The sequence below is a fragment of the Triticum urartu genome, chromosome 4, assembly GCF_003073215.2.
Source record: "Triticum urartu cultivar G1812 chromosome 4, Tu2.1, whole genome shotgun sequence".
Taxonomy (NCBI): domain Eukaryota; kingdom Viridiplantae; phylum Streptophyta; class Magnoliopsida; order Poales; family Poaceae; genus Triticum; species Triticum urartu.
This window is the reverse complement of record NC_053025.1, coordinates 578,006,930-578,079,018: the sequence shown is the minus strand read 5'-3', so window position 1 is coordinate 578,079,018 and position 72,089 is coordinate 578,006,930. Positions and strand designations below refer to the sequence as shown.

At 44.5% G+C, this 72,089-nt stretch overlaps 2 protein-coding genes across 2 annotated transcripts in view; one reads left to right on the top strand and one right to left on the bottom strand.

The window, feature by feature from the left end:
* The window catches only part of LOC125552835 (probable flavin-containing monooxygenase 1), a 3,520-nt gene extending 2,212 nt beyond the window's left edge, over window positions 1-1,308 (top strand). Inside the window, exons 4-5 of the mRNA XM_048716522.1 lie at window positions 27-379; window positions 461-1,308. Coding sequence (XP_048572479.1) covers window positions 27-379; window positions 461-800 — 693 coding nt within the window. The 3' untranslated portion in view covers window positions 801-1,308. The remainder of the gene's footprint in view (window positions 1-26; window positions 380-460) is intronic.
* A 46,379-nt stretch (window positions 1,309-47,687) lies between these two features.
* Window positions 47,688-51,230, bottom strand: LOC125554221 (probable flavin-containing monooxygenase 1). Its single transcript, XM_048717805.1, has 5 exons — window positions 50,614-51,230; window positions 50,287-50,527; window positions 48,816-48,994; window positions 48,207-48,559; window positions 47,688-48,135 (listed from the first exon to the last, which is right to left on the bottom strand). The coding sequence occupies exons 1-5, from the start codon at window positions 51,088-51,090 to the stop codon at window positions 47,796-47,798; spliced, it is 1,590 nt and encodes a 529-aa protein (XP_048573762.1). The 5' UTR covers window positions 51,091-51,230; the 3' UTR covers window positions 47,688-47,795.
* Between the last annotated feature and the right edge of the window lie 20,859 nt (window positions 51,231-72,089).

Below are 72,089 nucleotides of genomic sequence, written 5' to 3'. Positions count from 1 at the left end.
TTGTTCTTTGAACTTTTGTGGTCCAGCGGTCAGGGGTGTCGAAGTTCATCGAGTCGTACCTGTCGTGGAAGCTGCCGCTGGGAAAGTACGGTCTGACGCCGGACCACCCCTTCGTAGAGGACTACGCCAGCTGCCAGATGGCCATCCTCCCGGAGGGCTTCTTCGACATGGCGGACCGCGGCCTCATCCGCTTCAAGAGGGCCTCCACCGGGTGGTGCTTCTCGGAGAACGGCGTGGTCCTCGACGACGGCACCAAGGTGGAGGCCGACCTCGTCTTCCTCGCCACCGGCTTCGAGGGCAAGGAGAAGCTCCGCGAGGTCCTGCCAAAGCCCTTCCGCGACCTCGTCGTCGGCAAGTCTTCCATGATGCCGCTCTACCGGTACGTGTATAGGGCTGCGATTATCTTTTGCTCCAACATATATGCACCGATCAATGCTGACGTGCAATTTTTTTCCCGCAGTGGCACGATCCACCCGCTGATCCCGAACATGGCTTTCGTGGGGTTCGTGGAGAGCGTGTCGAACCTGCACACGTCGGAGCTGCGGTGCCGGTGGCTGTCGGGGCTGCTGGAGGGGCGGTTCAAGCTGCCGAGCGTGAAGGCCATGATGGGGCACATCGCCGGCGAGGCCGACGCCATGCGCCGCACCACGCGGTTCTACCGCCGCCACTGCATCTCCACCTACAGCATCCACGACAGCGACGGCATGTGCGCCGACCTGGGCTCCGCCACGCTCCGCAAGGCCAACTGGATCGCCGAGCTCTTCGCGCCATACAACAACAAGGACTACAAGGAGCAGTAACTCATACGTACGCGTAGTACAACGTCCGCATCAATACACGCGGCGGCCGGTATAATACATTATTTTAGTAAAAAGAACATACATATATACTCCTACGTGATTCCATTGGTAGCTAATAGTAATATCAATCGCTAACAAGAATATATGTATACACGTACCTAATAAGATTCGTCATTCCTGTACTGGTAGTAGTACTACAGTGTGTAAGTCCTTGGGGATCGATGATGACTAACAGTCAAGGACTAGGTCATGCATGATAATTATATAGTATCAAGTGTCATGTGAACCGAAGAAGCGTTCGGTTAAGGACTCGCGACCTCGATCGAGGAGGTCTCGTCTCGCCCGCGACCCACAAGATCGATGGATTGATCTCAGGGAATATTCCAACTGTCGAGGAGCATGTAGACTGTAGTCTGTCCTTGTGTGATTACTTATACTACTGTAGAATCTGATTCATCATGTACGCCCCCCTGTAGTTCATTTTTTCCTTGTCGATATAACTATTGGATCTATGAGCATGCAATGAAATTCCTCATTTTGTTTATGTTCTGCTGCAAATGACATTCTGGTTCTTTCAGCCTGCTTGTTTGAGGGTTTCCTCATCAGTTTGTGTCGGTTCGATCATTTGTGCCTTTATATTTCTAGGGGTGCGAAAGCCTATTCCGAGCTAAATGACATTCTGGTTGGCGTGTGTTTTCTTGTTGGATACGTCGTTAAGTCCTAACATGGCTACCTCACTACAAAAACATTTACAGTATACCACCGTGTGTGAGTTGTAGAAGTGTAGAGAAACAAAGTGCCAATGAATCTCTGTATGATTTTTGAAATGAGGCAAGGATTTGTCATTTTCGTTGACTAAGAAGAAGAGAGTTGTTAGGTTAATTAGAGGAAACCAAACGAAAACGTAGATAACAAACCCCACATAGGGCACCCGCGGACAACCTAGCACTAACAAAATCTTGGCACAAACAAGAAGACAACCGGATCATCGACACCAACCAAGATCATCAACACAAACCGGGAGTGTTGTCGGCATAATCTATCACACTTGATGAGACAACTTTAACTTCACCTCAGAAAAGCACAAACTTAACAACCGCTGAAGCACTGCCAAACAGCCGACCAAAGTGCCGAGGACAAGGCAACTCTGATTTTATTCATGAGCCCGCACGAGGAAGTTGCAAGACTTAGTCTAGTGCGAAACAACCAGGGAGTGTCGTCCGCTAAAAATCATGCTCATGGAGTTATCATTGCCACAGTGGCATCGCCTAACGCAATTTTTTCTTATTTGTCACAACGAGATATACAAGCATATATAGGCACACGCAAGTAGTGCAGCAGACCATCGCAAATTAAGGGGGTGTTTGTTTCCAGGGACTTTTTGGTGTAGGGACTAGAAAAAAGTCCCTCTTAAAGACTTTTTAACCAAACAAGAGGGACTACTAGGGACTAAAAGTTGATTTTTGGGACTAAATGAAGAAGACTCTCTAGGAGAGTCTTTTTTGGGAGTTTTCCAACAATGCCCCTTCCTGCACCCATTGCCCCACCGCCCCATGATGTTGTTTGGTTGTTATTTTTCCGTATACTAGGGGTAACATGGTCTTTTACATGTCATTTAATAACCTCTAGAGAGGGACTAGGGACTTTTTAGTCCCTGGAAACAAACGGGGAGGGACTTTTTAGGGACTAGAGACTTTTTAGTTGGGACTAGAAAAAGTTCTAAGTCTTATGAACAAAACAGGGCCTAAAAGGACAAGCTACGACCCACCTCTGCTCGCCATCATCGACGTCTCAACACAAGCCTTAGTGCCATCGCCTAAACTGTCAACCACTGGTCCCTCCAGCCGGGGTCAGCTCAAAAGATGAAGTCTCCAAGAAGGGAAATGATGCAAAGTGTCGTCACCGTACGATCGAAGGTAAATATGAGGTCAGCTCAGGAGGAAGAGAGGAGCACAACAAGACAACAACACTCACGTAAGGCCTGCAACAAGCAGATATGGATCACCTAGCTCCAGCCTCCCGGAATGGGCCACCGATACCACTGGCACTACTAAGAAAAGGCCTACTAATGGCGCACCTAATTTGGCTATTAATGGCGCATTAGTGGTGCGCCATTAATGCCACGCCATTAGTATATTTTACTAATGGCACACCACTGGTGCGCCATTAGTATCTGGTATACTAATGGCGCACTTCAGATGTGCCATTAGTATATACAACAGCGCGCCATTAGTATGCCTCCCAGGGGGCCATGTATACCCAGGTGCTTTGGCATACTAATGGCGCACAACAATAGGATGCGCCATTAGTAACTTCGGCATACTAATGGCACACTGTTTAATGATGCGCCATTAGTATCCTTTGGCATACTAATGGCGCACTATGATGTGATGCGCCATTAGTATGAATATTAGGTTTTTTTATTTTTTAATTTTCTGTTTTTTGCACAGGTTACAAAATGTATAATTGGACAAAATATAGACAGCACACATCAACAACAGATTCATCGAATACAATAGAAGATTAGTCTCTGAATACAATTCATCATTTTAGTCTCCGAATACAATTCATCATATTAGTCTCCGAATTGAAAAGACCAAACAAAGATAGAACATTATATTACAAGTCTCGAGACCGCGAGTTTGTCTTCACATTACAAGTCGATATCGATTATCTAAACTACCATCACATAGAAGAGAGTTGTGGTCATCATGATGAGCATCATCACGATGAAACTCGTCTTCATCCGGTTCCTCCAACGCTCCCTCCCCTCTCCCGCTAGATAGCGGGCGTATCTAGATTCGGCCTCGGCCCTAGTGGCGTACCCTTTGTAACTGTTACCGCTGAATCGGTGAACCTGTCTCCGACACTCCTCCCAGTCGTCGTAGACTCCGGGAACCTTACCCTTGTACACGACATACCACGTCATCGCTATGCAGTAGCCAAACGAAACGTTAGTACCAATTCACAGACAATACATAAGCAATATATAAGTATGCAACAGAACGATCGGAAGAGAAAAGCAAGACATTAATAGCATTGATTACATCTAAGTTGAACGACTCTTGAAACCAAAGAGACATACTACAAGTTCATTAAAGTTTAATTACAACATGAGCCAATCAATGTTTCAGAACTAGACACAGCATCACTGCTTTCGACTCGACTCAAGGGACCGGAGCGTGGATGAAGCCGCCGTCTATCGTGGGAGTCATGAAACAACGGGCGTTGTCAGCCTGCATTTGTAGGATTGTGTCGATGTTACCGTTGGACGGTTGATTTCTGAGGTAGAACTGCCCCGAGGTACAAAGGACATCTTGATGGATGATTTCCGCAAACTCCGACTGGATGCGAAAGAATTCTTGTCTGATGTCCGCGTCCTGGATTGCCGACACGCTCGCGGCCCAATCTTTGAGTCTACTCGGTAGCAGAAGTTGATGATGGTCCCGTACGATCGCCCGCATGTGATGGATGGCGTAGTAGGCACCCTTCTGACCGCCAGGCGGCTGCTTGACGCAGCAGAACGTCATATTGTGGGAGAACACGTGCTTGCCGTACTTACGAATAGGCCTGGTGAAGTTGCCTCCAGATTTGACGTAGCCGGAGAGAACATCATCAAGAACCTTCTTGACATTTGTGTAGTCTACGTTCGACTGACGGTCCGGGTCGAAATACGTGGCCATGGAATATTTGGGGCTTAGGAGGATGAGCGTGCAATGTGTGTCACTGCAGAAAACACGGAATGTTAAAAGAAAAACGATCGAAATCTAAGAATTCATATGTTACGGGGCGGTTGAGGGGAGGACTTACTCGGGAAAGTAAGGCACGAGGAAGTTATCCTTATCTTGGTTTGCCAGAATGACGCCTTCGAGGTAAGAACTCGCGACTTGCCGGTCCCCAGCGCTGCCCAAGATCTTGGCACGCATGTAGAAGGGGTCGACTATCACGATGTCCTGGGTCTTGTCGCGAATGATCCGCATCTCCATACTCAGCGAAAATAGCCGAACGAAGGTGTAGTGCAGCGGATGAAGGTTCAACATAGCGTGGATGTCATCAAACCACAGGACGATCGTACCCCCGATGGAGTTATCCACAAAGCCCTTGCCCTCTGGCACCTTGGCCGCGAAAACCGGGTATGCCACATCCTTCTCTCCGAGACGCCGCTTCTCCTAAGAAAGAACACTGTCATGCAGACTCCGCATAGCACCGGTTGTAGCATCGAGCATATTTCTCGGTAGCATCGGCCTACCCGCCACATGCACCCTCCTCGAGATATACTCAGGTGAAGGTGGCCCGTCCTGAGCACGGATCGTACTCGGTGCCGGCTGGCCCGCACCCTTGTTAGTCTTTCTTTTGCGTGCCTTCTTCTTCTCCTGTAATGGGACCGAGTTCTGCTCACAGACCGCCTTCTTGAGTGTGTTGGGGCTGATAATATTTCGCACCTCGCCTATCTGAGGCTCGGTGAAGTCGGCAGCTGGAGGCGTCTCCTGAGAGCTGAACGGCAGACGACGCCTGTTGCAACTTGGCTTCTCCACGGTACCAACTAGATCGCGCACGTCTTTTGTTGGGTTGGGTTCTTGAGAAGGAGGCCCTATGAAGTCGCCACCGTACCCATGATCGGCAAAGTACTGACCGACGTTGGCAAATGTATCGTCGTCGTCGTCATTCTGATCCTGTGCCATATGCATGTTTGGATCCAGTGGCATAGGGATGTCCGGCACTGTTGCGGCGGTCTTGCCATGGGGCCGACTTGGCACCGGCACGACTGGCGGTGTTGTCTTTGGGGTGGTGTCCCCCGCCCCCAAACGAATCTGGCTCTTCGGCCAAAGCAGGGGCCAGCTCAGGCAGGCGCTGAGGGTCATCACGTCATCATCGTCGGCCCCGACGGGTCGAATCGGAGGTAACAACTCATCGCAGCCTGGCAACACCCGAACCAGTTGAACCCTAAACAAGTTGGGTGGCATCTGGGTACCGTGGAACAAGGGGTTGCCCGGTTGAACGATTTTGCCCTTGGCGACATCGACCAACTCGTTGTTCACGAAGTGCAGGAGAGTGCACGGAACGTCGGCGGCGCCCTGCGAAAACATGTAGGGCGTCAGGGATGCCCAGTCAGAGGCAAGGAGATGAAGTCCTCGGCCGAGAGAGGCTTAATTAGTTACCGTGATGATGGCGTCGAGCTCAGCTAATGTCGAGGCACCGCCAACGGCGGGCGTGCAGTTGACGGAGGGGCCGCTTGCTGCAGAGGTGCCGGCCGACGTACACCCGGGTGCATTAAGCTCCTGTGCCGGCGTCGAAGACACCAATGCCGCCTCCGCCGGAGACACCAATGGCCCCGCCATCGCGTTCTGCGAGTTGCTGGCCGTGAAGCTAGGAATCGGGGGCGGCCCCTGTTGGCCGCCCGCAATCCACGCACTAATCCCCTGGATCAAGGTAGGCACAATGGCGGTGATCGTCGCTCCGAGTTGTTGTTGCACTTGCTCTTGGACAATCTCCGGAATCCGCGCCACCTGTGCCCTGAGTTCTTGAACCTCGCGTGCCTGGCTTTCCGAGCTGGTCTTTTTCTCCTTTCGCCCACCAGTGTTATAGTATGACGACCATTTTGTCGACAAGCCTTTGCCAGCCACACGACCAGCTGACGCCGGCTTACTGAGCTTATCCTTGTTCTTCATTACATTCAACGCCCTATTTAGAGTGGTGTCCCAAGGGTTGCTCTTAGTCGACCCCGCGCTACTGCTTTCAGTCGCCTGCGGAAGGAATGTGAACCATTTAGAAATTTGGCTTCATTAATTAGAATGCAACCATATGGAGCTAATTACGCGGGGGTGTATTCCTTACCAGAACAAGCTCAAGCGCCCTGGTCTTCGGATCCGTGGTAAGCTCCTTTTTTTGGGTCCTTCTTGTACCGGGCCCTGACAAAGTTCCTAGTCTGCTTGTCACCGTATTTATCGAAGAGGGGCGGTAGGCCTTGCTCGGCACGGTCCGCCTCCTCCTTGTCCCATATAGGCTCTGCCACTCTATAACCGCCGGGACCGAGTGTGTGTTCCCCTAAGTTCAGCTCCCGCATTTCTTTCCCCCACTTATTTGATTCGGAGTTTGCGGTGCTCGAGCAATTGATCTTGAAGTCGTTGTAGTCATCTTCGGTGATCGAAGGATTTTTCTCCTTGATCTTCTCATAACTCTCACCTTTCTCGATCATTCTCTTCATATTGCTTTTCCAAGTAGACAGGGCCTTGCTCATCTTCGTGAGGGCAGCATTGTTCACTTTATTCCCTTTGAGGCTTGTGTTTTCAAATTCAGCGGGGAACTTGTATCATTCGTGCAGCTTCGTGAAGAGGAGGTTGCGCAAATTCCCTCGGTCAGGATGCCTCAGGTTCTCGGTGTTGATCGAGACGGTGCTCCGGAGAATGCACCCGAGCTGAAGCGAGTACCCCTTGACTATTCGTTTGGGCGCCGTTGGATTCCCGTCGGAGTCCACTTCAGTAACTTCCTCCTTGAGGGTGCGGAGCACGGTCGGGCGCCGGTCCTTCCGTTGCCTCTTCAGTTGGCTGCCATCTGTGCGTGCGCCGCCATCATCAGTGGTGGCATCCTCGGCGGCACCATCAATGGTGGCATCAGTGGGGTCATCCTCGGCGGTACCATCAGTGGTCTCAGGATCGGTGGGGAAGGCGGCGTCCTCATACAAGTGAGGTTGTTCCTCCATCTCCTGGGACAGCTCCCAGAATTTCTTGCCGCCCGAACCCCCGGCCTCATCGTTGTTGGCCATGTTTCTCTATAAATAGGAACAAAGTTTGGTCAAAAAGTTGGTTATTGTCAAGGAACAAGATCATGGTCTCATCATTTAGGGTTTTTCGATACTGAGGCATCCTAAAAGCTAAGCTTTTATCATTGAGGGTTTTTCGACGCCGAGGCACCCTAAAAGCCTAAGCTTTCATCATTTCGGTTTTTATCGACACCGAGGCACCCTAAAAGCCAAGGTTTTATAATTTAGGGTTTGTCGACGCTGAGGCACCCTGAATGCTAAGTTAAGTTTTCATCATTTAGGGTTTATCGATGCCGAGGCACCCTAGGTTGACTAATATATATGGGTATCTTCTAATAATATACCCTATCAAGGAAAGGGAAGGAGAATTCTAAGTTGGGCCTAATCACTTGGCTCTATTGCCACCTATGGTTTAATGCAGCAAGAATAAAGGGGCAGTTGATCCTACTCAATTAAGTACTAAGATACCCCGGCCCATGCATTAGTCGCAAGTACCCCATATGTCCTATTTTTAGCAAAGTCATGCTAAAATTCACGAAAAATTTCAACATGACCTTTGCTGAAAATAGGACATATGGAGTACCCGAATTTGCCGGAACGGAAGTTAATCGACATTCCGGCAAACTCAAGGGCCTCTCGGGGTACAGCAGCAGCATCACAAGTTGACAAAATTCCCAAGTAGTACAGCAGCAACATCACAAGTAGTACCAATGAACATATAGTCCAGCAGATTCTGAATTTCGATAAATGACAACAAGTTAACTCATTCTGAACATATAGTACCAGTTCACATATAGTCCAGCAGCAGCATCTATTTACCAACTTGATTTACCGGTCTTGAAAACAGAGATACTTGTATGCCAAAACATATGCTTAAGAATTTACATTTCCACTCAATTAAAGGTTCAGAATGCTGAGTAAGTGGAAACAACGCCTGGGAAGAAAAGGTAGCAAAAGCAATACTATCATCAAAATTCTTTTCTCATGAGCAAATGGGCCTCTTTTGCTGCTAAGCTTCAGCAGTGCTAGCTGCTCAACGCCAAGTACTGCAAATTATATTATACTGGTCCATAACTAAATGATGGGTTCGATTTGTAGAAGTAACAAGTCAGACTTCCATAGATGAAAGTAGCACGATATACTAATTACCAGATGGGGTAGCAATGGATAGAAAAAAATAAGAATGGTGTATGCACTAAACAAGATCTCATGGCTCTCATGATCATAATTCATGCATGACAAATTAGATATAAAGGCCGCAAAGCTTAGTCCTTATGCCTTAAATCTTAACCACATTTTGCTATTGCTAATTTCTAGAAGTGAGCTCTAAGAGCTTTCTATAATAAATTAGTCAAGATAAGTTCCTAAGATCCTGATATGACGAAACTAGCGTACATATACCAATAAATGCAATTTGTAACAAATTGTTGTACAACAATATATCTTCTAGCCATGAAACCCTACCCTGATTCTCCTTTCTTCCACTTGCCGAAGACAAGTTGGCTGTAGAGGATGGTCCAACTCAGATCAGCCTACAGAAGTGCATTGTATAATTCTGTTTAGTTCCAAGCAGTAGTTCAGGAAGTGCAAATTCAGGACTAAAAGATGAGTGTTTTTTTATGGTTCTTAGTTAGGCATGAAAACTAAAGCAGCAGCAGCCTGCAGAAAAGCAAGCACCAGCAGGGAATAATGGCCAACCAAAAAAAGGAAGAACTTAATTGCATTCATCACCGGCGGCTTAAATATTGATAAGATGACAGTGAAGCAGTTTCAGTTTCCGTGTAAAGGTGCTGGATCAGAAAATACTGAAAATAGAGCAATGACTTTCCCTATATATATAGCAAGCAAATAACCCCCCCCCTAAATAACTGCACCGAGAATCTAAAAATACTTTGCGCGTAGATCATGGAGCAAACACTCATAAGATTTTACAATTAACCAAACCGATAAAAGCCTTACAAAAAATACGAATGGACCAGGAGAGGTCCATGTGAGTTATCACAAAAAAAGAAGAAGAGATAAGACCATGTGTTGGGTATTTTGTATGAAACACCCTATGCCCAAAACAAAGCTACTGAAGAAACCTGTACCTGTAGTGCTGCACATAGGTCATCAGGTTGTGTAGCCGTTGATATCGTACGCCTCATAGGTCATCAGGTTGTGCTCGGCGCCCTGTGACAAGGTGAATATGAGTTGTTCTTCCGCGGAAGAATCCTCATGTAAAGGGTACGACAGAAGCTTCTGCTTGAACCAACGCGTGAAACATGAGTTGTGCTCTTTGAGTATATCTCCGTCCGTCCTCTGTTGGCCTCGGTCATTGTACGTCTTCTTAATAAAGGTTTTGTGCTGTACCACCCAAGGATCGACCACGTCTATGTGTTGTAGCGCGACTAGGTTTGCTCTTTCAAAGTCGGCGAGTCGACCCTCGAAGTCGACATGCATTTCGCGACGACCCTCACGGTGACCCCATCCAGTGAGCCTGCCGAGGTGCCTGTTGATGGGTAGACCAACGGGGTTCTTGATGCCTAGATAATTCGTGCAGTAGGAGATGCACTCTTCGGTCAGAAAGCCCCTGGCTATGCTTCCCTCTGGACGTGACATGTTGCGAACGTATCCTTTGATGACACCATTCATCCTTTCGAACGGCATCATGCTGTGCAGGAACGTCGGCCCGAGTTGGATGATATCGTCCACGATATGGACCAGCAGATGCACCATAACGTCGAAGAATGTGGGCGGGAAGTACATCTCAAGCTCGCATAGTATCACCACGATCTCTTCCTGTAGCCTTCTGAGTTGCCTCACGCCAACAGACTTCCGAGAGATGACGTCGAAAAAGTTGCATAGGTCAAATAGGGTTTCACGGACGTGCGCGTCCATGATCCCACGGATTGCAACTGGAAGTATCTGCGTCATCAGCACGTGACAGTCGTGAGACTTCATCCCGCTGAACTTCAGCTTCGCTGGGTCTAGGTATCTGCTTATCTTCCCCGCGTAACCGTAAGGAAGTTTTACTCCTACGAGGCAGGTGAAAAACTGCTCGATCTCCTCCTTACTTAGAGTGAAGCACGCGGGAGGGTAGTCATTTCCGGTCTTCTTGGCCTTTTTGCCTTTGCGACGACTTTCCGTGTCCTGCTTCGCCTCATCATCATCATCATCATGATCATCATATATAGCGTGAAGCTCCTGCCTGATGCCCATTGATTTCAAGTCTGCCCTTGCTTTCGGCCCATCTTTGGTCCTCTCTGGCATGTTGAGCAGGGTACCAAGCAGACTCTCGCACACGTTCTTCGTGATATGCATGACATCAAGGCTGTGAGGCACACGGTGGATCTTCCAGTACGGCAAGTCCCAGAAAACAGACCTCGTTTTCCATACCTTCAGCAGCGGCTCTGGCGCCTTTCGCTTCTTTCCCGGCTCTGGCGCCTTTTGCTTCTTTCCCGGCAGTGGGCAGTCTTTCCAATTTTTCAACAGCTCATCTATTTCCTCGCCGCTCCTCGTACGCGGGCGTCCCCGGGGTTCGGTTTCACCATCGAACAGATCCTTGCGTTTTCTCCACGGGTCATCGTCGCGAAGCCACCTTCGATGTCCCATGAACACGGTTTTCGAAGACCCGGGATCTCTATCTAGCTGGCGATACATTGTGTCATCCATGCACCTGACGCATCCAGAAAATCCGTGGACCACCTGCCCCGCGACATATCCGTAACCGAGATAGTCGTGCACCGTCGTGAGCAGCGCGGCTCTCATAGGGAAATATTCTTTCTCTGCGGCGTCCCACGTATTGGCTGGCGTTTTCCACAGCGTGTCAAGCTCCTCTTTCAGCAGCCCCAGATACAGATTGATGTCGTTCCCTGGTTGTTTCGGTCCTTCAATTAGCATACTCATGTGAATGTACTTCCTCTTCATGCACAACCAGGGGGGAAGGTTGTACATCCACACAAACACAGGCCAGGTGATATGTGTGCTTCTCTGGCTGCCAAACGGATTGACTCCATTGGTGCTCGCGCCCAGCACGATGTTCCTTGGATCCTTCCCAAATTCTGGGTATTCGAAGTTCAACGCTTGCCACTGGCTCCCATCCTTAGGGTGACTCAGCATCTTGTCTTTTTTATCTATCTCCGGATCATTTGCGTCATCTTCTCGCTTCTTCTCCTCCCTATCCGCGTGCCAACGCAGGAGCTTTGCTACCTTAGGGTCCGCAAAATACCGCTGCAGACGAGGAGTGATCGGAAAGTATCACACCACTTTTCGAGGAGCTTTCTTCCTCTTCTTGTATCGAGTGACGCCGCACACCGGACATATGGTAGACTCCGTGTGCTCGTCCCGATAAATGATGCAATTGTTCATGCACACATGGTATTTCACGTGCGGTAAATCCAGAGGACACACGATTTTCTTCGCCTCCTCCAAACTGGTCGGGCACTTGTTCCCCTTGGGAAGACGTTCGTGCCAGAATGACATGTTCTCGTCGAAGCATGCGTCGGTCATTTTGTGTTTTACCTTCATCTCCAGAGCCATGAGCGTTACTTTCAGGCGGGTATCCTCGGGCCTGCATCCTTCATACAATGGAGTAACCGCGTCTAACTCTAGTTGATCCATCTTGGCTTTCTCTCGGGCGGCAGCTCTTGCGTTATCCGTCTGCTTGAGAAGCAGCTCTTGAATATGAGGGTCCTGCACCCAGCCCATCGATGGTCCAGCGTCGTCTGCTCCGCCGGCATCATCATCTTCATGATCATGCCCGTCGTCTGCTCCGGCATCTTCCTCATCATCATGTCCTGCATCTTCTACATGATGACTGTGTACAGCATTACCGTCGTGATCATCTCCTGGGGATTCTTCGTCTTCTCGCCCGCCCGAGCCGCGGTGGTTGTCTTGCTGCCCTTCCTCATTTCTTGCCCGGCCCTCATGGACGACTTCGTAGTCATCTTCATCACCTTGCCACCGATAGCCATCCATGAAACCACGCAAGAGCAGGTGGTCCCGCACCTGCCCGGATTCCGGGTACGCAATAAGGCTCTTCAGCTTGCATCTTCGACACGGACATCTTATATCCGTCTCGTTCTTTTGAAGCATCTCGGCCTTCGCGGACCTCAAAAACCTATTCACGATGCCTTCGGTCATCATGCGGACCATGGTCGCCTGCGGGGTAGAGCAAAACGATATTTTAGAACCAAGAAAAAATTTGGCATGACTTTCCCTAAAAATAGGACCAAAAAGAATGCTTAATGCCAAAATTCTCGCCGAAACGGAAATGAATCAACATTCCGGCAAAATATTGGCAACTATCGCATTTCAAATACCGGTACACCTCCAAACACAAACACAGATGCAACACCACAAACATATGCAACACCACGAACATACATAGATCTAGCTAGGCCATAAAAAATGCATGTGCACATTGTTGTAGGGAGAACAACATAAATATAGCTTCCCCCCTTACTTACCTATCAAAACAAGGTAATTTAACCACTTAAATTGAATGAATCTATGGTGAAAATGAGGTGAAAAAGAGGAGGCACCCGAGACAAGGAGGAGGTGGAGAGAATGAAGTGTGGAGAAAGTGAGTGTGGGTAGGAGAGGCTGTCCAAAATATCTTGTTGCTGCCCACTTACTAATGGCGCACCAACTCTAAATGCGCCATTAGTAATCCAGGTTACTAATGGCGCACCTTCTGGTGGTGCGCCATTAGTAGTTTTGCAAAAAAACATACTAATGGCGCACTGTCCCACAGTGCGCCATTGCTAGTTTAAACTAGTAATGGCGCACGGTGGAACAGTGCGCCATTAGTAGTTTTGCAAAAAAGGGAATAAAAAATATAATTAAAAAAACAATATTAGTGGCGCACTTTCCGGCAGGTGCGCCATTACTAGTTACAACTAGTAATGGCGCACTGTTTCTGGATGCGCCATTAGTATGTTTGGACAGGCGCACTAGTTAAAAAAAATTGGATACTAATGGCGCACCCTGGGCCAGGTGCGCCATTAGTAGTTTCAACTCTAATGGCGTATCAGAATGTGGTGCGCCATTAGTATATACTAATGGCGCACCGCTTGTCTGATGCGTCATTAGTGTCAATCCCATCTATAGCCCTTTTTCTAGTAGTGTGGATTAGATCGAGCGCACCACCACCCTCACGACACTAGGCACAAGATGCCACCCGCGAGTAGAGCGCTAGGTCGTTCTCCATGCCTCAAGGAAGCATGCAGCTAAGGAAGCCGACCACCAAAGAAGTAGGAGGAGAACTAGGACGATGTCAGGCAGTCGTCACTTGTGACAACATGGAAGGGGTGGTGGGAGGGTCAACAACGCTTAGGGTTATGTAATCACCCATGTCACCCCTGCATGGGTCAACGCGCCTGGGGGAGGGGGTGTCAGTATGCAGAAGACTTTGTTGCAAGTCTTGTCATTTCTTTATTAATGATCACCATGGCTTTATATACAAGCTCAAAGGGATGGTTACAGATTTAGAGAGGCAATGGTTGCAATATAACAACTATTGGTGGTTAGACATGTGATCATTCATCATCTTTGGCGGGGGGCGTTGACCTGCAAGAGAGGCGAGAGACAAAGAAGGGAGAAAGGGCCGGAATCGTCCGAGATGAGAGAGATTGGGGGGATTCTCTCTCGATATCATGTGGGCCTATGCCACCTTAGAGTGACAATGTGACCAGAACAGTCTGGCATCGGGTCAAACCGGGTTGACCAAGGAATACCACTCTTAGAGAGGAAATCTACCCGGTATTAAGAGTTTAGGGACGAAGTTTACACCACAAATAAGCGAAGGAACAAAAACCAGAATCCACGATAAGTTGAGGGAGTAAAAATACACTTCACTATTTCTGTTTTCATGCTTGTACCATGTTGACTGGATGTACCTAATTTACAGTTGTGTCATTTTGATACATAGTGGTAAATCAATAAAAGATTTCATTCCAAAAATGAGAAAAAGGGTTTCCCCCCGCTTTATAGATAAAGCACCATCACCACAACAACGAGAAGAAGATACAAACGCACGCCAGCACCACACTCAACGCACACACCCAAGGCGAGATACAAAGGTGTCGAGCACCGAAAACACCACCCCAACGAAGACTAAGCACCCTAATGATAAGCCGAAGGCCACCATGAAGATGAGCAATCCACCGAGGGGCAATGAGACGGACAAGGCCGGAGCGAGTACTTCAAGACGATGCCCTCAAGAAGGAAATGACTGTCGGAAGCCGTCACCGTCTGATCCCGAAGATCAGGTTTTCACCCGGAACGACAAGAAGACCATGGGAGCACCACGACGGAGGCTGCAAGAAGGAGAACGGCATCCACGGACGCCACCTCCATCAGCCAGTACCGGGACTGGGCGAGTGATGAACCCCGGTGCTGCTACCCCTCCGTCGCAACCTCACTCCGCCAACCACCCGCATCCATGCCGCCCAAGAGACCATGGCTGCCCGCCCGCACCCGAGCCGTGCGGTCCGCCCACGACCAACACGCCTCCCACCGCCAGAGCCGCCGCCCTGCATCCAGACCGGTCCGAGAACACCAAAGGTCGAGGCTTTGAGCAATCTGCACCACAACCACTTCCGAGACTGCCAGCAAACCCACCGAACAATGTCGGAACCGATAACAAACAGAGATGGGGAAGGGGGAAGGGGGAGGGGTGGCCCGCGGCCACGACCGGCGACAACACAGTGCCGGCGACGGGCAGCTCGGCGGAGCTCCCGTCCCTCCAACTGGCTTCCCCCCCGAAACCATCGTTTCGCCCCACCCTGCCATAGGCCCGGTTCCGAGCACGGCCATGGCAGAAGCCCGTCACCGGAGAGGAGGGAGCAGAGCCTGCCGCCGTGTCCAACAATGGTCACTAGGGAAGTCTCCCGCGCCGTGCGTCGACGACCAGCCGCAAGGGCCCGGCCTGGTCACGGCGCACACATCCACCCGCTGCCGCGCCGCCTCCCCGCCCCCGAGCCATGGAAAGGAGGGCCGACCGAGGCCCAGGTCGCCCATGACCCGCGGCGCCAGAGGCGGATCTGGACGAGCCGCAGAGACGCAGCCGCCGCCACCAACCTCGAGCCCGCTCCGCCACCGCGCCGACCGTCGCATCGCCGTCACGCACCGTCGCCGGCCTACGCCGGCGCGCCGCCGAGCTGCCGTGCCCAGCGCCCAACGCTGCATCCGGCCGGAGGAGTCCGGCCCGCGCCGAAACCCCCACGGGCGGAGACGAGAAGGCCCCGCCGCCGCCAGCGACAAGCGGACTTTGCCCGCTCGCGCCCTCCGGCGGCGGCGAGGGAAGGGGGAGAGGGGGAGGGGGGACCGGCGGCGGCGCAGGCTAGGGTTGCCCCCCGGACGCCCGCGGGAGCGTCGCGGGAGGGAGAGGGGGGATAAGGTTCCAGAAAAATAATAAAGGTACATGCCGTCATACATATCAAACTTTAATTTGACCGCTATTAAAATTTTTAGGTGATTTAGAACTAAAATCATTAAATTTACTGTAACTGCCTATCTACAATTGATAGGCAAGATGCTAGGTATTCAAATTATAGCTAGCTAACCTCGCAAAAAAATAAATTATAGCTAGCTTGACGATACCGATCGATCGTTCAATGTACTAGCACGCGCTTGTGCTAACTGATTGCCCCTTCCGGATACCGAAACTGAACTTCTAAACAATCGTTCTTCTAAACTGAACTTCTAAACAAACATCAAGTGGTTCTGATGGTCAAAACCGTGCTGTATATGTGCAGCATAAGTGCCCACAGTTTTTCCCTGCAGGCCGGTTGGCCCCACATGCACGAGCAACTTGCAATCTGAGAGTTTGGGTGCATTGTTTACCTGCACGAACTGTTGAATCTTAATGAATGAAAAAGAAGACTTGTACGTTCATCAAACCCGCCCACTAATTACAAACTCTAAATTAGTCTAATTACTACTACCATCTGACTTTGTATGAGGCAACAGCTGAAAGGGAGAGGTCGCTAGTGTTTGTTTATGTACACCAATATCATCTACAATTAGAACTGAACCTTTAAAACCGGCAAGGATTCCGCCCTCCCCTCCCGTTGACTGGTCCATCCAGTCAGCAAGCCATGTCAGCAAAAAGTTAAAAATTCCATAAAATGTGTAAAAATCAGAAAATAAAAATAAAAACTTTAATTAAAAAAATATTATTTCTATTAAATTAAAAAATGTAAAATTTAAATTGTCAAAATTGTCGTCCCAAATTTTGTCATAAAATTAAATTAAAAAATTCCTATTCCATGTCGGGGTTCAACTTTTTTTAAATCACTTCCCCACTTTATTAAGCTAAATTAGGAAGTTCATCAAAAACAATACTGAGAATACAATCTGGGGGAGACATCTCCCACGACACCAAAACACTATTACAGAAACCAAAACGGGCAATCTCATGAGCCGCTTTATTCGCCTCCCTTTGCACCCATGTAGCTCTGAACTCCCCCAAGTTTGTGGCCATCATTTTGATTTCTTCCACCAAGATACCCACTGACGACAGATTTCAATCTTGCTCATTTAGCATCCTGGCCACATTAAGGCAGTCGGTCTCCAGATGAAGTTTGGGCACACCTCTTTGCAGAGCTAGCTCGGTCGCCCTCTTGCAAGCCAGTAGCTCCACCACTTCTGCCGATGTGATATCCGAAAGAATGACAGCATCCGCACCTCTGAAGGCACCCTCATCATCTCTGAACACAACACCACCACCTCCACCTTGCCTCGACCGAGACATAGCACCATCGACGTTGGCCTTGAGCCAGCCCGCCTCCGGTGGTTCCCATCTAGCGCGTTGGGTAGGTGGTGTCGAGGTCTCCGTCTGGCCCCGGACTTTCTTCCATTCTTCCATGAGCGCTGCTACTCTCCTCGCCACCATGTTGGCCTCCTCAATTCTTTTTCCATGACGGGTGTCATTTCTTGCCAGCCATATCGCATATAAGCCCTGAGCCATCGCTGACTTCTCGTCCTCTGAAGCATCCGACATCCACTGAAGCATCCATGATGCAACCGAACTCTGGGTGCACGTAGATCGAGGTGGGATCGCCACCCTCGCACCCAATACCGTTCAACTCCTTCCAGAAAAGCATGGAATGATTGCAGTCCCAAAATCTATGATACAATGTTTCTTCCCGACCACACGCCGGGCAAAAAACTCCGGGCTTGATCCTTCTACGAAGAAGTTCTGAGCCCATCGCCAAGCCGTTCTTGATCAACTGTCACACATGGATCAACACTTTCCCTGGCGCGTTGGTGCCCCACAGCGCCACACATGGATCAACACTTTCCCTTGCACGTCGGGGTTCAACTGGTTGGAGCAAAGATGCGCCACTCTGTGACGTTCATAGCCCACAGCGAACAAACGAAAAGGCCAGAGCTGAAAGGAGCAATAGCCCTCATGGCTTTAATCTACTATAGGAGATTTCGTTAGAACGGAACAAAATAATTTTTAAACAGCATGAACTTCCAGGTGATCACCTCGTCACAGATGCGGGTGATCTTTTTTTTGCGGGCTCAAACTTTGTATTACTCAATCAAAGTCTCATTATAATCCTCAGAAACTATCTCCAACACTTCAGGAGGACCTGATCCTAACCAGGTCATAGTCCTTTTATTAAGACGACCAAAAGCAGCTAACTTGTTGCTCGCTTTATTCTGTGAACGAGCGGCATGATTAATACAAGTTTGATGAGAATTAACTAACCCTCTAATCTCATTAACTAACGACGAGTAGACCGAGCGATTAGTGTTTTCATATGTGATCATGGATACTGCCACAGAAGAATCCAGCTCCAATTCCGTCGGCAGTTTTGTACATTGAATCAATGAGGACAAACCCTCCAAGAAGGAAGAAAGCTCCGCCTCTAGCGCACCTTTGCATGAATACAGAGCCCTGCAAGCTGCGAAAATAATCTTCCCTGACTCATCTCGCAAGATCATGCCCGCACCAGCTTCGTCACTTGACACAAAAGCACCATCAGTGTTCAGTTTTGTCCAACCATGTTTCGGTTTTGCCCAGCTCAGCTTGGGCATGTGTATAATAGGCTGAACCACGGACTCCATGGTAACGTACGCTTTACCTTTCACCGGATCAGCACCATTGTCATGTTTGATTGCCAAGAGTGACTCTAAATAGCTCCGTAAGTACCTGACAGACACTTTCAATGGCAGGGCCGATTTGTGATGAACCACCTCATTGTGAACGTACCAAGCTCTCCAGAAAACAAGAAGTAACATACATCTCTCCAGTTTACTTCATGGTGCAAGGATCTGCAATAGCCACTCCTTCCCACAGTTAACTACTGATTGTAGACGAGGGAGGCTCCAGAACTTAGCCATTTCCTGGTATAAATCTCTCCCGAATTGGCATCTCAAAAACGCATGGTAATTATCCTCTGTATCTAGACCACATACTGGACATCTGCTAGTAGTTTCCAAACAAATCTTATGTTTATTTTTCCACGTCGGCAACCCATCTGTCGCGACCCTCCAAGCAAAGGTTGAAACCGTAGGTGGTACTCCACACTTCCAAATGAACTTCCAACAACTCCTTGCTCCCGACGGTGATGAACTTGATGAAGCTGCATTAGCCCGATGTGCCTCGTCGAGCGCCAAGTGATAGGCACTTCTAACAGAGAAAACTCCCAGTTTGTCAGGCCCCAAGCAATGATATCCTCACCCCGTCTGGGGTACGCTTTGATCTTCAAAATCTCCTCCTCGTCCGCATGAACAAAATATTGATTAAGGGTATGAACCTTCCAAGAACCATTATCATTCAGTAAATCGGAGACATAACGGATGCGGCAAACGCCCTGTCTAGAGATCGGTTTATAAGAAAAGGGCCATGGGATCCAACTATTCCGCCACACCCGAATACTTCTCCCATTGCCCACTCTCCAGATCAAGCCTTTCTTCAATAACTCCAATCCGTGGCTAATAGCCGACCATGAGGATGAAGCATTTCCAGTGAACACCGTATCCTCGAGCTTACCATCTGAGTAGTACTTGGATTTGAGCAATCGCGCACACAGGCTATCCGGTCTTAACAGATGCGGGTGATCAATGCTGAAACTGGAATAGGGACAGTGTGGAGGTTTGAGCAAAGCTCGCTCCAGTTGTAATTTTTTATTTTGTTTGACTTGGCTTTTCCCTGTACATGGCCATCGGCCTATCTCCTTCAATGGAATCACAGCAGTTCTTCTGTTGTCTTTCAAAAAAAATTATATAGACCACATTTCAAAAACAAATTGGAGGCTACCAAGGGCCAAGGCAACACGCAAGCTTAGACTCGTTATAATATGGCCTCCATAAGTCTTTCTTTTGTTGCACCAACGCAATACTTATACACTCAGTTGAAGAGATTTAACACTTGAATCGAGATAACATTGGAATAAGAAGTTCTTATATAGGGAGAGAAGTGACGGTTGGAGAAATTTTCATGCATAATTATTAGCCAAGGGGTTCAAAATTCGTCGCTCTTACATATATGTAGCGAGTATAGCATGTATTATTATAAGACAGAGTCGACAGTGAATGCTATGCACGCAGGCACATACATGTGTGACGAGTCGGCTCGAGGTCTAGGCATGTCATTGGATGGTCCAGCTCCATTCGCACCAGAGTGGAACCTGTAGCAAACATGAGCGGCATGGTAGACGCGACCACGATCCCTGGAAGTACGGAATGGGGCGGTAGTGCCTTCTGTTGGGAAACGTAGTAATTTCAAAAAATTACCTACACACACGCAAGATCATGGTGATGCACAGCAACGAGAGGGGAGAGTGTTGTCTACGTACCCTCGTAGACCGGAAGCGGAAACGTTATAACAACGCGGTTGATGTAGTCGTACGTCTTCACGGCCCGACCAATCAAGCACCGAAACTACGGCACCTTCGATTTTTGGCACACGTTCAGCTCGATAACGATCCCCGAACTCCGATCCAGCAAAGTGTCGGAGATGAGTTCCGTCAGCACAACGGCGTGGTGACGATCTTGATGTTCTACCGTCACAGGGCTTCGCCTAAGCACCGCTACAATATTATCGAGGATTATGATGGAGGGGGGCACCGCACACGGCTAAGAGATCAATGATCAATTGTTGTGTCTGGGGTGCCCCCCTGCCCCCGTATATAAAGGAGTGGAGGAGGGGGCCGGCCAAGGAGGGTGGCGTGCCCAAGGGGGGAGTCCAACTCCCACCGGGAGTAGGACTCCCCCTTTTCCTATTAGGAGTAGGAGAGGGAAGGAAGAGGAAGGAGGGAGGAAGGAAAGGGGGGCCGGCCCCCCTCCCAATTCGGATTGGGCTTGGGGGGGCGCGTACCCTCCCTTGCTCATTTCCCCTCCTTTCCACTAAGGCCCAATAAGGCCCATATACCTCCCGAGGGGGTTCCGATAACCTCCCGGTGATCCGGTATTGTCCCAATCTCACCCGGAACCTTTCCGGTGTCCAAATATAGTCGTCCAATATATCGATCTTTATGTCTCGACCATTTCAAGACTCCTCGTCAAGTCCGTGATCACATCCGGGACTCTGAACAACCTTCGGTACATCAAAATATATAAACTCATAATGAAATTGTCATCGTAACGTTAAGCGTGCGGACCCTACGGGTCCGAGAACAATGTAGACATGACCGAGACACGTCTCCGGTCATAACCAATAGCGGAACCTTGATGCTCATATTGGCTCCTACATATTCTACGAAGATCTTTATCGGTCAGACCGCATAACAACATACGTTGTTCCCTTTGTCATCGGTATGTTACTTGCCTGAGATTCGATCGTCGGTATCTCAATACCTAGTTCAATCTCATTACCGGCAAGTCTCTTTACTCGTTCTGTAATACATCATCTTGCAACTAACTTATTAGTTGCATTGCTTGCAAGGCTTAAGTGATGTGCATTACCGAGAGGGCCCAGAGATACCTCTCCGACAATCGGAGCGACAAATCCTAATCTCGAAATACGCCAATCCAACATGTACCTTTGGAGACACCTGTAGAGCACCTTTATAATCACCCAGTTACGTTGTGACGTTTGGTAGCACACAAAGTGTTCCTCCGGTAAACGGGAGTTGCATAATCTCATAGTCATAGGAACATGTATAAGTCATGAAGAATGTAATAGCAACATACTAAACGATCGGGTGCTAAGCTAATGGAATGGGTCATGTCAATCACATCATTCTCCTAATGATGTGATCCCGTTAATCAAATGACAACTCATGTCTATGGTTAGGAAACATAACCATCTTCGATTAACGAGCTAGTCAAGTAGAGGCATACTAGTGACACTTTATTTGTCTATGTATTCACACAAGTATTACGTTTCCGGTTAATACAATTCTAGCATGAATAATAAACATTTATCATGATATAAGGAAATAAATAATAACTTTATTATTGCCTCTAGGGCATATTTCCTTCAGTCTCCCACTTGCACTAGAGTCAATAATCTAGATCACACAGTAATGATTCTAACACCCATGGAGTCTTGGTGCTGATCATGTTTTGCTCGTGGAAGAGGCTTAGTCAATGGGTCTGCTACATTCGGATCCGTATGTATCTTGCAAATCTCTATGTCTCCCACCTGGACTAGATCCCGGATGGAATTGAAGCGTCTCTTGATGTGCTTGGTTCTCTTGTGAAATCTGGATTCCTTTGCCAAGGCAATTGCACCAGTATTGTCACAAAAGATTTTCATTGGACCCGATGCACTAGGTATGACACCTAGATCGGATATGAACTCCTTCATCTAGACTCCTTCGTTTGCTGCTTCCGAAGCAGCTATGTACTCCGCTTCACATGTAGATCCCGCCATGACGCTTTGTTTAGAACTTCACCAACTGACAGCTCCACCGTTTAATGTAAATACGTATCCGGTTTGCGATTTAGAATCGACCGGATCAGTGTCAAAGCTTGCATCAATGTAACCATTTACGATGAGCTCTTTGTCACCTCCATATACGAGAAACATATCCTTAGTCCTTTTCAGGTATTTCAGGATGTTCTTGACCGCTGTCCAGTGATCCACTCCTAGATTACTTCGGTACCTCCCTGCTAGACTTATAGCAAGGCACACATCAGGTCTGGTACACAGCATTGCATACATGATAGAGCCTATGGCTGAAGCATAGGGAACATCTTTCATTTTCTCTCTATCTTCTGCAGTGGTCGGGCATTGAGTCTTACTCAACTTCACACCTTGTAACACAGGCAAGAATCCTTTCTTTGCTTGATCCATTTTGAACTTCTTCAAAACTTTGTCAAGGTATGTGCTTTGTGAAAGTCCAATTAAGCGTCTTGATCCATCTTTATAGATCTTAATGCCCAATATGTAAGCAGCTTCACCGAGGTCTTTCATTGAAAAACTCTTATTAAAGTATCCCTTTATGCTATCCAGAAATTCTATATCATTTCCGATTAGCAATATGTCATCCACATATAATATCAGAAATGCTACAGAGCTCCCACTCACTTTCTTGTAAATACAGGCTTCTCCAAAAGTCTGTATAAAACCAAATGCTTTGATCACACTATCAAAGCGTTTATTCCAACTCCGAGATGCTTGCACCAGTCCATAAATGGATCGCTGGAGCTTGCACACTTTGTTAGCTCCCTTTGGATCGACAAAACCTTCCGGCTACATCATATACAACTCTTCTTCCAGAAATCCATTCAGGAATGCAGTTTTGACATCCATCTGCCAAATTTCATAATCATAAAATGCGGCAAATTGCTAACATGATTCGGACAGACTTAAGCATCTCTACGGGTGAGAAGGTCTCATCGTAGTCAATCCCTTGAACTTGTCGAAAACCTTTTTCGACAAGTCAAGCTTTGTAGACAGTAACATTACCGTCAGCGTCAGTCTTCTTCTTGAAGATCCATTTATTTTCAATTGCTTGCCAATCATTGGGCAAGTCAACCAAAGTCCACACTTTGTTCTCATACATGGATCCCATCTTAGATTTCATGGCTTCAAGCCATTTGGCGGAATCTGGGCTCACCATTGCTCCTTCATAGTTCGCAGGTTCATCATGATCTAGTAGCATGACTTTCAGAACAGGATTACCGTACCACTCTGGTGCGGATCTTACTCTGGTTGATCTACGAGGTTCGGTAGTAACTTGTTCTGAAGTTTCATGATCATCATCATTAGCTTCCTCCCTAATTGGTGTAGGTGTCACAGAAACCGGTTTCTGTGATGTACTACTTTCCAATAAGGGAGCAGGTACAGTTACCTCATCAAGTTCTACTTTCCTCCCACTCACTTCTTTTGAGAGAAACTCCTTCTCTAGAAAGGATCCATTCTTAGCAACAAATGTCTTGCCTTCGGATCTGTGGTAGAAGGTGTACCCAATAGTCTCCTTCGGGTATCCTATGAAGACACATTTCTCCGATTTGGGTTCGAGCTTATCAGGTTGAAGCTTTTTCACATAAGTATTGCAGCCCCAAACATTCAGAAACGACAACTTTGGTTTCTTGCCAAACCATAGTTCATAAGGCATCGTCTCAACGGATTTTGATGGTGCCCTATTTAACGTGAATGCGGCCGTCACTAAAGCATAACCCCAAAACGATAGCGGTAAATCTGTAAGAGACATCATAGATCGCACCATATCAAGTAAAGTACGATTACGACGTTCGGACACACCATTACGCTGTGGTGTTCCGGGTGGCGTGAGTTGCGAAACTATTCCGCATTGTTTCAAATGTAAACCAAACTCGTAACTCAAATATTCTCCTCCACGATCAGATCGTAGAAACTTTATTTTCTTGTTACGATGATTTTCAACTTCACTCTGAAATTCTTTGAACTTTTCAAATGTTTCAGACTTATGTTTCATTAAGTAGATATACCCATATCTTCTTAAATCATCTGTGAAGGTGAGAAAATAACGATATTCGCCATGAGCTTCAACATTCATTGGACCACATACATCTGTATGTATGATTTCCAACAAATCTGTTGCTCTCTCCATAGTACCGGAGAACGGCGTTTTAGTCATCTTGCCCATGAGGCACGGTTCGCAAGTACCAAGTGATTCATAATCAAGTGGTTCCAAAAGTCCATCAGTATGGAGTTTCTTCATGCGCTTTACACCGATATGACCTAAACGGCAGTGCCACAAATAAGTTGCACTATCATTATCAACTCTGCATCTTTTGGCTTCAACATTATGAATATGTGTATCACTACTATCGAGATTCATCAAAAATAGACCACTCTTCAAGGGTGCATGACCATAAAAGATATTACTCATATAAATAGAACAACTATTATTCTCTGATTTAAATGAATAACCGTCTTGCATCAAACAAGATCCAGGTATAATGTTCATGCTTAACGCTGGCACCAAATAACAATTATTTAAATCTAATACTAATCCTGATGGTAGATGTAGAGGTAGCGTGCCGACCGCGATCACATCGACTTTGGAACCATTTCCCACGCGCATCGTCACCTCGTCCTTCGCCAGTGTTCACTTAATCTGTAGTCCCTATTTCGAGTTGCAAATATTAGCAACAGAACCAGTATCAAATACCCAGATGCTACTGCGAGCTCTAGTAAGGTACACATCAATAACATGTATATCACATATACCTTTGTTCACCTTGCCATCCTTCTTATCCGCCAAATACATGGGGAAGTTCCGCTTCCAGTGACCAGTCTGCTTGCAGTAGAAGCACTCAGTTTCAGGCTTAGGTCCATACTTGGGTTTCTTCTCCTGAGCAGCAACTTGCTGGTTGTTCTTCTTGAAGTTCCCCTTCTTCTTCCCCTTGCCCTTTTTCTTGAAACTAGTGGTCTTGTTGACCATCAACACTTGATGCTCCTTCTTGATTTCTACCTCCGCAGCTTTTAGCATTGCGAAGAGCTCGGGAATTGTCTTATCCATCCCTTGCATATTATAGTTCATCACGAAGCTCTTGTAGCTAGGTGGAAGTGATTGGAGAATTCTGTCAATGACGCAATCATCCGGAAGATTAACTCCCAGTTGAATCAAGTGATTATTATACCCAGACATTTTGAGTATATGCTCACTAACAGAACTGTTCTCCTCCATCTTGCAGCTATAGAACTTATTGGAGACTTCATATCTCTCAATCCGGGCATTTGCTTGAAATATTAGCTTCAACTCCTGGAACATCTCATATGCTCCATGACATTCAAAACGTCGTTGAAGACCCGGTTCTAAGCCGTAAAGCATGGCACATTGAACTATCGAGTAGTCATCAGCTTTGCTCTGCCAGACGTTCTTAACGTCGTCAGTTCCATCAGCAGCAGGCCTGGCACCCAGCGGTGCTTCCAGGACGTAATTCTTTTGTGCAGCAATGAGGATAATCCTCAAGTTACGGACCCAGTCCGTATAATTGCTACAATCATCTTTCAACTTTGCTTTCCCAAGGAACGCATTAAAATTCAACGGAACAACAACACGGACCATCTATCTACAATCAAACATAAACAAGCAAGATACTATCAGGTACTAAGTTCATGATAAATTTAAGTTCAATTAATCATATTACTTAAGAACTCCCACTTAGAAATACATCCCTCTAATCTTCTAAGTGATCACGTGATCCAAATCAACTAAACCATAACCGATCATCACGTGAAATGGAGTAGTTTTCAATGGTGAACATCACTATGTTGATCATATCTACTATATGATTCACGCTCGACCTTTCGGTCTTAGTGTTCTGAGCCCATATCAGCATATGCTAGGCTCGTCAAGTTTAACCTGAGTATTCTGCGTGTGCAAAACTGGCTTGCACCCGTTGTAGATGGACGTAGAGCTTATCACACCCGATCATCACGTGGTGTCTGGGCACGACGAACTTTGGCAACGGTGCATACTTAGGGAGAACACTTTTATCTTGAAATTTAGTGAGAGGTCATCTTATAATGCTACCGTCAATCAAAGCAAGATAAGATGCATAAAAGATAAACATCACATGCAATCAATATAAGTGATATGATATGGCCATCATCATCTTGTGCTTGTGAACTCCATCTCTGAAGCATCGTCATGATCACCATCGTCATCGGCGCGACACCTTGATCTCCATCGTAGCATCATTGTCGTCTTGCCAATCTTATGCTTCTACGACTATCGCTACCGCTTAGTGATAAAGTAAAGCATTACAGGGCGATTGCATTGCATACAATAAAGCGACAACTATATGGCTCCTGCCAGTTGCCGATAACTTGGTTACAAAACATGATCATCTCATACAATAAAATTTAGCATCATGCCTTGACCATATCACATCACAACATGCCCTGCAAAAACAAGTTAGACGTCCTCTACTTTGTTTGTTGCAAGTTTTACGTGGCTGCTACGGGCTTAAAAAGAACCAATCTTACCTATGCATCAAAAACCACAACGATAGTTTGTCAAGTTGGTGCTGTTTTAACCTTCGCAAGGACCGGGCGTAGCCACACTCGGTTCAACTAAAGTTGGAGAAATTGACACCCGCCAGCCACCTGTGTGCAAAGCACGTCGGTAGAACTAGTCTCGTGTAAGCGTACGCGTAATATCGGCCCGGGCCACTTCATCCAACAATACCGCCGAACCAAAGTATGACATGCTGGTAAGCAGTATGAATTATATCGCCCACAACCCACTTGTGTTCTACTCGTGCATATAACATCAACACATAAAACCTAGGCTCGGATGCCACTGTTGGGAAACGTAGTAATTTCAAAAAAATTCCTACGCACACGCAAGATCATGGTGATGCACAGCAACGAGAGGGGAGAGTGTTGTCTACGTACCCTCGTAGACCGGAAGTGGAAGCGTTATAACAACGCAGTTGATGTAGTCGTACGTCTTCATGGCCCGACCGATCAAGCACCGAAACTACGGCACCTCCGAGTTTTTGCACACGTTCAGCTCGATGACGATCCCCGGACTCCGATCCAGCAAAGTGTCGGGGATGAGTTCCGTCAGCACGACGGCGTGGTGACGATCTTGATGTTCTACCGTCGCAGGGCTTCGCCTAAGCACCGCTACAATATTATCGAGGATTATGGTGGAGGGGGGCACCGCACACGGCTAAGAGATCAATGATCAATTGTTGTGTCTGGGGTGCCCCCCTGCCCCCGTATATAAAGGAGTGGAGGAGGGGGCCGGCCAAGGAGGGTGGCGCACCCAATGGGGGGAGTCCAACTCCCACCGGGAGTAGGACTCCCCCTTTTCCTATTAGGAGTAGGAGAGGGAAGGAAGATGAAGGAGGGAGGAAGGAAACGGGGCGGCCCCCCTCCCAATTCAGATTGGGCTTGGGGAGGGGCCTCCCTTGCTCCTTTCCCCTCCTTTCCACTAAGGCCCAATAAGGCCCATATACCTCCCGGGGGGTTCTGATAACCTCCCGGTGATCCGGTATTGTCCCAATCTCACCCGGAACCTTTCCGGTGTCCAAATATAGTCGTCCAATATATCGATCTTTATGTCTCGACCATTTCGAGACTCCTCGTCAAGTCCGTGATCACATCCGAAACTCCGAACAACCTTCGGTACATCAAAATATGTAAACTCATAATGAAACTGTCATCGTAATGTTAAGCGTGCGGACCCTACAGGTTCGAAAACAATGTAGACATGACTGAGACACGTCTCCGGTCAATAACCAATAGCGGAACCTGGATGCTCATATTGGCTCCTACATATTCTACGAAGATCTTTATCGGTCAGACTGCATAACAACATACGTTGTTCCCTTTGTCATCGGTATGTTACTTGCCCGAGATTCGATCGTCGGTATCTCAATACCTAGTTCAATCTCGTTACCGGCAAGTCTCTTTACTCGTTCCGTAATACATCATCTTGCAACTAACTTATGTGTTGCATTGCTTGCAAGGCTTAAGTGATGTGCATTACCGAGAGGGCCCAGAGATACCTCTCCGACAATCGGAGCGACAAATCCTAATCTCGAAATATGCCAACCCAACATGTACCTCTGGAGAGACCTATAGAGCACCTTTATAATCACCCAGTTACGTTGTGAGTTTGGTAGCACACAAAGTGTTCCTCCGGTAAACGGGAGATGCATAATCTCATAGTCACAGGAACATGTATAAGTCATGAAGAAAGCAATAGCAACATACTAAACGATCGGGTGTTAAGCTAATGGAATGGGTCATGTCAATCACATCATTCTCCTAATGATGTGATCTCGTTAATCAAATGACAACTCATGTCTATGGTTAGGAAACATAACCATCTTCGATTAACGAGCTAGTCAAGTAGAGGTATACTAGTGACACTTTGTTTGTCTATGTATTCACACAAGTATTACGTTTCCGATAAATACAATTCTAGCATGAATAATAAACATTTATCATGATATAAGGAAATAAATAATAACTTTATTATTGCCTCTAGGGCATATTTCCTTCAGTCCCCCACTTGCACTAGAGTCAATAATCTAGATTACACAGAATGCTCTAATCATGCACAATTATATAATTTACTAATGCTCCATTTTTGTACTCATGTTTAATATTGACATAGAAATAATAATACTTCAAGCATACTAACTAAGCAATTATGTCTTCTCAAAATAACATGGCCAAAGAAAGTTCATCCCTACAAAATCATATAGTTTACTCATGCTCCATTTTCGTCACACAAGAATGCTCTAATCATGCACAACCCTGATGACAAGCCAAGCAATTGTTTCATACTTTAGTAATCTCAAACTTTATAAACCTTCACGCAATACATGAGTGTGAGCCATGGATATAGCACTATGGGTGGAATAGAGTATAATGATGGGGGTTATGTGGAGAAGACAAAAAAGGAGAAAGTCTCACATCAACAAGGCTAATCAATGAGCTATGGAGATGCCCATCGATTGATGTTAATGCAAGGAATAGGGATTGCCATGCAACGGATGCATTAGAGCTATAAATGTATGAAAGCTCAACAAAAGAAACTAGTGGGTGTGCATCCAACTTGCTTGCTCACGAAGACCTAGGGCACTTGAGGAGGCCCATTGTTGGAATATACAAGCCAAGTTCTATAATGAAAAATTCCCACTAGTATATGAAAGTGACAAAACAAGAGACTCTCTATCATGAAGATCATGGTGCTACTTTGAAGCACAAGTGTGCAAAAAAAGATAGTAGCATTGTCCCTTTTATTTTCTTCTTCTTTTTTGGGCCCTCTTTTTTGGCCTTTCTCTTTTTTTAATATTGGGACAATGCTCTATTAAATGATGATCATCACACTTCTATTTATTTACAACTTAATGATTACAACTCGATACTAGAATAAGGTACGACTCTATATGAATGCCTCCGGCGGTGTACCGGGCTATGCAATGAACCAAGAGTGACATGTATGAAAGAATTATGAACGGTGGCTTTGCCACAAATACTATGTCAACTACATGATCATGCTAAACAATATGACAATGATGAACATGTCATGATAAACGGGATGGTGGAAAGTTGCATGGCAATATATCTCGGAATGGCTATGGAAATGCCATAATAGGTATGTATGGTGGCTGTTTTGAGAAAGATATAAGGAGGTTTATGTGTGAAAGAGCGTATCATATCACGGGGTTTGGATGCACCGGAGAAGTTTGCACCAACTCTCAATGTGAGAACGGGCAATGCACGGTACCGAAGAGGCTAGCAATGATGGAAAGGTGAGAGTGCGTATAATCCATGGACTCAACATTAGTCATAAAGAACTCACATACTTATTGCAAAAATCTACAAGTCATCAAAAACCAAGCACTACGCGCATGCTCCTAGGGGGATAGATTGGTAGGAAAATACCATCGCTCGTCCCCGACCGCCACTCATAAGGAGGACAATCAAAGAACACCTCATGTTTCAAATTTTTTACATAACGTTTACCATACGTGCATGCTACGGGACTTGCAAACTTCAACACAAGTATTTCTCAAATTAACAACTACTCAACTAGCACAATTTTAATATCACTACCTCCATATCTCAAAACAATCATCAAGCAACAAACTTCTCTTAGTACTCAAAACACTCATAAGAAAGTTTTTACTAATCTTGAATACCTGGCATATTAGGATTATTTAAGCAAATTACCATGCTATTTAAGACTCTCAAACTAATCTAAGTGAAGCATGAGAGATCAATAGTTTCTATAAAACAAATCCACCACCATGCTCTAAAAGATATAAGTGAAGTACTAGAGCAAAACTATATAACTCAAAAGATATAAGTGAAGCACATAGAGTATTCTAATAATTTCCGAATCATGTGTCTCTCTCTCAAAAGGTGTGTACAGCAAAGATGATTGTGGTAAACTAAAAAGCAAAGACTAAAATCATACAAGATTCTTCAAGCAGAACACATATCATGTGGTGAATAAAAATATAGCTCCAAGTAAAGTTACCGATAGAAGTAGACGAAAGAGGGGATGCCTTCCGGGGCATCCCCAAGCTTTAGCTTTTTGTTGTCCTTAGATTATCTTGGGGGTGCCATGGTCATCCCCAAGCTTAGGCTCTTGCCACTCCTTGTTCCATAATTCATCAAATCCTTACCCAAACTTGAAAACTTCACAACACAAAACTTAAAGTAGAAAATCTCGTGAGCTCCGTTAGCGAAAGAAACAAAACACCACTTCAAGGTACTGTAATGAAATCATTCTTTATTTATATTGGTTTTAAACCTACTGTATTCCAACTTCTCTATGGTTTATAAACTATTTTACTAGCCATAGATTCATCAAAATAAGCAAACAACACACGAAAAACAGAATCTGTCAAAAACAGAACAGTCTGTAGTAATCTGTAGCTAGCGCAAGATATGGAACCCCAAAAATTCTAAAATAAATTTCTGGACCTGAGGAATTTATCTATTAATCATCTTCATAAATAATTAACTAAATATCACTTTCCAAATAAAAATGGCAGGAGTTCTCGTGAGCGCTAAAGTTTCTGTTTTTTACAGCAAGATTAACAAGAGTTTCCCCAAGTCTTCTCAATGGTTCTACTTGGCACAAACACTAATTAAACAGAAAAAACACAACCAAAACAGAGGCTAGATAAATTATTTATTACTAAACAGGAGCAAAAAGCAAGGAATAAAAATAAAATTGGGTTGCCTCCCAACAAGCGCTATCGTTTAACGCCCCTAGCTAAGCATAAAAGCAAGGATATATCTAGGTATTGCCATAGTAATAGGATAGATCATTAAAACCCATTTCATATTCCCTACGTTCAGCAGCAAGTTTCCTTTGAGGCAGGTAAAAGTAATCAAAAGGGCTAAATGTAATGGGACAAAAGTCCCCAAGATCAATTTTAGAAGGTATAGGTTCCTCTTTCGGCCCTTCGTATTGCACAACCAATTCATCATTATAAGCATTTTTTTGGCAGAACTTTGTGAGCCTATACTCAAGAGAATATCCAAGCTCATTATTTAGAATAGCCAAATCATCATTAAGTTCAGAAATTCTATCAATTAGAACATTGGTAGGGACCTTTTTTCTAAGGTTTTCATTGAAAGCAACATAGTCTAGAGATTGAAAACGCTTTATTTTTTCTTGATCAAAGAGGATAGCCTCTATGGGAGGACGGCCAGCGTCCACCCTATAATGCGCAAATATTTCTTTGGCTTCTTTTATAATAAATCTGAACTCATGAGCCAAAAAGATAGTAGCGGCACGCTTAACAGAAGAGTGCTCTATATTAGAAAATTCTAAGAAAATCCTTTGTATGCAAGGGTGCAAGTGCATAAATTTCCTTTCAAATTCAACTATAAGCATGGCAATATTGTCCGCAAGACTACTAGTTCTATGAAGAATGGAACTGCCCATAGAAGGCAAAGCACCGACACAAGTAAAGAAATCTTGAATAACCCCTTTTCCGATAATATTACCACTACCAATTCGGATTTTTTTTATGTAAGATAAGGGGTTCTTCAGCAGGAGCATCAGAATTTTCCATGTTATTACTATTGTCCATATTGACAATAGTTTCCCAATTTTAGACATAACGACAAGCAAATGGAAAAGAGAGGGCGAATAAAACGGCAAGGGTGAAGTGGGGGAGAGGAAAATGAGAGGCAAATGGATAATAATGTAATGCGGGAGATAGGGGTTTGTGATGGGTACTTGGTATGTTGACTTTTGCGTAGACCTCCCTGGCAACGGCGCCAGAAATCCTTCTTGCTACCTCTCGAGCACTGCGTTAGTTTTCCCTTGAAGAGGAAAAGGTGATGCAGCAAAGTAGCGTAAGTATTTCCCTCAGTTTTTGAGAACCAAGGTATCAATCCAGTAGGAGGCTACACGCGAGTCCCTCGCACCTACACAAAACAAATAAATCCTCGCAACCAACGCGATAAGGGGTTGTCAATCCCTACACGGTCACTTACGAGAGTGAGATCTGATAGATATGATAAAATAATATTTTTGGTATTTTTATGATAAAGATGCAAACTAAAATAAAAGGCAATGAAAATAACTAAGTGTTGGAAGATTAATATAATGGAAGATAGACCTGGGGGCCATAGGTTTCACTAGTGGCTTCTCTCAAGAGCATAAGTATTTTACGGTGGGTGAACAAATTACTGTTGAGCAATTGACAAAACTGAGCATAGTTATGAGAATATCTAGGTATGATCATGTATATAGGCATCACGTCCGAGACAAGTAGACCGACTCCTGCCTGCATCTACTACTATTACTCCACACATCGACCGCTATCCAGCATGCATCTAGAGTATTAAGTTCATAAGAATAGATTAACGCTTTAAGCAAGATGACATGATGTAGAGGGATAAATTCATGCAATATGATAAAAAAAACATCTTGTTATCCTCGATGGCAACAATACAATACGTGCCTTGCTGCCCCTACTGTCACTGGGAAAGGACACCGCGAGATTGAACCCAAAGCTAAGCACTTCTCCCATTGCAAGAAAGATCAATCTAGTAGGCCAAACCAAACTGATAATTCGAAGAGACTTGCAAAGATAACCAATCATACATAAAAGAATTCAGAGAAGATTCAAATATTATTCATAGATAGACTTGATCATAAACCCACAATTCATCGGTCTCAACAAATACACCACAAAAGAATATTACATCGAATAGATCTCCACGGGAGAGGGGGAGAACATTGTATTGAGATCCAAAAAGAGAGAAGAAGCCATATAGCTAATAACTATGGACCCGAAGGTCTGAGGTAAACTACTCACACATCATCGGCGAGGTTATGGTGTTGATGTAGAAGCCCTCCGTGATCGATGCCCCCTCCGGCGGAGCTCCGGAACAGGCCCCAATATGGGATCTCGTGGATACAGAAAGTTACGGCGGTGGAATTAGGGTTTTTTGCTCCGTCTCTGATCGTTTGGGGGTACGGAAGTATATATAGGAGGAAGGAGTACGTCGGTGGAGCAACAGGGGGCCCATGAGGGTGGAGGGCGCGCCTGGGGGGGGGGGGGGGGGGGGGCCCCCCACCTCGTGGCTTCCCTGTTGGTTGCTTGACGTAGGGTCCAAGTCTCCTGGATCATATTCGTTTCGAAAATCACGTTCCCAAAGGTTTCATTCCGTTTGGACTCCGTTTGATATTCTTTTTCTGCGAAACTCTAAAATAGGCAAAAAACAGCAATTCTGGGCTAGGCCTCCGGTTAATAGGTTAGTCCCAAAAATAATATAAAAGTGAATAATAAAGCCCAATAATGTCCAAAACAGAATATAATATAGCATGGAGCAATCAAAAATTATAGATACGTTGGAGACGTATCAAGCATCCCCAAGCTTAATTCCTGCTCGTCCTCGAGTAGGTAAATGATAAAAACAGAATTTTTGATGTGGAATGCTACTAGGAATAATTTCAATGTAATTCTACTTAATTGTGGCATGAATATTCAGGTCCGAAAGATTCAATATAAAAGTTTAATATTGACATAGAAATAATAATACTTCAAGCATACTAACTAAGCAATTATGTCTTCTCAAAATAACATGGCCAAAGAAAGTTCATCCCTACAAAATCATATAGTTTACTCATGCTCCATTTTCGTCACACAAGAATGCTCTAATCATGCACAACCCCGATGACAAGCCAAGCAATTGTTTCATACTTTAGTAATCTCAAACTTTATAAACCTTCACGCAATACATGAGTGTGAGCCATGGATATAGCACTATGGGTGGAATAGAGTATAATGATGGGGGGTTATGTGGAGAAGATAAAAAGGAGAAAGTCTCACATCAACGAGGCTAATCAATGGGCCATGGAGATGCCCACCGATTGATGTTAATGCAAGGAGTAGGGATTGCCATGCAACGGATGCACTAGAGCTATAAATGTATGAAAGCTCAACAAAAGAAACTAAGTGGGTGTGCATCCAACTTGCTTGCTCACGAAGACCTAGGGCACTTGAGGAGGCCCATTGTTGGAATATACAAGCCAAGTTCTATAATGAAAATTCCCACTAGTATATGAAAGTGACAAAACAAGAGACTCTCTATCATGAAGATTATGGTGCTACTTTGAAGCACAAGTGTGGAAAAGGATAGTAACATTGTCCCTTCTCTCTTTTTCTCTCATTTTTTGGGCCTTCTCCTTTTTTTGTCCTTTCTCTTTTTCTTTTTTTATAATTCCTCACTTGGGACAATGCTCTAGAAAATGATGATCATCACACTTTTATTTATTTACAACTCAATGATTACAACTCGATACTAGAACAAAAGATGACTATATGAATGCCTCCGGCGGTTTACCGGGATATGCAATGGACCAAGAGTGACATGTATGAAAGAATTATGAATGGTGGCTTTGCCAAAAATACTATGTCAACTACATGATCATGCTAAGCAATATGATAATAATGAATGTGTCATGATGAACGGAATGGTGGAAAGTTGCATGGAAATATATCTCAGAATGGCTATGGAAATGCCATAATAGGTAGGTATGGTGGCTGTTGTGAGGAAGATATAAGGAGGTTTATGTGTGAAAGAGCGTATCATATCACGGGGTTTGGATGCACCGGCGAAGTTTGCGCCAACTCTCAATGTGAGAAAGGGCAATGCACGGTACCGAAGAGGCTAGCAAAGATGGAAGGGTGAGAGTGCGTATAATCCATGGACTCAACATTAGTCATAAAGAACTCACGTACTTATTGCAAAAATCTACAAGTCATCAAAAACCTCGGCACTACGCGCATGCTCCTAGGGGGATAGATTGGTAAGAAAAGACCATCGCTCATCCCCGACCGCCACTCATAAGGAGGACAATCAAATAACACCTCATGTTTCAAATTTGTTACATAACATTTACCATACGTGCATGCTACGGGACTTGCAAACTTCAACACAAGCATTTCTCAATTTCAGAACTACGCAACTAGCACGACTTTGATATTATTACCTCCATATCTCAAAACAATCATCAAGCATCAAACTTCTCTTAGTATTCAAAACACTCATAAGAAAATTTTACTAATCTTGAATACCTAGCATATTAGGATTTTAAGAAAATTACCATGCATTTAAGACTCTCAAAATGATCTAAGTGAGGCATGAGAGATCAATTGTTTCTATAAAACAAATCCACCACCGTGCTCTAAAAGATATAAGTGAAGTACTAGAGCAAAACTATATAACTCAAAAGATATATGCGAAGCACATAGTATTCTAGCAAATTCCAAATCATGTATGGCTCTCTCAAAAGGTGTGTACAGCAAGGATGATTGTGGTAAACTAAAAATTAAAGACTCAAATCATACAAGACGCTCCAAGCAAAACACATATCATGTGGCGAATAAAAATATAGCTCCAAGTAAAGTTATCGATAGAAGTAGACGAAAGAGGGGATGCCTTCCGGGGCATCCCCAAGCTTTGGCTTTTAGGTGTCCTTAGATTATCTTGGGGGTGCCATGGGCATCCCCAAGCTTAGGCTCTTGCCACTCCTTTTTCCATAATCCATCAAATCTTTACCCAAAACTTGAAAACTTCACAACACAAAACTTAAAGTAGAAAATCTCGTGAGCTCCGTTAGCGAAAGAAAACAAAACACCACTTCAAGGTACTGTAATGAACTCATTCTTTATTTATATTGGTGTTAAAACCTACTGTATTCCAACTTCATCTATGGTTTATAAACTATTTTACTAGCCATAGATTCATCAAAATAAGCAAACAACACACGAAAAACAGAATCTGTCAAAAACAGAACAGTCTGTAGTAATCTGTAGCTAGCGCAAGATATGGAACCCCAAAAATTCTAAAATAAATTTCTGGACGTGAGGAATTTATCTATTAATCATCTTCAAAAATAATTAACTAAATATCACTTTCCAAATAAAAATGGCAGTTCTCGTGAGCGCTAAAGTTTCTGTTTTTTACAGCAAGATTAACAAGACTTTCCCCAAGTCTTCCCAACGGTTCTACTTGGCACAAACACTAATTAAACAAAAAAACACAACCAAAACAGAGGCTAGATAAATTATTTATTACTAAACAGGAGCAAAAAGCAAGGAATAAAAATAAAATTGGGTTGCCTCCCAACAAGCGCTATCGTTTAACGCCCCTAGCTAGGCATAAAAGCAAGATAGATCTAGGTATTGCCATAGTAATAGGATAGATCATTAAAACTCATTTCATATTCCTACGTTCAGCAGCAAGTTTCCTTTGAGGCAAGCAAAAGTAATCAAAAGGGCTAAATTTAATGGGACAAAAGTCCCCAAGATCAATTTTAGGAGGTATAGGTTCCTCTTTCGGCCCTTCGTATTGCACAACCAATTCATCATTATAAGCATTTTTTGGCAGAACTTTGTGAGCCTATACTCAAGAGAGAATATCCTAGCTCATTATTTGAATAGCCAAATCATCATTAAGTTCAGAAATTCTATCAATAGAACATTGGTAGGAACCTTTTCTAAGGTTTTCATTGAAAGCAACATAGTCTAGAGATTGAAAACGCATTTTTTCTTGATCAAAGAGGATAGCCTCTATGGGAGGACGGCCAGCGTCCACCCTATAGCGCAAAAGATTTCTTTGGCCTCTTTTATTATAAATCTGAACTCATGAGCCAAAAAGATAGTAGCGGCACGCTTAACAGAAGTGCTCAATATTAGAAAATTCTAAGGAAAATCCTTTGTATGCAAGGTGCAAGTGCATAAATTGCCTTTCAAGTTCAACTATAAGCATGGCAATAGCGTCCGCAAGACTACTAGTTCTATGAAGAATGGAACTGCCCATAGAAGGCAAAGACCCGGCACAAGTAAAGAAATCTTGAATAACCCCTTTTCCAATAATATTACCACTACCAATTCGGAATTTTTTTGTATGTAAGATAGGGGTTCTTCAGCAGGAGCATCAGAATTTTCCATGTTATTATATTGTCCATATTGACAATAGTTTCCCCAATTTCAGACATAACGACAAAGCAAGGAAAGAGAGGAGAGGAAAAAGAAGGGGCGAATAAAACGGCAAGGGTGAAGTGGGGGAGAGGAAAACGAGAGGCAAATGGCAAATAATGTAATGCGGGAGATAAGGGTTTGTGATGGGTACTTGGTATGTTGACTTTTGCGTAGACCTCCCCGGCAACGGCGCCAGAAATCCTTCTTGCTACCTCTTGAGCACAGCGTTGGTTTTCCCTTGAAGAGGAAAGGGTGATGCAGCAAAGTAGCGTAAGTATTTCCCTTTTGAGAACCAAGGTATCAATCCAGTAGGAGGCTACACGCGAGTCCCTCGCACCTACACAAAACAAATAAATCCTCGCAACCAACGCGATAAGGGGTTGTCAATCCCTACACGGTCACTTACGAGTGAGATCTGATAGATATGATAAGAATAATATTTTTGGTATTTTTATGATAAGAGATGCAAAGTAAATAAAAGGCAGGAAATAACTATAAGTTGGAAATTTAATATGATGAAAGATAGACCCGGGGGCCATAGGTTTCACTAGTGGCTTCTCTCAAGAGCATAAGTATTCTGTGGTGTGAACAAATTACTGTTGAGCAATTGACAGAATTGAGCATAGTTATGAGAATATCTAGGTATGATCATGTATATAGGCATCACGTCCGAGACAAGTAGACCGACTCCTGCCTGCATCTACTACTATTACTCCACACATCGACCGCTATCCAGCATGCATCTAGAGTATTAAGTTCAAGAGAACAGAGTAACGCTTTAAGCAAGATGACATGATGTAGAGGGATAAATTCATGCAATATGATAAAAAAACATCTTGTTATCCTCGATGGCAACAATACAATACGTGCCTTGCTGCCCCTACTGTCACTGGGAAAGGACACCGCAAGATTGAACCCAAAGCTAAGCACTTCTCCCATTGCAAGAAAGATCAATCTAGTAGGCCAAACCAAACTGATAATTCGAAGAGACTTGCAAAGATAACCAATCATACATAAAAGAATTCAGAGAAGATTCAAATATTGTTCATAGATAAACTTGATTCATAAACCCACAATTCATCGGTCTCAACAAACACACCGCAAAAGAAGATTACATCGAATAGATCTCCACGGGAGAGGGGGAGAACATTGTATTGAGATCCAAAAAGAGAGAGGAAGCCATCTACCTAATAACTATGGACCCGAAGGTCTGAGGTAAACTACTCACACATCATCGGCGAGGCTATGACGTCGATGTAGAAGCCCTCCATGATCGATGCCCCCTCCGGCGGAGCTCCGGAACAGGCCCCAAGATGGGATCTCGTGGATACAGAAAGTTACGGCGGTGGAATTAGGGTTTTGGCTCCGTCTTTGATCGTTTGGGGGTACGTAGGTATATATAGGAGGAAGGAGTATGTCGGTGGAGCAACAGGGGGGCCCACGAGGGTGAAGGGTGCGCCTAGGGGGGTAGGCGCGCCCCCTACCTCGTGGCTTCCCTGTTGGTTGCTTGACGTAGGGTCCAAGTCTCCGGGATCATGTTCGTTCCGAAAATCACGTTCCCGAAGGTTTCATTCCGTTTGGACTCCGTTTGATATTCTTTTTCTGCGAAACTCTGAAATAGGCAAAAAACAACAATTCTGGGTTGGGCCTCTGGTTAATAGGTTAGTCCCAAAAATAATATAAAAGTGAATAATAAAGCCCAATAATGTCCAAAACAGAAGATAATATAGCATGGAGCAATCAAAAATTATAGATACGTTGGAGACGTATCACGGTATTTCTCCAATTCTCACCCATCCACGGTACAGTTTTGGGATTCTGGAGCTAAATCCTTGATCCTAGTACGGGTGGACCTGGATCGACGATCCACTAACAAGGATGAGGTAGGTATATCCTGAAGAGTGTGGTAACTGCACATGAAATTGTGCATGTTGTGCACTCCTTTAGGAGATAGGGAATAATTTTTTAAAGATTACGAGAAGCCCTATGACAAGGTCAATATAGATGTTTTGTATGAATTGTTGGCATTAGAGGTTTTGGTCCTAAGTGGCTAGCTTGGATAAGAAGCTTAACCCAAAGTGGCTATGTGGGAGTCAAATTAAATGGAGAGAAAAGTGATTTTTTTTCCTTACTGGAAAAGGGCTAAGACAGGGTTATCCCCTGTCCCCTCTTCTATTTAATCTGGTGGTAGATGTCTTCCCTAGGATGCCAGTTAAAGGCTCTCAAGCTGGTCAGATTAGGGGATTATGCCCTGAGTTGGTTAGTGACGGGATCATGTGATTAAAATATGTCGATGATACTCTACTCTTCTTAGAAAAAGATATAGAGTGACTCTTAACCTAAAATGGATTTTGACTTGTGTTGAACAAGTATCTAGAATGGGAATTAATTACCATAAAGTTCTTTAGTGCCGATTACTATGGAAGGCAGTAAGTTAGATGGTTTTATAGATATTTTCCAATGGTGAATTCCCTATCAAGTATTTAGGTATTCCTCTTTATTTTGATAAGCTAAGCAGAGAGGATTACAATCTTTACTAATAAGATCCTGGTCAGAATAGTTGGTTGGAGGGGCAAGCTTCTCTCTTATTTGGGAACATTACTTTAGTTAGATCTTGTTTAGCTAGCATTCCATTATATCCCTAAATGGTCTATTAATTTTATTAACTCTCACATGGTCAATTCCCTGTGGAGTGATAGTGAAGTAGCCCATAAGATTCATTTGGACAATTGTCCTTCCATCTATATGAGGGAGGAGTTTGGTGGTATGGGCGTGCTTAACTTATAGGACATGAACATATGTTTGATAGCGGCTTGGGGCAAGAGGTATTTTGCAGGGGAAGGATCATTGTGTAGGAAAGTAGTACTAGATAGCAAGTATAATACGAGAAATCCTAATATATTGTGCTACCTTGATAATCACCCCTCTTAGTTTTGGAAAAGCTTTCAGTGGGCCTTACAAGCAGTCAAAGTAGGGTATAAATGGTGTGTTGGTAATGGTAATTTGATTAGATTTTGGGAATATATATATCTGGCATGGTAATGTCCCCCCCCTAGCTACTCAGTTTTGGGACCTGTATTATTTGGTCAATGGAAAAAATAAGACTAGTGCTGACATTTGGGATGCTAATGAGCTTGTACCTTTAGGAGGATTTTTCAGATGAACTAATGGTCCAATGGCTGGATTTGCTCAATATCTTTAGGCTCACATCCTTTAATAAGGATGAGGATTCTTTTATTTGCCAGTATGAATCCAAGGGCATCTATACTTCTAATTATCTATATGTTGTTGTTACCTTTAGGGAGGTCCAACCTTTGTACTTGCCGGCAGTGTGGAGTATCAGAGCCCTCCCCCCCCCCCCTCCCCCAAGGTTCTGGGTTTTTTGTGGTTATTTTCACAAAATAAAATCATGAAATGTGATAACCTCGGGAAAAGAGGGTTTGCTAAGCCTTTAGGCCCTATTCGGGACGGAGGAATCGAAAACATTGGTTTAAAACAAAAACAGAGGAAATGGAAAGGAAGAGAGATGCAAAACATGGGAAGTGAAAACATTGCAAGAAACCACATGATTGGTGTTCTGGACGCAGGAGAAGGAGTCCCACGAATTTAGCTAATGTGGGTTCGAAGTTGTTTGCTTGTTTGTGTATGTGGGCCTCAATGTGTAAAGATCAAGTTTTTTTTATAGATGATGTGGGTCCCTACATGCATGCCTCGGCCCTCGCGGAAAAATGGGACAGGAGCGGATGTTTGTTTTCCCGTGAAAACACATGTAAGGAAAACTTTCCGGTGGAACAGTAACGTAGGTTTCCTTCATCCCGAACGCCAAACTATGAATCAGTTCTGTAGGATTCGGTTTCCTTTGGTTTTTATGCACTCTTCCTTCGTCCCGAACATGCCCTTAGAGTGTGTGCACCATAAAGGAATTGAATCAGTATACCATCTTTTTTTAGTGCATTGTAGCTAGTCTGGTTTGGGCAGAGGCTAAAAGTTTGTTTCAAGTTTCTGTTGATAACTTTGAATCCGTTGCAAAACACTGGCTTTGTGAAAGAAGATGCTTACATCCTAATGTAGTTTCTTCTGTTGTCCTGTGGGGGCAATGAAATTTCATGAACTCCAATGCTTTTAATAGGTGCTCCTAGATCTCTATGAAACATGTTCTTGGGCTGATTTATCAGTATTTGAGAAGTTGGAGAAAGCAGTACAAGGATTTACAGGGGGCATCTGATGGAATTTTAGACCTTGTTGTGGATGCGTCTGAAGGCGCCTTTTGCTCTCGAGCCAGACTGGTATAATGTAAGATGTGGTTTGAATTTGTATCCTGCAATGAGACGGTGTTGTGGATGCATCTGAAGGCGCCTTTTTCTCTCGAGCCAGGTTGATATAATGTAAGATGTGGTTTGACTCTGTATTTTGGAAAGAGACAGTTGAAAATGGTGCGCATTGTGAGGGAAGTACACTGGAATATCAGCAGCAAAACCCTCAAGAAGACGAGTCCATCCATGTTGTGTTCTCTAGTTACTAGGGATGGCCCCCTGTCACGCCACCTGAGAGTGCCACACCGAACCAGAAGGATCCGGAGGGCTAGTGGGTCCCGGAGTCAGAGACATGGCGAAGGGCTGGAAGACTGGGAAGCGAATCAGCAGACCAAATCGACTGTCGACAGCTGTGGCGTGCGTGAGTGGGTGGTATAAGTAAACGGTGTGTGTGGCGTGAGAGGGTTATGGATTATTGTATTGCCTGGACCGGAAGCTGATCTTCCTGACCTCTCCTCTATCTATACAATTTCCCTTCCTTCGCCGTTCCCCTCTCATCCCCTCCTCCTACCTCCAGATCTAGATCCCTCGGTACGTTACACTTGGTATCAAAGGTCACTTCGATCCTCGGCGACCTGGAGTTGCCGGACTACCTACGGAAGCCACGCTACCTCACCAAACAAGCCCAGCGGGCGACGGCCATGGAGGAACAACTTGCGGCTCTGATCCAGTCCGTCAAGGAGAGCCGCGCGGCCACTAACGCCAGATTGGAGGCCATCCAGACATCACTCGAGCTGTGGAGGCCGGCGGTGTCCAATCTCCAAGGTCAACTCGATGAGCTGCGTACCCAGGTGGGCCGCATCGCGCTCCATCCAGCGCTCGCGGATCTGGCGGGGGCGACAGATCCGACGGCCAACTAGTTCAGTCCACGAGTACATGAGTAGATTTGAGGAACTGATGCACCAGATGTTAGCACATAACCCTGGCTTTGATTCATTATACTTCACCACACACTTCCTAGAAGGGCTTCGCACTGATATTCGTGTAGGCGTTATGTACACCAACCAAAAGATTTGGATGCTGCTTTTTCCTTGGCTACAATGCAGGAGGAGCTGCTGGAGACGTTGCCTCGGAAGGAATTTCGGCGACAAGATGTGCCACAACAACGAGCTCCACCGCGTCCGTTGCTCGCACTGGGCGCACCTCCAGCTCGTCAGCTGTTGCCAGCACCACCGGTTGCAGCAGAGGACCGTCGGGGCCTGGATGCAGCGCACGGTGCAGATCAGGGTGAGCGTGCTGACAGAAGGGCGCGCGGAGAAGACCGAGTCGCGGCTCTGCGCAACTACCGGCGCACGCGAGGGCTGTGCTTCAAGTGTGGCGAGCGTTGGGGCCAAGGCCACCAATGCGCAGCCACGGTTCAGCTGCACGTTGTAGAAGAGCTTCTCGAACTCTTGCAAGCAGAGAACCAAGCGCCCCAGAGGCAAGATGGCGAGTCTGACGATGAATTTCTGATGTGTATCTCCAAGGTGGCAACAACAGGTCAGACAACGCCACACACAGTCAGATTGTTGGGTCGGATTGCGGGCAAGTCCGTGCTCATCTTGGTGGACTCTGGGAGCTCACACTCATTTGTTAGCGAGGCTGTGGCTGACCATCTGCAGGAGCGAGTGTAGCGGGTTGATCCTATCACATTAAAGATCGCGGATGGAGGAGTCTTGCAGTGCGCAGGCATCATTCCGAGCTGCGAATGGACGACACAGGAGCATAGATTCAAGACGGACTTACGCGTCTTGTCGCTCGGCTGTTATGACATGATAGTTGGCATGGATTGGCTGCAGTGCTGTGGACCAATGTGGGTGGACTGGGAGCAGTAAACCTTGCAGTTTGAAAGAGACGGCCAGACAGTGGTGTTGCAAGGGGTGCAAAGCAAACTTCAGCAGGTTCCCCAGATCTCCATGGCTCAATTACAGGAGCTGGTGGATGACCACGCGGTTGCCTGTGTGGTCACGCTCTACCCAGTGGCAGATCAACAACCCAGGCAGCAAACGACGGACAAGATGCCGGAAGTAGAACAACTACTGAAGGAGTACGAAGTGGTCTTCTCAGAACCTCAAGAATTACCCAAACACAAGTCATGGGACCACACAATTCCCTTGATGCCCGGAGCAAAACCTGTTAACATCCGTCCCTATAGATATACTCCAGAACAGAAGACAGAGATCGAGAAGCAAGTGCAAGAGATGCTTCGCGCAGGTCTGATCGTGCCTAGTACAAGCCCATTTTCATCACCAGTCCTGTTGGTCAAGAAGAAAGACCAGACTTGGCGGTTTTGTGTGGATTTTCGGCATTTGAATGCTATCACGGTCAAGAATGCTTATCCGCTGCCGATCATTGACGAGCTGTTGGATGAGCTCGCAGGGTCAGAATGGTTCTCGAAGCTGGACTTGAAGGCAGGGTATCACCAGATCCGGTTGGTGGAGCAAGACGAGCCGAAAACAACCTTCAAGACGCATCAGGGGCAGTTTCAGTTCAAGGTGCTGCCGTATGGGGTAACAGGAGGCCCGGCCACTTTCCAAGGTGCCATCAACACTGTCTTCCGGCCGTTGAACCGATAGGGAGTGCTTGCATTTATGGATGACATATTAGTTCACACGAAGACATACTTGCAGCATCTGGATATTCTTCGTCAAGTGCTTCAACTCCTAAAGGAAAATGATCTGTTCGCAAAACGTTCCAAGTGTTCTTTTGCCCAACGAGAAATCAGCTATTTGGGACACACAATTAGTGGAGCAGGAGTGGTGACACTGGATGAGCATGTGCAGTCGGTGAGAACCTGGAAACAGCCAGCAACAGTGAAGGAACTCCGTGGATTCTTGGGACTGGCAGGATACTACCGCAAGTTTGTGCGCAATTTTGGTATCCTCAGCCGCCCTCTCAACGATCTCTTAAAAAAGAATGTGCCATTCGTCTGGACGGACACCACAGAGGCAGCCTTCCAGGCTCTGAAAACAGCACTCATCGAGGCACCCGTGCTTGCGTTACCGGACTTTTCCAAACGGTTCGTGGTGGAAATCGATGCGAGTGCTACAGGCATTGGCACTGTACTGATGCAAAATGATCACCCCGTCGCATATTTGAGCAGATCCCTCGCTCCCCGCAACCTGGGACTATCGGCTTATGAGAAAGAGTGTCTGGCCTTATTACTTGCAGTAGATCACTGGCGTCCATACCTGCAGCACCCCGAATTCACCATTCGTACGGATCAAAAAAGCTTGCTGAATTTGACTGACCAGAGGCTAAACACCCCAATCCAGCAGCGGGCTTTCACCAAACTTGTGGGGCTACAGTTCAAGATTCAGTACAAAGCAGGGGCGACCAACCGAGCAGCCGATGCACTGTCGCGTAGAGTGCACGACATACTGGAGGAATTGGCAGCCGTGGCAGTGTGCAAACCAGCCTGGCTAGAAGCCATCACTGATAGCTATCGGCAAGACCCTACAGCGCAGCAATTGTTTACCAGATTGTCGTTGGATCCAACAAGCGATGAAGGATATGCTATTCAAGATGGTGTGCTCAAGTACAATGACAAGATTTGGATTGGCAATGGCGTCGAAACCCAGACCTCCCTGATCAAGGCGTTGCATGATAGCGCGACGGGAGGACACTCAGGATTTCATACCACCTACAACCGAGTGCGCAGACTGTTTGCATGGAAGAACTTGAAGAACATGGTGCAGCAGTTTGTGCGCCAGTGCAGCACGTGTCAGAGAGCTAAAACAGAACGGGCGTCCCCCGCAGGGCTACTCCAACCACTACCTATCCCCAAACGGCCATGGGCAGTAGTATCACTGGATTTCATCGAAGGGTTACCTAAATCAGGAGGATATGATGTGATACTGGTAGTGGTCGATAAATTCTCCAAATACGCACACTTTGTGCCCATGAAGCACCCATACACAACACTGATAGTCGCCCAGATATACATGTAGCAGGTCTTCAAACTACATGGGCTTCCATTGGCATTGATCTCAGATCGGGACCGTATCTTCACAAGCAACCTATGGCAGGAGCTGTTCCGTCTCTCTCAGACACAATTGCGTATGAGCTCTTCTTACCATCCCCAAACGGATGGGCAGACGGAACGTGTGAATCAGTGTCTCGAGACCTACCTACGCTGTTCAGTCCACTCTTGTCCACGCAACTGGTGCAAATGGCTGTTTCTTGCGGAGTACTGGTACAATACCACCTTTCACTCGGCGCTGGGGCGAACACCATTTGAGGTTATCTATGGGACGCTGCCTCGAGAGTTTGGGGTAACTCAAGTTGATCAGTGCACTGTTCCGGACTTAGCGACGTGGCTAAAGGAAAGAGAGGTTATGCTCGACCTGCTCCAACAGCAACTCAAGAATGCCCAGGACAGGATGAAGAGGCAAGCAGACAAGAAGCGCACGAACAAGGAATTTGCAGTGGGAGACTGGGTTTACCTTAAACTACAACCGTTCATACAGAGCTCAGTGGCGCGGAGGCCATTCCAAAAACTCGCCTTCCGCTATTATGGCCCATACCAGGTGACTGCTAAAGTTGGGAAGGTAGCGTATCGTCTCGCGCTGCCGGAGACAAGTCAGATACATCCAGTGGTGCACATTTCGCAACTGAAGCAGGCCCTGGGAGTGGACACCACTGTGGAAGCTGATCTTCCGCCGGAGCCCGCGGTGCTACAGATGCAACACGAACCACTCCAGATCCTGGCCAGTAAAGAGGTGAACACCAGCGCAGGTAACCACTCACGCTACTTGATTCATTGGTCAAATTTGCCCAGGTCTCTTGCCACTTGGGAGGAGCCAGAGGAGCTTCAGCAGCGGTTCCCGACGTCAGCGGCTTGGGGGCAAGCCGCAGCTCAAGGAGGGGAGATTGTCACGCCACCTGAGAGTGCCACACCGAACCAGAAGGATCCGGAGGGCTAGTGGGTCCCGGAGTCAGAGACATGGCGAAGGGCTGGAAGACTGGGAAGCGAATCAGCAGACCGAATCGACTGTCGACAGCTGTGGCGTGCGTGAGTGGGTGGTATAAGTAAACGGCGTGTGTGGCGTGAGAGGGTTATGGATTATTGTATTGCCTGGACCAGAAGCTGATCTTCCTGACCTCTCCTCTATCTATACAATTTCCCTTTCTTCGCCGTTTCCCTCTCATCCCCTCCTCCTACCTCCAGATCTAGATCCCTCAGTACGTTACACCCCCCTGGCCTGCTGTTGGCCGTTGTCTGAACTTTGTTGTGTTGGTGATTTGCATTAAAATGTGATCTAACTTTTGATGAGTAGACACTCTTTTCGTTTTCTTTGGTCTGGATGATGTTATAACCTTGGTGATTTATTTCTTAATTGATTGGGGCTGGGGAGGGCCCAGATTATTAAAAGACAGTCTTGCTAATTGCTCTTTTCAGTTTTTTATTTTATTTTTTTACATGTTGTGTCAATTGACTTGAGACTTGGTTAAGTCCTAGCCGCATCCAAAAACCTGGTTTATTTTATTGCATGCTCATATATAGATCCGATTGTTACGTCCACAAAAAAGCTACAGGGGACGTAGAAGTTGAATTATACACTGCAGTATGAGTTACTGTTCCTTGTAGTCCTTGTTGTTGTATGGCGCAAAGAGCTCGGCGATCCAGTTGCCCTTACGTAGCGTGGCGGAGCCGAGGTCGGCGCACATGCCGTCGCTGTCGTGGATGCTGTAGGTGGAGATGCAGTGGCGGCGGTAGAACCGCGTGGTGCGGCGCATGGCGTCGGCCTCGCCGGCGACGTGCCCCATCATGGCCTTCACGCTCGGCAGCTCGAACCGCCCCTCCGGCAGCCCCGACAGCCACCGGCACCGCAGCTCCGACGTGTGCAGGTTCGACACGCTCTCCACGAACCCCACGAACGCCATGTTCGCGATGAGCGGGTGGATCGTGCCACTGCAAAAAGGAATTTGTACATCAGCATCGATCGATGCATATATGTTGGAGCAAAAGATAATCGCACGTACCGGTAGAGCGGCATCATGGAAGACTTGCCGACGACGAGGTCGCGGAAGGGCTTTGGCAGGACCTCGCGGAGCTTGTCCTTGCCCTCGAAGCCGGTGGCGAGGAAGACAAGGTCCGCCTCCACTTTGGTGCCGTCGTCGAGGACGACTCCGTTCTCGGAGAAGCACCACCCAGCGGAGGCTCTCTTGAAGCGTACGAGGCCACGGTCCGCCATGTCGAAGAAGCCCTCCGGGAGGATGGCCATCTGGCAGCTGGCGTAGTCCTCGACGAAGGGGTGGTCCGGCGTCAGACCGTACTTTCCCAGCGGCAGCTTCCACGACAGGTACGACTCGATGAACTTCGACACCCCTGACCGCTGACCACAAAAATTCAAAGAACAAGACGTTGCTGTCAAGATTGAGATGTGCATGCTGGTCTGCTTCGTGCAGTAATGTTCTTGTTGACGGTGACAAATTAAGGGGTACGTCTCGAGCATGCACACGTGGATGTTCTTGAGTCCCGATGTAGAGTATTACGTACGTTCAAACGTATAGTACGCTTCTACGTACATCTTTTCCCATATACGTGCATGTGTGTCGTGTACAAGTTTCACGGTGTGAGTCAAAACATACCAGTGGGCTCATGAGGCGGCAGAGGAGGGATCTGAAGAGCCCTTGGTTGGGCCGCTCGTAGAAGAGCTGAGAGAAGCGTGTGGAGTAGAAGAGGAAGAACGGCAAGCCCCAGATGGAGTAGGACGGCACCACCCAGTGCAGGGTCCGCACCAGCATCGTGCACGCCTGCCCTCCCTCGCCTGCAAACAAGCAACCAAACGCAATCGGTTAATCGATCGATTCATGTCAACATTTATCTCGATCTAGTTCTAGTTTCCGCGACGGAATCTCGACACAGCCAGTTGCTCCTACTACTAATTTCAGGAGCTCTAAATCGAGAGATGACTAGCCGGGTCAAGCGTCAGGCTGTTCGGTACCAGCACTGATTATACTATTGTTTTGAGGAACTGTTGAAATGTATACTCAAGTCAGGTCGTTAGGACGCCATGGCCACTAGCTAGTACTACGAGTGATGCGTGCGGACAATCTAGTTTGGAAGGTTCGTTTGGATCGGCAGATAATCTTTGTTGCAAATCTGCTATACTACTAGTCAAACATGCAAACACTTTGGTACATATATGATTGAGTGACGCGTAGAATTTTCTTTGACCCCAACTGGTGTGTTCTAGTCTAGTAGTATATAGTATTGCTCATGCATGGAGCTAGGAACGTTGAAAAGTCAAGTAGTAAGGACAGTCCTGATGTTTGTCTACGGTATGATAGGTAAAATACCTAGCTGGCAATGTATTTAAAGAGAAGAGAGAGGGGGTTATTTGTTAGTGAAGAATAACTTATTTTTGCATGTACTGTAATTAATGCTCTAACCTGGTGTGACTTATTTTCCTAATTTTTACCCTTTCCTTTCTCTCCATAACGAGGCAACAAGATGGACATGTAAATATGGTTCCAAAATAAATTAAATGCAATATCACCTGGACACAACATTTAACAGACAATGCATTGTGGTAATTGTCGCTAAAAAATCACTACCGTACATGATAACGTATTAAGAGCCAATGCATGAGCACTGTCCTAATTATGTCTAGTGTACATTGAACATGCAAATGCAAGAGACCTGCCTAGGCTAGGATAGGCTGTTGAGACAAGGTCAAAAAAAAAGGGTTAGGACAAGAGTGACCTTTTCCGGAACAGAGTTTCCGACTCTCCCAAATCGCCAAGGCATATGTCACCAAATATGGTTATGCATTATTCAGACATCCACTTCATCGAATGATGGGGCGCTTTCACAATATTTATTAGTATCCTGTTTTTTGTTTTGTTCGGCTCTGTGTGAACATGCTTGGCATATTATTTTTCTACGATTTCCTCGTATACACGCGTTTACACGAGTACGATGGCTTATCTGCCTTGGCTAGCTGCTAGTTTCATGCGTAGTTCCATGTTGAATTTTGTCCATATTTTAGGAGAATTTTGGTTCAAACCAAGTTAAATCTTTCCTATGCATAGCTAGGAGGAGTATGCTTTTACGCACCTTGGTTTGCCTGAGCACATTCGTTGGCTAGATCGATAGCGCTCTTCTTGTACCCAACCACCACAACCTTCTTGCCTCGCATCAGCTCAACGGTCTCCTCCTCGCTCAGCTTGCAGTAGTCCAGCGAGTGCATCACCGTCCCCTTGAACACCTCCGGCCCCTTCCCCGGCGGGAACACCGGCATCCGCGGCACGTCGCCGTACTTCCCCGTGCACATCACCACGAACTCGAACTTGTAATACTGCAGATTACCGTGCGCGTGAGATCGATTGAATACAAATTATCTCGAAACAAGCATGCAAAACATGTCAAAGTATATATTGGTACCTGAACGGTGTTGGAGTCGCCGGTGACGATGCCGACCTCCCACATGGGCTTGCCCCGGAGCGGAGCCTTACCGGTGCCACTCCACAGCTCGGTGAACCCGGCCTCGGCGCCGCCGAGCAATTTGATGTCCACCACCTTGGACTCAAACGAGATGTAGCGCCAGAGGTCGAACTCGTCGGCGTAGCCCTCGAGGTAGTCGACGATCTCGGTGTGGGTCGGGAACGACGGGTCGTCGCGGTTCTTCCAGGAGTAGTCGGAGAACTCGTAGTCCGGGCGCGGCGTCTGCAGCCGCGTGGTGCGGTAGACACAGTGCTTCCACACCCCGCCGACGGACGGCGTCGCCTCGAACACCACGGGGTCGTAGGCCGCCATCTGCTTCGCCGCAGCCAGGCCGCTGATCCCGCCGCCGATGATGGCCACACGGGACACCGGAGGCACGGCCTCCCTCGTGGCCCGTGCTGCTTGTCCTTGCGCCATGGCCGTCGACCCGGGGTGCTGGATGAAGCTGGCTGTTTGTGTGGCGAGGTGCTCGATGGATGGGTGGGCTGTGGCGACTTCTTGCGGGCGTAAGGGGTGCAGAGCGTGAGGTGCTGTTAAGCTTTGCGGAGGGCTTGTGTGTTGTGTTGTGTCTTGTGTGTCGACGAGAACAAGGGTTGGCGTATTTATAGGATTAGGGATGCTCTTGAGCACGTGAGCTTCCCACTGCGTCTCTTAGAAAATCTACTTTTCTTTGCTGAAACGTAGCTAGAGAAGAAAGAGCAAGCTAGGCCCAGGGTGGGGGCAGCAGTACATACAAGCATACGCACAAAATGCCATGCAGTATACCTGTGTTCCAGTATAATTTTTGGAAGCATTATATTGCTTACCGCACAAAATGCTAGAGTGCATAGCTCCACTGGGTAAAATGGGCGTTTATCCAACCGTTCCACCTCACAGTGCTCTATCCTCAATCTGTCATCTGCTTTTATCTTTCTTCTATCGTCTCCTTCCTCTAACTTATGTTGTCTTCTTTCTAAGTATGACCGTATCCATCGTACATTCGTATTGTTTACCATTGTTCTCTTTGCCTCTCATATGATCTTAAATATTTTTTATTTTTTTGCGGGTACATATGATCTTAAATATGGGTGCACTTCAAGGTTATTTCATATGTCTATTGGCTGCCCTTTTTATCCTATATCGTCTTATTTCTCTGTATTCATTGACCTTTGTATCGCCGCCACTATCGTTCCCCTCCTCCCGTTAGCCTTGCCTTGGCCGACTCGACATAAGTGCCATCGCCTAGTGGCATGCTTGGTCATTACTGTTGGGCTACTGCCATTTTGGCCCACCTCTATGTTTGGGGGAACACATCAAAGCAATCAAATGCGAGCTACGACACAACTTCCATCTTCGGTTAGGTCAAGTAAAACGAGAGAGAAGAGGAGCACAACATTCGCTTGAGAATGGTGCGGGTGATAAAATTTATTTCTTACATCGAAATAGCTAGCCTCACTAATGTTTCTCTCGATATGTAAGCTTGCCACCTCAACGTGCAACATGCATGGATAAAAGTTCCAGCACAACATACAACCATGCAGAAAAAACTCACCTCAACATGCAAAATTGTATGAGAATTCTCATTTATTATGCTATATAATAGATATTTTACAACTATAGAATAATCAAGCATGATAAATCATATGTATTTTAAGTTTTAGTCATCATATTATATCTCCATATTCATGCTCCCTACAATCTCATCTCATTGAAATATATTGCAAAATATCTCTGCTACAACGTACGGGGCACGTCGAACCAAGCAGACGCCGAACATACAAATATATGTGGACTTGACCATTGAGCTTACTCCCTTCAATCCATATCACTTGTCTTAGATTTGTTTAGATACTGATGTATAGAAGGAGTAGTACAGTTCTAGGGGTTGTACCTGCCTTGTTTTGTTTTCTTCCTATGCTGCCCTCAGCAGAACATTTCTCGTTCTTTCGGTTGTATTGTATTGTGTGTGACGTGCAGGCCCGTCGACAAGGGTGTGCGAGCGGTGCGATCGCACAGGGCCCCCGAAATCGTAGGGGCCCCGATCGAAGGAAAAACCATGTAACGGTCGCGGTTCATGCGCTGGTTTGCTGCCTTTTTCGGCTGGCTCGCTCGATCCGGTTTAATTGGAGCAAACCTTGCACAAGAAGCGGAACCTTCGTTACGGTGCCCTAATACCCAGCCAACAGACCCTCTGTTGGCCCAGTATTGATTTATCTACTCCCCTTTCGGCCTGTTTGTAAGAGAGCAAGTAGAAAAACAAGGCAGGCTAGTTACGCTAATGGGCCTAATCGCTATCGCCAACAGCGCATGTTTCTTTACTGCAGCAGTCTCTGACCACAGGTATATTTTCCAAGGTAAGTCGTAGCCATAAGTCTGGGATCAAAATAGATGAACGAAAAACTAGTTAGGGTTATTACTTTTTTGTTACAATCATTCTCTTTCTTGTTCTTTTGATATCTTCCTGTCATATCCATTGACTCGATTAGGCATGCACTTAGTTTTAATCAAAATTAATAGGATTATCACACTAGCCGTATGCTAATTTCTAATTGTAGTACTAATTTTTTGTTGTGTGCTCCTCTGCTACACTATTTCATTCTAAGAAAGACTCAATGAATTTTTTTGCTAAATTTTGGGCCCCATTTCGCATTTCGCACCGGGGCCCCGAATTCCTGGAGACGGCCCTGGTGACGTGCGTGGTTTGTTGCTACCTTTATGTATTTTAGATGCTTGAATATGTGATTTATCTATAAAGCGGGACGAAAGCCTATTTCTATAATAGTATAATATACCTTTTATTAAAAAAGATAAATATAAAACCACACGTAGCAGCATGTACACTTGATCACCACCGACCGTAAACTGGGCATGTCCTTTTCGGTCGCATCTTTGTTACAGCTAATTTCTAGAGAGCAAAGATCATGGGTTCACTCATGCACATGCATGACCGTGTCAAGCCGGCCCCTCCATCTCGTTCCGCTGATCATCTGGAACTCTGGATCGGAAGAAACTTATTTCGGACCGGAGAACAATACTGTGTAACAGTGTAAGTGTAACCCACCGGACCCCCGTGCCTGCCCATTTTTGGCTGGGCGCGTACATATCCCTACATGGCTATATCTCACTTGTCTTGTCCCGTCGCCAGCCGAATGTTCCTTTCAGTTTCAACCCCATCTAGTCCTTCGGTTGTTGCTACGTCCTGTCACCACTCACCCGTGGTAGCAAGCTGCATGCATGCGGACTATTCTTTCCCTGTCACCGCGGTGTGGAAGCAGCCAACCAACTTAACACGGTGCGCTATCGATCAATTCAGGGTTTTGGGGGGGAGACCAGGGCTCTGCCTGCCTGCTTTAGTTTACTCTCGGCCGGTTAATTCAAGAAATATATACGTATATACTCAGCATAATATGGTCGCAGTGATAGATAAATTTGATTTCTCTATTTGGGTCTCCATGCATATATATATGACCCTTCAATGTACTCCTGACGGTTCGCAGATACTAAATAACTCCGGCCTTGACAATTCTTATCATGGCCGTCTTCGGCCGGACGTGACGGCGCAAGCATGCTTATTCCTTCTTATGACGTTGCTAAGCGGGAAATAGGCTTAATCATAGGTGTTTATTTTCGGTCTTGTAATGGTTTAGCTGTGTTTGTCTTTATTACTTACTTTGCTTAATAATTAATAAGAACCTCCATTTCGAAAGAAAAAAAATCGGTGGTTTCCTCGACACTCAAATGGACTATGAAATTTAACTTCAACCCAACGGACCCGTGCCTGCCAATTTTGGTTTAAAAAAATTCAACATGAACATTTTCAGATGATAGCCCACAAAGAAAATAGTTGAAAACATAGTTGCAGTAGAACTTCCTCTGAAGCTATATCAGCCTATGAGCTATGGTGCCATGAGAGCAACTATAGCCGGACTCGCTAAATTGATCGGGTGGCCGTAGGAGCACTGGTCGGACACGTAAGAGAAGGAAAAGGTTGACCCAACTATACCACTCAAAGCCTCTCTAAACATCCGGGCCGTCTCACACTCCCCATACTCAACCCATATAAGCGGCAATATGAGGAGTGTCCGGCGTGTTCGGTCAGTTGCCACATGAGATTTGGCGCACCACGTATCATGTTTTCTCTTTCTTTATCTTTCTTTTCTTCCTCTCTCTCCATCCCCATCAATGACATGCACGTGATCAGCCGTATAGGGAAAAACTGAGGAACCTTGATATGTGCACAGACAAATAGCGACTTGGAACAGACACGCCCGGACAATGAACAGACGCGTTCATGGACGTTTGAGGGGTCAAATTTATCCAGTCCGACTGATGCCCTAATTTTCTGACTTTGATATTTAGGTTACATAACTATATATTATTGGTTTAATACCTGGTTAAAGTTGAAATTTATAGTATGTATGTGCCTTATTCATTGAAACGGAGTAGTACGACAATTTGTATCCTTCCAAATGTTGCTACATACTCCACGTCAGTATGGGAGGCTTCTTTTTTTGTGTGTGAGTGACAGTGCCGTAGGTTTCACTTGTTTTGAACCCTATCGTTTTTATTTATGATTACTCCACGGAAAAAACACTAATTCTAGCTAGTAGCTTCTCACACTATTTCAAACCCTGAAAGGTACGCATTTATATCCCTTCATATCTCTGCCATAACGCTCGCACGTGTGGCATTTATCAACACGCCCACACGTATTTGATGACGCTTGATCCATTTGCACGAATTTTGAAGTAGTTGCCATCTCGGTGGATTGCCACGTGAGCACCCATCTTCGTGTGGGAGTTAAGGGCACGTGATAAGATAGTCTTATCTTAAATCTTGTATGTAGTTTAGAAATGATAATAAAAATATGTCTACAATGAGTTATCTCTTAGTCGGTCTTATCTTTAATAACTAGTTATTTCTAAAAACATGGTGTGACATATTGTGTTAAGAAATCATCTCTTAAATAAGAGAAGACAAACTTTTTCTTATAATTTCTCTCTCCTCCATCTCAACATTTATCCTACGGGCACTCCTAAGATAGCACCATTGTACATGCCCTTAGTGCCATATGTATGGCCGCTCCTCTTCCGAACGGACACAAGACGCTCGCCCGAACGTGTGGGCGAAACTGCTCTTCGCCCACAGGACGCTCACACGGTGACAGATGGCAACTATAGGTGTGCATATGTGGCAACTAGTTAATCACACATGACAACTATGGTTGACCATACATGGCAACTATGGTTTAACCACACACGGCAACTACAGGTGTGCATATGTGGCAACTAGTTAATCACACACGGCAACTATGGCAACTATGATTTGATCACACGTGGCAACTTCAATTAGTTACACATGGTTCCTATATTCAATGATACATGGCAGGCATAGCAACTACAGTTAATTACACATGGCAACTAAAGTTGATTACACACACGTTCGCGCTCACGGAGTAGGGGCGAGCAGTTGTCACACATGGTCGTGTGGGCCGTCGTAGTTGCGCCTAAACGTGTGGGCAGTTTTAATGTTCACCCACACTGGATCATGTGGGTTGTCTCCTGGGTGCGACCACACAACTCGTGCGGTCAGGTATCCACTGTGTCACACGTGTGCAGTTATCGGCATCCAATTATTATGTATGATATTGAATTCAGCAAACCAACATGATTAGCTGGGTCATTGAAGTGAGAGTATATAATTAATTAATGTGCAAGTATGTGTGTCCACTACTACTTCTGAACTCCAAAAACCAACCAAGACTCGGAGGGCTGACCTTGAACATGCATATATGTATATGCATACAGCCAGGCATAACGAATTAAGAAAACCAGGAATCGGGTCACGGTGCAAGTGTATGTTGCATCTGAACTTCCTCTCAAGACCGTGTCTTCAATTTGAGCTTTGACCTCTACGCGCGTGTACCGTATACACAATTGGTACACTGATTGGAATACATGCATAAACCAATACATGTCGGCCACATGATCCCTTATGATTCTATTTGGTGTAGTCTTGCCCGATTACACGCGAGGTTAGGTGGATTAGAACTATTCTACATTGCAGTCGCGTATGTAATCCAGTTTTACTGATTTGGTGTGATCATTGCAGAAATCTATATAGGAGTATGTATGCCACGTACATCTGATTATTCCGTACAGTTACCTCGAAAACTGAACTACTTTGCATGGCACCTTCCGATGCATATGGAAATGATCGGGTTAGCTAGATGCGTGTAATGTAAATTAAAAATACCCATTGTGAGGTCTACAAACATATCCTGGACTATATACTGGAAATTAAATTGGTTAGTTCGATACATACGTAGATAACGAACTTGCTAAGTAATCGAGGAGTAGAATTATAGGCATGCGTTAGCACGTGGGGTGGCAAACAAATGTGGGCACACGTAAGTGCTAGCTCTAGCAAATGCCAGGAAAATGTTTTTGTAGTTTAATTAAGAGTAGGTCATTTTCTCCAATCTATTGTACTTTCATTATTTTGTTAGTAAAGCAAGACTGCTGATATAAAAAAACAGTTTGGAACTTCTAAGTGTCTATTTACAAAATTCACCATGTTTGTACGCAATTTAGTGCTGTTTCTATTTTGTACCCTATATATGTACCACAGTATGTCAAGCACTTTTTTCACACACAAGAAAAGTATGTGGAGCACTTTACAAATTGGTTGGACCCAAGCGGTGCCAAATCGCCCTCGGTTCCCTGTCCAGAGAGAGGGACCTAGTTTCAGGGATGGACGGCGGTGATCCAAGGACATGCATTCTTTGACTTGAATGGTACGTATATATAATGGCGACAGGTAGTAACTGTACCATACCGTTTCTTTGGGAATGTGAAAGTGCGAGAGTATAATAGTCCAGCTTTCTTTTATTCGTACGTATCTACATACATACTACGTACTGTAGCGTTGACAGAAAAAGGACAAAGTAAAGCCGAGTTTTCAGAGTTGTAGTCTTCTAGACAGTGTCGAGCTTGTTGAAATGAATTCAAATTGACTACAAAAGTTTCAACGAAACAACCTACAGTTAAGCAAAGCGTAAACATGAGTTTTTTCTTGCGGCAGTAAATATGACTCTTTGACTGTGACAGTATACACTATTACACTTCTAGGTTACTAGACATATGTAAGCATGCCGTATGCTCACTAGCTAATGCTCGAGGAGAAATTACCACTAATCTTAGGGAAAATTTCACGTACATTTCTCGATTTGTGCCACATACAGATACAGTACATGATAATGCTCGAAATGCGTCCGGGTTGTACAAATGTATATGCATACTCTTCACCAGTTTTTCAGTCGTCAGCATTCAGTAGATTCAAGAGACCCAGGAAATCAGCAAGAGACCGGCCAGGAGCATGGGTTCATTCATAGAAAACTTTGAATTTCTTCTTCAGGACCAATCAACTAGACCGTGGAATATAAAGGGAACGCGAACGACGTACAGATCGTAAGCAAGACCAGATCAGAGACATATCAGGTAAAAGTAGTAGCTTGCAACTGACTAATGGACTAAATAAGTACGCTCTTGTTCATATCTTCGCGGACCATTCCTGGCTAGTATTATTGCACGTACTCTAATCACGTAACTAGTCAACTAGTGGCCCACTAATTGAATAATCGATCAGCGAATATACGAATAAGCGAGAAACAAGTTGGCTCTTGCAGTAGTTTTGCGTACATGGGTTTTGAGGAGGTCAAGCTATCCGCGTACGATCGTCATTAAGCTAGTCTTGACCAAAGATTACGTTCTTTAGCTAGGTACAAGTCCACTGTCCATTCGTCGCCTCAGCAGCTCCTGCGGAGTTCAATGGAATTAATATACGGTTTTGGTGGTTGCTGCTGTAGCAGGATTGCATTTGCATGAGACCGAGGTGTATATTCTCCTCCATGGTTGTTGAATGTTATTATGATGGGTGGTATGGATGCCATCTTCGCCACGTGCTACGACTTGTAACTAGACCGACTCTGGAGACTAAGCGTCCGTACATGTGCAGACCAGCAGTTGCCAGGGCCATATATTACCCGACCAATGTGCGAGCCCAGATGATGAGATGATTCATGATCGCACCGCACATGACATGGTCGTAGAGGGAGAACGAAGAAAAATGGTAATAATTAGCATCCACCTTAAAAAAGGAAAAAAAAATGGGGAAAGTAAAGGTAATATTAGTTAGAGCATCTCCAACATGGAACCCTACAACGAACACTGCATCTCTTCGCGGATCAGTCCACACTGATGTCCGGACACTAATACGTGAGCCGGTCATCCAAAGCTAGCCGTAAATGGCCGGTTATATTTTGAACGTCATTTAATCAAAAGTAACAAATTTAATGCAAATTTAAACAAACTCGAGGATTTCCATTCAAACTTAAATAATTTTTTACATAAATTAGACGATATATCATCCGGTGAACTAAAACTGAAATAAATAAACCCTAAACTAGCTATACTTGACGGTGACCTCGCACGCGGGGTGGTCTTGTTGGCGGCACCTCTATCGTCGTCAGAGAAGATGACAATCTCCTCCTTCACGGAGGAGCTAGCCGGGCGCCGTGGAGGAAGATGGCCCAGAGAGCGAGGGTGGCGACGCCACAATCCAAAGCCGCGTGCCGATGCCGAGGCCCACGACCGACTACATGTGCTTCTAGGTGATTATCTCTGGTCTAAGTCTGTTCATCGTCCTTGACTTTCCATCTTTTTTGGATTGAGGACTCCATGGGCTATCTTTAGAAACCATTATTAGTAATCATGTTCGTGCGGGTGAAAGAATGACAATGCTGATGCTCCAATCTAATCATAGTCTCTACTGATGTCTTAGAAGTATTTCATTTTGCAAAGAATATGCATCCGAGGGATTTCATTGCAATTCTTAATCATAGAAGTTACGCCGTGGTTTTCTTACATTTTAGATCCAAAGCATTGTACCTTTAATAATGGTTATATGCGAGTATGAATAAATTTACAAGTGTTTTTTCTAAATGCATGCATCCGTAGTCCTGCAAAAAAAAAACATTCCTTCGTTCCATGCAAAAAGAAAAACTTCATTTCTTTTTTCTTGATAATCAGAAAAACTTCATTTCTTAGTAGAAGAAGTCGTTATTCATCCCCTTTCCGGCCGAGGCGGGGAAGACATGAAACGATCATTTTGGACAAGACACCCGTCTAGTCGCCGATCAACGATTCGTACGTACGACGCCTTTCAATTCAAAGATAAAATCCTACGTAGTTTCAGCACTCTTTTTTTGGCGTGGCTGGATCACACAATGATATCAACGTGCTTCAGCGCTTGCCGGTGTTTGCTAGGCTTGCCGAAGGCAACAGCCCACCAGTGAACTTTACTGTCAACGGTCACACCTACGACAAAGGGTATTATCTGGGTGACGGTATCTATCCTCAGTGGACCACTATTGTCAAGACAATACCCAACCCTGTCGGAGAGAAAAGAAAAAGATTTGCCCAAGAGCAAGAGAGTGCTAGAAAGGATGTCGAGCGTGCCTTTGGTGTTTTGCAATCTCGATGGGGCATCGTTCGGTATCCTGCTAATACTTGGAGCACGCAGAAACTATGGGAGGTGATGACTGCTTGTGTGATCATGCACAACATGATCGTAGAAGACGAGCGCCTGGAACGTCTGTACAATCAAGGCTTTCAGTTTCAGGGTGAGAATGTTGTGCCTGAGCATGGAGTCGCGGCAACATTTGAGCAGTTCACTCAGTTTCATGAAGACATGCGTGATTGGGAAACTCACGTGCAACTGCAAAATGATTTGGTTGAGCATATGTGGACTCATGTTGGCAACCAATAGATGCATCTTTTTTATTCGTTTTGCAAAACTATGTGAAACATTTTTATTTTTATTTGGCCTGTAAACTATATTATTTATTTAGGCGGACTTTTTTGTTTGTTAAATTTTTATTTCACCATATGTGAGAATGCAATGCAAAATTAGGCAGCCAGCCGGCCACGCCTGCACATATGGATCGACGCATTGGGCGTGCTGCCGACCCATATGAAAAACAAGACGGTCGCCGGACGGGCGGCCGACCCAAACGGACAAAAAACAAACGAAATCGTCGTTCGTTTGGGTTGGCCCGTTGGAGTGGCTCTTATTCACCCCCTTTCCGGCCGAGGCGGGCAAGACATGAAACGATCATTTTGGACAAGACGCCCGTCTAGTCGCCGATCAACGCTCGCTCCGCCAACCGATTCGGTACGATTCGTACGTACGACGCCTTTCAATTCAAAGATAAAATCCTACGTAGTACCGTACTTGCGTTGCCCGTTTCGTGCTACCACGGGTCAACATCGATCGCGAAGGTGCAGGTGAATGCACCGCCGACCACAGCCAAACCGGTGCTACTCAACAGCTGCTGCTGCTGATGCATGTCCCGTGGACGAATCGATCAGCCCGTTTCGGCGCACGCGCACGGCAATTGCCCGGATGGATGCATCCATCCATCCACGATCTAATCCATGCATCAAGTGAGCACGTGCGTGCACACCTGGATAGATCCGAGCCTGCACTAGCCACCGACACGTGCGTACGCCGCCGACCGGTCTTGCTAGCTGGCTAGTTTGAGATTTTGCTTTTGACGGCGGGCCGGGAGGGACGGTAGATATGCAGCATTGCAGCGCACGTCCATGCAAGCATTATAGCTGCATGGTCGAGTCCAATGTCCAAAGCTGACCCCGTTGCCGTTCGTTTCGTTCCGCTGCATGTTGATGGATACAGCATGATCCTTCGGCGTCTTGCCAAGATTCACCACGCGTTGGAAACATTTCTGGTATAAAGGTTTGCAGAGATGCCCTATCAATTTCTAATCTCTTTTTTGCTGATGACTCTTTGATCCTTATGAGAGCCAATCCAAAGAGTGCGGAGGCGCTGAAATCATTTTTGAATTTGTATTGTGCCGCCTCGGGGTAAATGGTTAGTGTTGAAAAATCTAGTATATTCTTCAGTCCCAATACTAAAGTGGAAGACAAGGCACAAATATGTACAATTTTAAATATTATGACTGAAGCCCTTAATGACAAATATCTGGGTTTGCCGGCAAATGTGGGCATGGACAAAAGTGATTGTTTCCAGTTCCTGATTAAGGATGACAATGGGTCGGGTTTGGATCGGGTTGAACAATATCAAATCCATATACATATCCATGAAGACAGTCTTTGCCTCCCATGAAAAAACCCATGGATGAAAAATTGTGTCCATGTCCAAATCCGATGGATATCCATATCCACTGAATATCCATTGGGTCCTCTCGAGACATATAAATAAAACTTAACACAATATTAACATAAACTCTTCCATTCTTCACCTCGTGGCAAGCTAGGCTTCACTTATGGTAAATCAACATCCAGTAACAACCTAGGATTATTTAGTATTTTTCTAATAGATGAGAATGACGAGTCATTTAAGAAGGAAATAAAAATAAGGGAAGGGGTGTTGGAGTATGTTACAGAGGGGATTGACTGTCAACTTATAAAAGTTACGATGGGGATTGTGTGATTTCTTATGCATGTTTTAGATTAAAAAAAGTGTAAAATTGTCGTGGAACATGTGAACGTGGGGCAGGGATGGCAATTTTTTTCCCACTAAGTCATACTATCGGGTTGGGTTTGGGTATATCCATGGGTACAAGATTATATCCATGCCCTACTCACGAACAATTGGGTCGGGTTTGGGCGCCGCCCATGGACACAAAAGCATATCCAAACCCTGTCCATTCGGGTCGGATATCCATGGATATCCATGTCCATGGATAAAATTGCCATCCTTATTCCTGATCGATCGAATCATTATGAAAATTAGTGGATGGAAGGAAAAATTGTTATCTTCTGGAGAGAAGGAAATTCTGCTCAAATCTGTTGTACAAGCCATCCCCACCTATGCCATGTCCGTCTTTAAAATTTCTAAAAAAATTTGCAAAGGAATTATTGACGCGATGTCGCAGTTTTAGTGGTGTGACGAGGACAATCAGAAGAGGATGCATTGGATTGCATGGTGGAAAATGTGTGTTCCAAAAGATCAAGGAGGTATGGGCTTCCGAGATATACACTGTTTCAACCTGGCGCTTTTAGCTAAACAAGCGTGGCGTCTTCTCGAGAATCCGGAATCTTTATGTGCAACCATCTTGAGAGCTAAATATTTCCCTGAGGGAGATTTGATGAACGCAAGTTTAAAGAAGGGATCCTCTTTTACTTGGCAAAGCATTATGGCGGGAGTGAACTCTTTGAGAAATGGTTATATCTGGCGAGTTGGAAATGGACAAAACATCGATATTTGGAGAGGTGCGTGGATTCCGAATTGTGCGAATAGGAAAATTATTACTCCTAGAGGTGGGCAACTTCTGTCAAAGGTGGCTGATCTTATTGATCCAATCACGAATTTCTGGGATGAAGATTTGGTGAGACAAACTTTGTGGCCAATTGATGTGCAAAGGGTCCTCGCGATTCCCCTCCCTATGCAGAATATGTCGGATTTCATCGCCTGGAGCTATAAAAAAAATGGTGTATTCACTGTTCGATTAGCTTATTTGGAGGAATGGAACCAACAACACGGGAGGAAATTGCAATATACTAATGGTATGGGTCGTACCAATGTCAATCCTATTTGGGGTAAGATTTGGAAATTATCGTGTCCGGCAAAGGTAAAGATATTTATTTGGCGAACGTTGCATGGAACTCTACCGTGTCATGTTACACTTGCCAATAGACATATGAAAGTTTCGCCCCTTTACCCATCTTGCTCGAATGGGCAAGAAGATACAAAGCACATCTTATTTCTGTGTCAAAAGGCAAAAGAGGTTTGGAAAAAGCTGGAGATGTACGAGGTAATTAAGAAAGCTTGTATTATTGATCGTGCGGGTGAGGCGGTTCTTGAATTTTTACTTCTTATGCCACACCAAGAACTATCTATATTAGGTTGCCAAAATACAAGTGAATTAATCGCGATAACCGCCAGGTATTTATGATGGGAGAGACGCATGTTGGTTCATGAAGGGAAATCTCAAGAAGTGAACCAGATTTCGATTGGGATTCGTGCTATAACTGCAAACTATGTCAATGCCCACTCCCCTAGTGCGACTAGTAGAAAAGAAGGATGGAGCCGACCTCCTATGGGTTTTGTTAAACTAAACGTTGACGCTTCTTTTGACCATGATATGCTCAGGGGCACGGCAGGTGCGGTGCTCAGAGATGACAGAGGAAACTTCATTGCTGGCGGAAATTGGAAGATCGATTGGTGTGCTGATGTACTAACAGCAGAAGCGATGGCTCTTAGGTTTGGTTTAATTCTTGCACAAAAGGTGGGATGCAATCGTCCTTTTATTAACTCTGATAATATGGAAGTCATCGACACAATGAAGAATGGAGGACAATCTGCGGGAGTTGCGGCGGCAGTATTCGAGGATTGCTACTTCATGGCATGCGATTTTCCGTTGACTAGATTTGAACATTGTAATAGATAAGCTAATAAGGTTGCTCATGAACTTGCTAGGCTAGCGAAAGTTTCTGTAACTAGAGATTGGTTTGAGGAGTCTATGGAGAATATTGTATCTTTTCTTATCGACGATGTAACTATAATTTCCAATTAATAAAGTGGATGTTTTCTTTCAAAAAAAAAGATTCACCACGCGTTTGCGCACGCGTCGGTTGGGACTCTCTGTCCTTCTTTTGAGCAATCGTCGGTGTCACGGCTTTCCTCAAGACTGAAGCGCGAAGACAGAAGAAGAGAGCAGATAAAATCAAGTAAAGCCATGAGAATATCATACGAAAACCAACATTTAATGAAAATCGGTGAAAACCACGCAAAGAAAATGCTTCAAGGTATCAAAAACATCTGTAAAAAGAATAGAGGATGTTAAGAGGGTGATGTTCTATTGCCATGGAAAATTCTAAGTTCAAATGATGTGAGCTATGAAAATAACAAAATCAGCATTGAATAGTGCTAACAAGAACGTATTTGGGGCTGAATTTGTTTATTTCATAGTTCACATCTCGTAATGTATTTTAACTCGAAATTTTGGGTGGCAACAAAACATCACGCTCCTAACATTTCATATTTTTTCATTTTTTTAAACTTTCAAATGTATTTTTCACGGAGTTTTTTCTGAATGTTGGTTTCCTTATGATATTCTCCAAGAGAGGGCACTGCTATGTATCGCTTCTAGCTAGCAGTTCCTTCGCGTCACTCACGTGTAGCCAGCCCACTATTTTAGATGGTCTGATGGCCCAATTGTGCGCTAGTCTAGGTGCGTTCACTTCGCTCGAGTAGTAGTTGTCTGGGTCATTTCCACATAGCCTTTTTTTTTATTTCAAAACCTGTTTATGAGAAAAAAAAGTCATAAAATTTAAAAAGTTCAACAGTATTAAAAATACTACCTTTGTATCTAGATAACATTAAACAATCTAGACATGTTTATGAGACAATTAATGTGGGATGGAGTTAATATTTACAATTTCAGAAAATGTTGGTAAAATTTAAAAAGAAGTTCACAAATTAGGATATTTCTCTATTTAAAAATGTTCTTATATATTATAAAACAAAATTTGCTAATTAAAAATATTTCATGAAATTAAAAAATGAATTTGGAAAAAATGTTTGCAACTCTTAAAAATATCCACGGCCTCAAAACATGCTTGCCAATTTGAAAAATAAAATCAAAAACATATTCATGAATTTAAACAAATAAATTCACAAATTTGAAATCAGTTGGAAAATGATCATGAATTTGAAAACATGTTGGCTGTTATTAAAAATGTTCATGAATACAAAAAATCTAATAATTTGGAAAATGTTCTGAACTTAAAAGGTTATCAAATTTGAATAATGTTCATGAATTTGAAATGTTCACAAAAAGTGAAAAGTATCATAATTTTATAAAGAAGAAGGAAAAAATAATAAGGAAAAAGGAAAATAATTGAAATGCAAAAGAAACAAAAAATAGAAAGGAAGTAAAAACAAATTGAATAAAACAGGAATCTGACAGAAAATGATGGAAATAAAAAGACAGCCGAAAGCTTCCCAAAACCGGGATGGAAACTTGGAGAACCTTCTGAAAACCAATCCTCTCATGGAAGCGCTATGGAGTGCTTAATGGGCTGGCTCACTTCGGGACGTTGAGGGCATTGGTTGTCATAACACTCACAGAGAGCCATACACAACATTAGCGGATAAGAGAAGAAACAGAAGAGAGCTGTGTGCACACGGTCAAAGAAGGAAAAAGAAGTGTGTGCACTCAGGGCCACTAAGCGCACAATTTCAAGACTTGGTGTACCTAGGCGTGACGCTAGGACATCAATCCTTGTGATCTGTTGTTGATTTTGAATAGTAGAGAGAATGGCCGCGTCACATTTGTTTTCTCGTTATGCTTAATACCCCAGCTCATGATCATCACGATGTGTGCGTAGATGGGCGGATGCCTTCTTGTTTGTCGCTATGTGAATGGGTTGCATTTGAATGCAGTCCATATAAGCGTCGCGAGGGCCATGTCATGCTCCCGCTCACTCAGAGTGGTCTATAGCAGCGCCCAAGACAGATTCATTCCGTACTTAACGCTCAGGCGACAAATATGGAATGGAATGTGGTCCATTTAAGCGTCGTGAGGGCCATGTCCATTTAGGCATCAAATAAGAAATGACTTTGTCGTGGAAAGCTATTAACTGCACCTTATGGGCCAGTTGGGGAACAGGCACTCACGCTCCTTCCGCTAAAGGGTCGGCCCAATAAAAAGTAACGAGCGCTACCTCGAGTTCCTGGCTCGCTCAGCCAAAAATTTCCTGGATTTTTGCATTTTATTTTCCTGATTCACTCGATTCAGATAGTTTCCAGTTAGGCAGACGAATGTTGACCGTTGATCGGTGGCACAGTTGACCATTAACTTTTCGGAAAAGTTCACAAAATTAAAACAAATCATGAAAATAAAAAAGTTCAGGACTTTGAAAAAATGCAATAACAAATCACAAAAAAAGAAAAAGTTCATAAACTTGGAATAAATCACAAATCTATCAAAATTTCAAGAATTTGATGAAAGTTCACAAAATCTTAAAATCATGAATTTGACAAAAACTAGTGAATCTGAAAGATGGATAATTTAAAAAAGTCACAAAAAATAGGAAAACTACATGGATTTTTATAAAAAATTCTCTAATTTAAAAAATCATCAATTTTGTAAAAAGGTTCATGTATTTGAGAAAAAATTCATGCCTTTGATAAAAAGTTCACGGATTCAAAAAAAAGTTCACGGATTTGAAAAAAGTTCTTAGGGTTTTGTAAAAAAGGTTTAAAATTTTGAAAAAAAAATGTCGTCAATGAAAAAGGTTCACAAATTTAAAGAAAGTGTTTGAAATGAAGAAACTTTCATTCATTTGAGAAATAAGGAAAATAAAAAATAATAAAGAATAAAGAAAAAGAAAAAAGAAAAAGACAAAATGAAAGACAAAAGAGCATAAAAAAGAAAAAGGAAAAAGGAGAGCAACTAATTGCAGGTTACCCCTTCCTCGGCACCTCAAGTGGTCACTTTTGGTCGCCATGGATGCCAAGTTGCGCGTCTAGCTGCCACCACATGTCACGTGCTGGGCCCTTTGTCTGGGTTTGATTTCCTTTTTTTTTGTGCATTTTCAACTTTTAGATTTATTTTTTACTTTCATTTTCACCCGGTTTTCCGGAGGTTTTGGTGATTTTTTTTGTGAGGAAAAAGATTGTGCTTTCGCAAGACGCACAGATTTGCTTCTCGTGGAGGCACAATCGTGCTTTTCGGAAAGGGAAAACAATTTGTACTTCCATGAGAAACACTTATTTGTTTCTCGTCGAGGCACAGATTTGCTTCCACGCAGTTGTGTTTCTTGGAAAGGGAAAAATATGTGCTTCTCTTTGCTTCTCATGGAGGCAAAAATTTGTTTTCGCGATGTGCTTCTCAAAAAGAAAAGGTTGTGCTTTACAAGAAGTGTTTACTTCTGGTAGAGGCATAGATTTACTTCGGCGCGAAGCAAAGGGGGGGAAAATATTTGCTTTCACGAGAAGCACAAATTTGCTTGTCGTGGGGGCACAGATGTGCTTCGACGAGAAGCACAATTGTGTTTCTTGAAAAGGAAAAAAGTAAACAGAAAAACATACTTTCGGCTCAGGGGTTTTAAATCTAGTTTTAAACATCTCCACGCGAGAAATCCAATGGTGAACACAATTTGGAATTTGGATGCACAGTTCAAGGGATAAAATGATTTTAATAAATGAATCTACGAAAAAGAAAAAATTCCTAAATCGAGACAAATGACACACATGTGCGCGAGTTATCAACGACGGAGAAGATGGGAGTGACATTTGTGATTTTGGGTAAATAGGAGTTACATTCGTTGTGCGCGCTGCTATAGGCGAGCGGGAGCATGACATGCCCTCGTTAAATGGACCGCACCCAAATGCAGCACATTCACATAGGGACAGTTTTTATCTTTTGTTTTCTCCTTTCTCTTTTATTTTACTTTTTATATCATGTGTATCTAAAAAAAATGTTAGAAATTTCTAAAATATATTAAATATTAAAAAATCAAAATATTTAAAACAGAGTTCATAGATTTAAAAATAAGATTGATTGTTTTTAAATGTTCATCGATTTTTAAGAAGTTTCACACCTTTCGAAAAATATTCGCATATTTTTCACGCAATTTAAAAATTGCTCATGTATTTGAGAAAGTAATATTCCCAGAAGTTAAAAAGTATTCTCGTATTTACAAAACATGTTAACAAACTTCTAAAAATATGTTCACAAAATTTGCACAATATTCATGAAGTATTGAAAAGTGTTTGTGCAATTTAAAAAGTGATAACCAAATTTTGAAAAAAGCGTTGTGTATTTGGGAAAATAATTATGTGTTATTTAAGATGATTTCTTTTCTATGGGAAATACTAATAAGAACAAATAAAAAGAAAAGAAAAGATAAGACACGCAAAAAATAGAAAGGACAAAAATAAAGAACCGGAAACTGGCAACCGGATAAGGCGTGTTTCCAAAAATACCTGCAGCAAACGAAAATCTATCTCTGGACCCGAGCTCATCTGCAACCGCGCTGACGAAAAAAAATCAAAACAAATACTAGAAAAATTCAAAAAATTCCAAATCTTTTCGTGTGGTAGAAAATTTGATGCATGAGACCCGCTCAAAATTTCAAGTCATTTAGATATCTGAGCAGCTCTCAGCAAAAAAGACAAATGTGGGTCTATAAAAATGTTTACTGTTCATGTACTGTTTTGACCCAGTTTCTCTTTTTTGCTGAGAGCTGCGCAAATTTCCAAATGACTTTAAATTTGGAGAGGCTCTCACGCATCAAATTGTTTACCACACAAAAAATATTTAGAATTTTTTGAATTTGTTTTGAATTTTTTATGATTTTTTTGCTAACCGGGTGCAGATGAGCCTGGGCATCGAAACGCCTACTCTACAGCAAAATCCTACTATAACCGCTGGCTGAAAAAACTAAGAAAAAACCGCCTCTGAATTGCACCCCTATTGGAGTGTGGGCTGACACCTACTATATGCGGCATATATTAGGCACATAGTAGATGCTTTCAAAAAGCATGGTCGCCCCTAATTAATTGGAGTTAGTTAATTCATAACACCCCTCCCTAATCATTGTTCCTCCATGTGATCATACGTCATTTTGTTTAAGGTCTACTCCAAAAACCCTTTGGAGGAAATATGAGGATATATGTAATTTGCCATGAAAACTCCTTCGAAAAACCCAATGAAGAAATAGGAACAAATGACATATTATGCATAATGCTTGTATTATTATTGTCTTATTTAAAACCTTATATGGGAAACCATTTAATAAAGAAAATACATAAATGAAAAGAGTGCAATATCAAAGATCTCAGGATCTCGAACAAGTTACCATTAAGGAGTTCCCCCTAAATCTTGCAAATCACGAAGTTGTCTCATACTGATCCCATTAACTTATTACTGAAATGATGAACTTGATAACGACAGTGGAAACAAATCATTGATAACCCATAAGTATAGGAGATCCTTTGTATACTTTTTTGATAAGAAAGAGTGCCGAATCCAACGACGAGCTAAAGGTAGAACTTATGTTCTCTTCAAGTTCTATCGACCATAGATACAACTCTATGCACACCAACATTTGCTTTATCTAGAAACAAGTAATAAACTACTTTGTAGGTGTAACATAATAAGTTTGCAAGATAATAAAGAACGTGAAAATAAAAGTTATGTGCTGTTTTAGTAAAAAAAGCAATTAAGTTAGTATAGCGAGTGTGAAAAAGCGGTGGCAGGATTTACGAAATTGTCCTAGGTAATGGTAACAAAATCGGTAGTCACTATTGCAATTTTATATGAGGGAGTGGCATGAGGTAACATACTTTTCATACTTGAATCATGTGTACTTATGATTGGAACTCTAGCAACCATCCACAAGTACTAAAAATCATTAAGGTAAAACCAACCATAGCTTTAAGTGTAAAGTCCCATTTATTCCCATACGCAACAACCTACTTACCCGAGTTTGTGTTTATGTCGCTCACGCAACTCGGTCGGTAAGCAAACCATGAACATATTGCAACAACCTACAACGGGAATCCCACACGTGTGCGCGACACGAAGAGAACCATAGGAAAACACCAAACTAAAACATGCAGTTCAAACCAATCAAGATCATGAATCTACCCATAGGACAAAAGGGATCTACTCAAATATCATAGGATGGCTACACATCATTGGATAATAATATATAGCATAAAGCACCATGTTCAAGTAGGGGGTACAACGGGTTGTGGGAGAGTGGACCGCTGATACTAGATGAGGGAAGGTGATGGAGGTGTTGTTGAAGATGACACAGTTGTTGGAGTAGATCGCTGTCACACGATGGTTCCCCCGGTGGCGTTCCGGCGCCACCGGGAGAGAGGGGGAGAGGTCCCCCTCCTTCTTCTTGCTTGGCCTCCCCCCTAGATGGGAGGAGGGTTTCCCCTCTGGTCCTTGGCCGCCATGGCTCCCGAAGGGCAGGAGTCCCTCCGAGATTGGATCTGTCGCTCTCTTTGTTTCACGGCCCTCTTTTCTGACCGAACACTGTTTCTTAAATATCTGGAGATTCGTAACTCTGATTGGGCTAAAATTTTGAGGGTACTTTTCTCCAGATATAGCTTCCTTGCAACCGGGACACCCCTAACCGACTTACGAGGTGGCCACAAGTGCAGGGAGCATGCCCTAGGGTAGGGGGCACCCCTTGAGCCTGTGGGCCTTTGGGCCACCCCTTCTGTTGATTCTTGCGCAAAAAATCTCATCAATTCCAATAAAAATCACCGTAACTTATTATCACGCTTGGACTTTGTTTGATATGGATTTTCTGCAAAATACAAAAACATGAAGAAAAAACATAAATTTGCACTGGGCACTAGATTAATATGTTAGTCCAGTAAATCATGTAAATTGTTTCCTAAAGTATGTGAAAATAGTAGGATATTGGCATGTAACAATACAAATTATAGATACATCGAAGACATATCAACATCTCCAAGCTTAATTCCTGCTCGTCCTTGAGTATGTAAATGATAAACAAAGATATTTTTATGTGGAATGCTACCAAGCACAATCTTAATCAAGTAATATAATCATGGCATGAATATTAAGATATGAATGATCCAGGGCAATAGTCTATCATTTGATATAAAGACATCAGTACTCAGGCATACTAACAACAGTCATGCCCTTCAAAATAAAGAATGTTAAAGAACGTCATCCCTACAAAATCATGTAGCTTAGCATGCTTAGTCTTCCTATCATAAAGTATAAATCATGATCACCCCGGTGCCAAACCAAGCAATTGTATCATACTTTTTCTCACTTCAGCCTTTTCAACTACACTAAATACATGAGCATGAGCCATGGACTTAGCACTTTGGATGGCAAAGAGAGTGTTGATTGGGGTTTATAAGGGAAGACCAAATGATAAGAAAGTCTCACATCAACATGGTTGATCGTTAGGCAATGGAGTGGCCTTACAATCGGTGTTAATGAAAGGAGTAGGGATTGCCATGCAAAGGATGCACTAGAGCTATAAGTGTATGAAATCTCCCCTAATACAGATCAGTGGGTTTGCATCCAACTTGCTTGTTCATGAAGACCTCGAGCATTTGAGGAAGTTCGTCATCGGAATATACAAGCCAAGTTATGTAGTGTAAAGATCCCACTAGCGTAGTCATGAAGTATATGAAACTCTCTATATGAAGTACATGGTGCTACTCTGAAGCACAAGTGTGGTAAAAGGATAGTAGCATGCCCCTTCTCTCTTTTTCTCTCTTTTTTTGTTTTATCTTTTTTGGCTCTTTTTGGCCTTTTTAGAACAGTCTCATGGACCTCATCCATACTTTTTCGAGGACTCATAAGTCTCCATCATTCTTTTCCT

What these genes read in the sequence shown, in the direction of transcription:
- LOC125554221 (XM_048717805.1), bottom strand. Translation starts at nt 51,090, where the DNA reads ATGGCGCAAGGACAAGCAGCACGGGCCACGAGGGAGGCCGTGCCTCCG. An exon ending in GCGACTCCAACACCGTTCAG is followed by an intron (nt 50,528 to 50,613) that starts GTACCAATATAT and finishes GGTAATCTGCAG; the next exon opens with TATTACAAGTTCGAGTTCGT. An exon ending in GCCGCCTCATGAGCCCACTG is followed by an intron (nt 48,560 to 48,815) that starts GTATGTTTTGAC and finishes TTTTGTGGTCAG; the next exon opens with CGGTCAGGGGTGTCGAAGTT.